This window comes from Mustelus asterias, unplaced genomic scaffold (assembly GCF_964213995.1).
Source record: "Mustelus asterias unplaced genomic scaffold, sMusAst1.hap1.1 HAP1_SCAFFOLD_725, whole genome shotgun sequence".
Classification (NCBI taxonomy): domain Eukaryota; kingdom Metazoa; phylum Chordata; class Chondrichthyes; order Carcharhiniformes; family Triakidae; genus Mustelus; species Mustelus asterias.
In genome coordinates, this window is record NW_027590674.1 from 2,624 (window position 1) to 74,712 (window position 72,089).

Consider the following 72,089-nt stretch of genomic DNA (forward strand, 5'->3'; position numbering starts at 1 on the left):
TCCACCTCCCCCCCCCCCCCGCGCATTAAAACAACAAATCACGTTGGGATTTTCCTCGACTTTATTCCAAGATGCAACACAGAAGCAAATAGGCGGAGCAACGGGGAAGGATTGCAGGAAAGTGAGTGAAAAAACGCCCTCGCCCTCTCTCTCCCCCTCCCTCCTCCTCCACCTCATTCTCTCCCCCTACTCTTGCCCTCTCTCTGTCGCTCCCCACATTCTAGAACCTTTGATCTCTCCCCCTTGCACACTCTGCCTCCCTCACATTTTCCCCTCTTTTCCACTCCCTCTCCCACTGATTCTCTTCCCCTCCCCCTCAGTCTTCCCCCTCACTCCCTCCCTCAATTCCTTCCCTTTCACTCTCTTCCCCCTCCGTCTCTGCCTTCACACTCTCCCCTTTACTTTCCACCCCTTAGTTTCTCTCCCTTCACACTTCCCCACTCGCCCTCCCCTCTCTCTCTTCCTCACTCTCTTCGTCATCACTCTCTCCCTTCCCCTTCAGTGTCTTCCCCCTCAGTTTTTTCCATTACACTATTCCGCCTCAGACCTTCCACTCTCTTCCCCCGCCACTCTCTTCCCCCTCAGTCTTTTCCATCACACTATCCCGCCTCAGACACTCGACTTCACTATCCGTCCCATCAGCCTCTCTCCCGCTTATGCTCTCTCCCCTCAGTTGCTCTTCACTTACTCTCCCCCTTACACTCTCCCCATCAGTTCCTCTCCCCGTTCTCTCCCTCCTCTGACTCTCTCCCTCATTCTTCACCTTTCTCCTCCTCACTCCATCTCTGCTCACTTTCTCCCCTTCACTCTACCTCTCATTCTCTTCTCTCTCCCCCTCACTCCCTCCCCTCTATCTCTCCGCTTCACCCTTCCCCTCCCCCTGCGTCCCTCGCACTCCCCTCTCATTCTCTTACCCCTCATGCACTATCTTCCCGTCAGTCTCCCTCCCCTCCTCACAATCTCCCTCCCCCTCACTCTCCCTCCCCCATTCTCTCCCTCACTTTTCACCTATTCTCTCCCTCATTCTATCTCCCATGGCGCTCTCCCCTCACACCATCTCCCCTCAACCTCACTCCCTCTCACTCGCTCTTCACCTACTCCCCCCCTCACTCTTTCTGCTCACTCTCTCTCCCATTGAGTGTATTTAAGACAGAGATAGTCACGTTCTTGATTGGTAAGGGGTTCAAATGTTATGGGGGAAAGGTGGGAGAATGGGGTTGGAAACTTATCAGCCGTGATTAAATGGTGGAGGAGACTCGATGATCAGAATAGCTGAATTCTGCTCCTGTATTTTATGGTCTTTTCAGTTTCACGCTCACTGTTAGCTACAGTATTTACACTCGTCCCCCGCTCTTTATTAGCTTGTTTACGTATTAGTTTCAGCATTCCAATGATTCACAATTAGCATTTAACGAATTAACCATCCAGCATTTAATTGCAAATAACTACAGTTATAAAGATGATAAAATTAGGAATATCCATTACAATTACAGAGCAGCAACATTAACCCTTTCTCTTCCAAGACTCGATAACACAGATCATGTCACATACTGAGCAGTATGCAGTTAAAACTAGCACAGACCAGACAACACAATAAAGTTAGTTTAAATTGCAATAATAGATGATATGAATAGTTTGTTCTGACGAAATGATACTAATTTGAAAGTGATTAATTCATAGTCTTTGAAGAATTTCCCCGATTCAATGTGATGCTTTTAATAGTGTAGAATATCTACCCACTTTTCAGCGCCGGCATCTGCAACTGTAGATGGATGAAAAGCAACAATCTGACAAACACCAGGTAATATCTGTCATGGTAAAATAAACAGTTTTATAAATAATGGTAATATCTGACATCATGCATCTGTCCTGAGATCTCTGGGATAATCCAAAATAAATCATACATTCAGAAATTAAATTATGCTGAGGTGAGTGTGCAGGAACAGAGTGAAATTGTGAATTCTACCTTTCTATGCTATAGCTCTGCATCTGCTCAGTGAGATATAAGGAACAAGGAAAGAGGGAATCGCATTTCCGAGGCTCCGATCCTGTGCAATGCTGCGCCAGTGTTCCTGTGTTGCTTTCGTTCGAGGGATGTCTGTTTCAGAAGAAATGTTATCACTTGTTGTCCAAATTAAATGTTATTTGGTTACAGGGCGCTGCGATTTCATTAACCGCTGCAATGCATGGGTTTGTTGCTTGATAGTGGTTTGTGATGTGCGTTTCTGTGGGTTTATGGCTGCGTGTTGAGAGTATTTAAGAGAGATTCTGTGTTTCTCTCTGTGTCAATACGTGGATAAGAGTGTACAATTGTCTGTGTTTGTGAGTGTGTGGGTGTCAGTTTGGGCCGGTGTGTCTGGAAATAGGTGCAGGTGTGTTATCTTGGAAACAGGAATTACAGAGTGCAGCAGAGTTTACCCACTCCCATTCTGAATGGGATTAGTGTCTGATAACTGCACCAAATGTACACATTACAGTCTGAGATCATCCCCAACTACAATCTCCAGACAATATCTCCCTTGGGGAATGAGGGAACAGAGTTTATGTACAGTATCTGGTGATAAAAGGGTTAATTCACCAGCCGGGGTTTCTGCTGCAAACTCCAACCCCTGTCAATATTGTTCAATATTCACGCTGCAGGACCCGGTTCCCAGATGCAGACATGGGACTTACTAAACTTGTCTGAGACTCACAGAGAGCAGCGCCTGCAGTAGCTGGGAGCCACCAGCAGATGGTGGCATTGTGTCACTTTAATCACCAGAGAGTGAAAGAGGTTTTGAGGAGAGGCTGGTGGAGCCTTTAATTCATTCACAGAGACAGAGAGCAAACTCTGACAAGATTGACCAATCTGCCCCCTGCTGGGTACTGTCAGAATCACACACACACTGTTCTCTCTCTGGAGAATGATCTCTGCTGCTCCATTTTGAAAGGAGGTTGAAGACTCTGTTGCTGAGAACACTGACAACACATTGCTGCTTAAACAATGGTTTGCAGCAATCTTTCCTTCAATGTGGAGACTAAAACTACAACAGTTTTCCAGCTGGGAAACCAGGTAAGCAGGGAAATCAGTTCCAGGCTGGAGGGGCTGATGGAATAGGGAGGGAGCGGGGCAGGAATGAAGGGTTTGGAAGGAGCTGTCGAAGATCTTCACAATTCAGGATTTCACTGTAACCGGTGGAGCAGCAATGTTTATAGATTGAAATGTTCACATGAACACACTCAGTCCCCGTCTGGATCCCCGCAGCGGCTCCAGCTGTCTCTTTCCATTTGGACTGAACTGATTTTGCCGCAGCCTGAAACAGAGTAAAGATGAAACAGGAAATAAACAGATTGAACAACAGATTAAATAACAGGAGACTGGAGTTAATGGGACAAATCGTCTGGATCGCCAGAGACCAGACACACATCCGAAGATGAGCATCGGGACCCTGTGGATGTCCTGACGCACTGATCTACCTGGGAATTGTCCCAGAGGTATTAACTACTATTGGGGAACTCCCCTGCTGCAGTTAGAGTCAGATACTTGGGACAGAGCCACAAAGTTTACCTGGATAGTTACTCAGGTAATGTTAGACAGCTCACCACCTGGGCTAATACCTGAATAGCACAACCGAGGCCCCCAATCACTTCCCACTGATCCCCAAACAACACCTCCCACAATCTGACTAGACCCACTCAGAGTCACAGAGGTTTACAGCATGGAAACAGGCCCAGCTTGTCCATGCCACCCGTTTTTTAAAAAACCCTGAAACTAATCCCAATTACCCGCATTTGGCCCATATCCCTCTATACCCATCGTACCCATGTAACTAGCTAAATGCTTTTTGAAAGATAAAATTGTACCCGCCTCTACTACTGCCTCTGTCAGCTTGTTCCAGACACTCACCACCCTGTGTGTGAAAGAATTGTCCCTCTGGACACTTTTGTATCTCTCCCCTCTCACCTTAAACCTATGCCCTCTAGTTTTAGACTCCCCTACCTTTGCGAAAAAATATCAACCAACTAGCTGATCTAAGCCCCTCATGATTTTATAGACCTCAAAAAGTCACCCCTCAGCCTCCTACGCTCCAAGGAAAAAAGTCCCAATCTATTAGCCTCTCCTTATAACTCAACCCATCAAGTCCCAATAGCATCCTAGTAAATCTTTTCTGCACTCTTTCTAGTTTAATAATATCCTTTCCATAATATGGTGACCAGAATTGCACACACAGTATTCCAAGTGCACCATTTTGTATCTCTCCCCTCTCATTTCATACATTAACAATCACAGTCAGAGCATCTAATCAGTGTCCATGGACACATCAACTGCACTGCCCTCATCTACCTTCTTGGTTACCCCTTCAAAAAACTCAATCAAATTTGTGAACATGATTTTCCACTCACAAAGCCATGCTGACCTTCCCGAATCCGTTCTTGCATCTCTAAACGCCTGGAGATTCTGTCTCTCAAAATACCTTCCAACAATTTACCCACCACAGATGTGAGGCTCACTGGCCTGTAGTTCCCAGGCTTTTCCCTGCAGCCCTTTTTAAACAAAGGCACAACATTTGCCACTCTCCAATCTTCAGGCAGCTCACCCGTGACTATCGATGATTTAAATGTCTCGGCTAGGGGACCCGCAATTTCCCCCCTAGCCTCCCACAACGTCCTGGGATATATCTCATCAGGTCCCACAGATTTATCTACCTTGATGCGCTTTGAAACTTCCAGCACCTCCTTCTCTGTAATATGTACACTCCTCAAGACATCAATATTTATTTCCCCAAGTTCCCTAACATCCATGTTTTTCTCAAAAGTAAATACTGATGAGAAATATTCATTTAGGACCTCACCCATCTCTTGTGGATCCACACATAGATGACCTTGTTGATCCTAAAGAGGCCCTACCCTCTCCCTTGTTACTCTTTTGCCCTTTATGTATTTGTAGAAGCTCTTTGGATTCTCCTTTGCCTTATCTGCCAAAACAATCTTGTGTCCCCTTTTTGCCCTCCTGATTTCTCTCTGAACTCTACTCCTACACTCCCTATACTCTTCAAGAGATTCACTTGATCCCAGCTGCCTATGCACGTCATGTGCCTCTTTCGTCTTCTTGACCAGGGCCTCAATATCCCGAGTCATCCAGGGTTCCCGACTTCTGCCAGTCTTGCCCTTCACTATAAGAGGAATGTGTTTACCCTGAACCCTGGTTAACACACTTTTGAAAGCGTGCCACTTACCAAACGTCCCTCTTCCTTCCCACAGACTCCCCCAATTAACTTTTGAAAGTTCCTGCCTGATACCAGCAAAATTGGCCTTGCCTCAATTTAGAATATTAACTTTTGGGACAGACCTATCATTCTCCATAGCTATCTTAAAACTAATAGAATTATGGTCACTGGTCAGAAAGTGACCCCTCACTAACACTTCTATCACCTGCCCTTCCTTATTTCCCAAGAGGAGGTCAAGTTTTGCCCCCTCTCTAGTCGGGCCATCCACATACTGAATGAGAAATTCCTCCTGAAGACACTCAACAGATTTCTCTCCATCCAACCCTCTAATACTATGGCTGTCCCAGTCAATGTTGGGAAAATTAAAATCTCCGACTATTACCACCCTATCTTTCTTGGAGCTATCTGTCATCTCCTTACATATTTGCTCCTCAATTTCCCGCTGACTATTTGGCGGCCTATAGTACAACCCTATCAAAGTGATTTCCCCCTTCTTATTTCTCAGTTCCACCCATATAGACTCAGTGGCCGAACCATCGGATATATCCCCTCTCAGTACAGCTGTGATGCTTTCCCTAATCAAAAGTGCAACTCTTACCTCCTGTTCTATCTTTCCTATAGCATCTGTACCCTGGAACATTGAGCTGCCAGTCCTGTCCCTCCCTTAGCCATGTTTCAGTAATTGCTATAATATCCCAGTCCCACGTACCCATCAATGCCCTGAGTTCATCTGCCTTGCCCGTCAGGCCTCTTGCATTGAAATAAATGCAATTTAATCTGGACTTCCCTTGCTCTGTCTTGCTTCTGTCTGATGTGTCTGGTACGAGGATTACTGACACTGCCTTTACTAATTAATGTGCTCTCTTTAACTTCCGTGCTGTCTTCAAACTTCTCTTCTGTCTCCCTACTGCTTTGGATCCCACCCCCCTGCCAAACTAGTTTAAACGCTCCCGAGCTGCTCGAGCAAATCTCCCCACCAGGATGTTAGTCCCCCTCCAGTTCAAATGTAATCCATCCCTCTTGAACAGATCAGCCCTTCCCCAGAAAAGATCCCAATGAGCCAAAAATCTAAATCCCTGCCCCCTGCACCAGCTCTCAAGCCAGTCATTCATCTGCCTAATCCTCCTATTCCTACTCTCACTAGCACGTGGTACCGATAGTAGTCCTGAAATTACTACATTAGCCTTCTGCCTAAATCTCTGTATTCACATTTCAGGACCTCATCCCTTTTCCTCCCTATGTCGTTGGTACCAATATGTACAACGACCTCTGGCTGCTCACCCTCCCTCTTAAGAATGTCCTGCAATCGCTCAGAGACGTCCTTGACCCTGGCACCAGGGAGGCAACACACCATCCTGGAGTCTCGATTGCGGCCACAGAAACGCCTACCTGTGCCTCTAACTAGCGAGTCCCCTATTACTACTGCTCGCTTGCTCTTTGCCCGACCCTGTCCCACATCAGAACCAGCTGTGGTGTCACAGGCCTGGCTACTGCTGGTATCTCCCCCTGACAGGCTATCACTCCCGTAAATCATCTCTCCCTCCCCTCCAGCCCGACTACCTCCCACTAGCCCTTGAACAAATCTGACTAAACCTCCCAACTTGGCCTCATCCGTCCCAACCTCTCCTGACCTGACATAGAAACATGGAAGATAGGAGCAGGAGGCGGCCTTTTGGCCCTTTAAGCCTACTCCACCATCCATCACAATCATGGCTGATCGTCCAACTCAATAGCCTAATCCTGCTTTCTCCCCATAACCTTTGATCCTGTTCGCCCCAAGTGCTATATGCAGCCGCCTCTTGAATACATTCTTGACTATATCTCTGACTTAAACTGATTACTCAAGAACCAACCCCAACCCACTACTCTCCAAAGCTATTAACCAATCCCAACCTCCGACCACGCAACCAAATCTAACTAGACACCCAACAACATTACCAACTCCCAGCCACCATCCAAACTGCTGATTAACCCTCCAACCCAACACAATACAACTCGACCACCCTCCCGACACCCAGAACTAATCCTTGAACCTCTCCCCAGCTCCCTGACTAACGATTCATCCAGCGACACACCAACCCATTCACTCCCACAATCAACTAACACTTATGGAGCTCCCCGGGGTCACTGTGCTGTAAATAGGGTGTGCTCGCTCTACTGCGGCTCCACTCTGCTCTGATGGAGTCCCCCGGAGTCACTGTGCTGTAAATAGGGTGCGTGCTCTCTCTTCCCCAACTCTGCTCTGGTGGAGCTCCCTGGGGACACTGTGCTGTAAACAGGGTGTGCACTCCCTCTTCCTCGACTCTAGTCTGCTGTGATGGAGATCCCCGGGGTCACTGTGCTGTAAATAGGGTGTGTGCTGTCTCTTCCCCGACTCTTGTCTGCTCTGATGGAGCTCCCAGGGTCGCAGTGCCGAAGATCCTGGGAGAAATATGCAGCAGTTTCAGGTTGGGAGAATTTTTAAACATACCGGCAATCTGCTTACCATTGCTGCTGCTTGTAAGGTTCAGGCCCATTTATATTTTAAATCCATTTATATTTTAATTGTTACACTAAAAATTAACACAAACACTCACGAGATCCGTTCCAGACTCCTGCAGGTCAGTATGAGGCGGCGGAGAGCAGGGACAGATTGATATGTGAAGGAGTTTAATCCCAGGTACAGAATCCTCAGTGACTGTTTTGTACTGAGAGCGGAGGCGAGATCCTCAGCACAAGAATCCGTGAGAGCGTTATCACTGAGACTGGAGACCAGAGAGAGGAATATCAGGAATCAGGCTCAATCCCCAGTGTTTTAAATAATACTGTTAATAACAATAATAATGTACTGTATGAGACATTCCAAAAACACAACCTGCATTTCTGTAGAATGAGGAAATACTCAATGCTGAAAATGAAATATAAATAAACTGGAAATGCTCAGCAGGTTAGCTAAATACATGTGAAGAGAGAAACAGGGGTAAAGTTTGAGTTTCCATTGGAACTGGGAACGGGCAGTGAATTGACAGGTTTGAAGTGACAGCGGTGGGTGGCTGGGGAAGAAACAAAGAAAGGACAAACTGGAATTACAGGAGTGATTAAATGATAAAAGTGATGATGGGACAGGACCATAATCACAGGATCCCCGTGTCCTTCCTCGGAGTGGCTCGGGAGGGACATGGGATGGTCAGTGGTTTGGGAATGCAGTTTGTGGTGAGGTTGAAGATAATGGCTGTGATTTTACCAGAAGCTCTGAAGTCCCAACATGGGGATTGGAAATGGGTGGTGTGTCCGTGTGGGCAGGATAGGCAGAGTTATGAAGGTGATATTGGCAGAGGCGGACAATTAACGGCTGGCAGGCAGGGGGAGCTGCCCACTGAGGCAGCCTTGGCAGGGGGCAGTCCCAGTTCAGGCAATGCTGGCAGCATCTCCAAAGGCAGCCAGCAGGACTTTCAAAGAGCAGCTCTGGAGGGAGCAGCGAGGGAGCTCTGCTTATTGAATGAAGGACTGAAATGTCAGAAACCAGAGCAAGCCCCTGGAGGGGCTCCTCCCGGCTGCTCAGGCTCAGAGGGAGTTCCTGTTCCCTCAGGATGGGAGGAGATTATCCCATCGGTACAAGCCAGTCTGGATGGAGATTGCTGGGAGGTGAGCAGGTTTCAGACACGTGGTTACAAAGTGGAAAAGGATCAATGTCCTGATGTGTTCTGCCACGGTGAGTGCAGCACAGCCTGATATGTGAATAAGGATGAGAGGGAAATTGTAGAAAGAACATCTCCACCCAGACACTGGCAATGCAAAGGACTTGCAGAATGCCATTGGCTGTCCTGTCTGGAGACAATACACATCTCTGTAACCTGTGCTTAATGCTCCCTTCTCTCACATTATCTGTCTCTTTAAGACCTGGTTGGCTGTCGGGATTCGCATTCTAATCAGTATTCTGGAACTTGATTTTGTGTCTCTGGGTCCTGTTTGAGAGCAGATTTCCACTCCATCTGACGAAGGAGCAGCGCTCTGAAAGCTAATGGTATTTGCTACCAAATAAACCTGTTGGACTTTAACCTGGTGTTGTTAAAACTCTTACAATGCAAAGGCAGCAGCATTGACTGTCAGAGACATGTCCATTAGGCTGGCACCAGCATAGGCTAGAGCAGGGTTGACCAACATATTCACTGGGCAAACAAACGTCAATGTTTTTCTCACTCAAGCGGCCGATGAGTAAATTTCAGAATGATAAAGTTTGGCACAGCAGAAATTTCAATTAAAAACTAAACTGAGATATGAAAAGAAACAACTTGCTGAGCACAATAATGAGTAATAAATAAAGATGATTATTAGAGTTTAATCCTCATCAATCACAAATTGTTTCTCTCCCACATTTGCTGCAGATTGGCTCAAAAACCCAGCAGCAGCAAACATGGGAAAGAAACGGGATGTGATTGGAGGAGCAGCTCCATGCTGAGTCTTCCATTCAAACTGAACTGTGTGACTGAGATTCTGGAAACTCGCTCCGGGGGCCGCATTGAGGGGCTTCGAGGGTCACATTCGCCCCTTGGTCCACACGTTGGACAACCCTGGGCTAGTGCATGTGTTTGATGAGTGAGTAACAATTTATGTGTTTGGAAAGAGAGCAAACATCATCAGGGAATGAGTGAAGAGTGGAGAAATCCAGGTCTTGCCATCCTTACGCCAATGGAAGATGAAGTGCTGGATCAGGAAGGCCTGGGGGCAGAGTGGGTAATTACTGCTGGTGAGATGGGTTGAGTGGGAGGCCTAATGAATGGGCACAGGAGAGCGCCTGGTGAGGACAAAACATAGAGCTTGTTTATCCATCACTGGTCACAGAGAGCAGTCTGAAGGACGTATTGGGATAGGAACAAAATAACTAGGAGCTGCAGAAGGCCATTCAGACCCTCGAGCATACTCCATCACGGCTGATCTAATTGTAGTCTCAACTCTTTTCCCTGTCGCTCCCCCGTAACCCTTGATTCGCTTCTCAATCCAAAATCATTCTTAACTCAGCCTTGAATATATTCAATGATTCTGCCACCACTAGTCTCCAGGGAAGAGAATTCCACTGACCAGCCACCATCTAAAAAATAAATTTCTCCTCATCTCAGTCTTAACGGACTGACAATTACATTTTAAAATCTGTCCCCTTGTTCTGGTTTCTCTTACAAGAAGAAACAGCCTCTCAGCAATGACCCTGTCTCATCCCCTCAATGCGATCACCTTTTAATCTTCTGAACTTTCCGAGATATTGCTCCAATTTGCTCAAATTTTCCTCGTAAAATAAACCTCTCCATCCCAGGAATCAGCCGAGTGAACTTTCTCTGAGCTGGTTCTAATACAGTTCTATCATTTTTAAAATAAAGAGCTCAACATTATACACATTACTCCAGTTGTGATCTCATGAAGGTCGTGTAAAGCTGCAGCAAAACCTTCTTACTCTTACCTTCCATTCCTATTGCAATAAGAACGTTAAGAAACAGGAGCAGGAGTCATCCATTCTGTCCTTCAAATCCACTCCATCATTCAATGTGACCATGGCTGATCCTCTGCTTCAACACCATTTCCAGCATTATCCCTGCATTCCTTGATTCACCAGCATTCTAATGGAAAACAAATACCCCTCATCTCAGCCTAAATAACTGCCCTTTATTCTCAGACTGTGTCCCAGGTTTCAGACCCTCCAGCAAGGGGAAACATCCTTTCTGCATCTGGCCAATTGAACCCCATAAATTAGTGGAGGTTTGAATAAGTTCAGCGATCATTCTTCTAAAGGCCTGAGAATAAAGTGTTTTTGTTCCTCATAGGACAACCCATCTGTCCCTGGACCTATTTTAGTGAACCTTCTTTACATGCCAAGTACATCTTTGCTTCGGGCAGGAGACCAAAACTGTTCACAATACTCCAGGTTGGTCTCATCAAGGCTGCATATAATTGCAGGAAGACATCTTTTCCCTCAACTCAAATCCTCTTAGAATAATAGCTAATATACCATTTGTTATCTTAATTGCTCTCATCTTAGCTTTCAGTGCCTCATGAACAAGGTATCAAATTGCCTTAATTGGAGTTGCCTTAATTTCTGTTTTTTCTACAAAATTAGATAACCTCACATTTTCCCGCCTTGTCATCCAGCTGGCAATCCTTTGGCCGCTCCCTGAGCCTCTCCACATCCCCTTGAAACATCTTTGCATCCTCCTCACAATTCAGATTTTCACCTAGTTTTCCATTATTCGCAAATTTGGAAATATTATATTTGATCCCCACATCCATATCATTGATGGAGATTCTGAATAGCTGAGACCCAAACACTGATCCCTGCCGTACTCCACTAGTTAGAGGCTGTCAACCCAAAAGTAACCCACTTATTCCAACTCCTTGTTTCTGTCCATTAATCAGTTCTCAATCCATGCTGGTATATTCCTCCCAATCCCACGTGCTCCAATTTTATTTAATAACCTCTTGTGTGTGAATCATGCAACTATAGAATCCCTAGTGTAGGAATCGTCATTCGGCCCATCGAGACACACTGACAGAGTAATTTACCAAGGTCCGCTCCCCATAAACTCACAAATTTACTCGGGCTAATCCACCTAACCTACATACCTTGGGACACTAAGGGCAATTTTACCATGACCAATCCATCTACCATGCATATCTTTGGAGTGTGGGAGGAAACCGGAGCACCCAAAGGAAACACACGCAGACACGGGGAGAATGTGGAAACTCCACACAGTCACCCAAGGCTGGAATTGAACCCGGGCCCCTGGCTGTGATGCAACAATATTAACCACTGTGTCACCGTGCCAGCCTTTCATAAATCCATGTTGGCCCTGTCTAATCCTGCCATTAATTTCGAAGTGTTCTGTTATCACTTCCTTTATTATAGATTATTATAGGATTTCCATACCATCAATGTCAGACTAATAGATCTGCAGTTGCCCGGTTTCCCGTAACCCCACATATTCACGCTGCTAATCCACCTAACCTACACATCTTGGACACTAACGGGCAATTTAGCATGGCCAATCCACCTAACCTGCACAGTTTTTTTGGACTATGGGAGGAAACAGGCGCAGCCGAAGGAAACCCACACAGACACGGGGAGAACGTGAGAACTCCACAAACAGTCGTCCAAAGCTGGAATGAATCCGGGAATCTGACGCTGTGAGGCAGCAGTGCCAACCCCGGTGCCACATCTTCACTTAATCTAATACAGTCCTTGAATTAGCAACGGCTGGAACACTTCTGCTGCTGTTTTTCAACTGAAAGGAATCTATTTTTGTTGGAAACGCCACACATTTGCACATCACCATGTCTAAAACAGCTTGTTGTGTGATTGGCACTGGAACGTGCTTCTCCAAGAAATTGCTTGAATAGATTCTGTGAACCAATCTCTTATTCAACTTTTGACAATCTGAGCTATTTATACAGTAAATAGAAGAAGCCACAGGAGCATTGACCTACAGAGGGATCTGTGTGTACAAGTCTACAGATCCCTGAAAGTAGCAACACAGGTGGATGAGGTGGTCAAGAAGGCACATAGCATGCTTGTCTTCATCGACCGGGGCAGAGTATAAAAGTTAGCAAGTTATGTTAGAGCTGTATGAAACTTTATTTGGCCACATTTGAATAATTCTTGCAGTTCTGTTCTCCACACTACCAGAATGATGTGGATGCTTTGGAAAGGGTGTAAAGAAGGTTTACCAGAATGTTGCCTGGTCAAGGAGGGTTACGTTATGAAGAGAGGTTGTATAAACACGGATTGTTTTCACTACAAAAAGGGAGGCTGAGGGGTGACCTGATGGAGGTATCCACAATTATGAGAGGCATCAATATGGTGGATAGTCAGAGACTTTTCTCCAGGGTGGAATGATCAACTACAAGAGGGCACAGGATAAAGGTGGGAGGGGCAAAGTTTATGGGAGACGTGTGGGGAAGATTTTCACACAGAGGGTGGTGGGTGCCTTGAGTGCCCTGCCAATGGAGGTGGTGGAAGCAGGCACGTTACCAATGTCCAACATGAATCTTTATAGACACATGAACAGGAGACGAACTGAGGAATAGAAACTGCGAATGGGCAGTAAGTACTGGGTCTGAATATGGATTAGGAGTCAGGCTTGGTGTGCCGAAGGGCCTGTTACAGTGTTGTATGCTTCTTTGTTCTTCTTTGCATATGGAGATTAAAACCACCCGTGATTATTGCAGTATGCTTTTACAAGACCCCATTATTATGACTATTGTCAGGGGCCTATGAATGATTCCACAAGTGACCTTTTAAACTTTGTTAATTCTTATCTCTAACCAAGCTGATTCTGCATCTTGATCATTGGAACTAAGTTCACCTCTCGCTGCTGTAGTGTCACCTGTGACTAACAGAGAAACTCCACCACCATGTCCTGTCCTCCATTTACTGTCATCCACTCAAATCTCCCCCTTTTCACAAATCAATTGATGCGGTGCCCGGGGAGAGCTGTGCACATCTGAGGAGGAGGAGAGGACCTCAGAGGGTGAACCATAACATTATTCCCCCACTCCCTGGACATAAAGATTTGTGGGACTGACATCCCATTGCTCAGGGATCAGAGAGAGAAGCAACAGGAGTCAGAGGAAAAGCAGTTTTCCTTATTCATAACTGACGCCAATAGTAATGGGCAGTGTTTTTTTATACAAATACCAGTGGTGAAATTATATTGTTGAATATGCAGTTATTATAAACACAATCTCACACAGTCTGCTACTTACTGCAGTTTCTGTATTTTACAGTCCGGATTCCTCAGAGCCACAGACAGCAGTTTCACTCCTGAATCTCCCAGTTTATTGTAACCCAGATTCAGATCTGTCAGTGAGCGATTTGTACTGAGAGCAGAGGCCAGGTCCTCGGCACAAGAATCTGAGAGATCGTTACGAAAAAGACTGGAGATCAGAGAGAGGAAAATAACAGAAATCAGGGTAAATCAACAGTGTTTTTAAGAATAAGATCATTAACAATAATAATGTACAGCGCGGGACATTCAGGAAACACAACTTCAGTTCACAACGAAGGCAAAATAGCATTGATGCTGTAAATCTGAAATATGAATAAAATATGTTAGGAATTCTCAGCAGGACAGGCAATATCTGTGAAAACAGAAACAGATTTAGTTTCAGTTCAATTAGCTAAAATTAGAACTTGGAAGTAGCGGTGAATTAAATTGTTTTAAGTGACAGGGAGCTGGGGATGGGCGGGTGACAAGGAAAGAACAAAATGGAAGTGCCGGAGTGATTAAATGACAAAAAGGATGATGGTGAAAGGGAAGAGCACAGGATTCCCATGTCCTTACCCTGAGTCACAGGGAGGGACATGGGATGGTCAGTGGCTCAGGAATGGAGTGTGTGGTGGGGTTGAAGATGATGAGAGAGAAACCTTTTTCACGATACCAGTGGTACGGGTCTGGAATGTACAGTCTGGAAGTGTGGTGGAGGCAGGCTGATTCGAGGCATCACAGAGGACAGTTGATGAACATGCGAATGAAACAATGTGCAAAGATACGAGGAGAATGCAGTAGAATGAGACAAATTCCTAATCCTAGTTTGGTGAGCCAGTGCAGACACATTTCGCCTCGTGGTGCTCCGCAATAATTCTGTGAAGATAATGGTTGGAAATGTATCGAGATTTTAACTGGAAGCTGGTGATGTTGCAGTGTAAACAGGGTGAGGTAATTTAGCCAGTGTCCACAAAGGGCCATTGGTATCTCTCTCAGGTAGAATCAGAGAATTGTTACAGAGCAGAAGGAGACCATTCGGACCATGCTCTCTGCACTGACTCTCTAAATGAGCAATTTACTAAGTGTCATTCCCCCAAATTCTCCCCGTAACCCTGCACAATCTTCCTTTTCAGATCATAATCCAATTCCCTTTGGAAATTTTCAACTGAACGTGTCTCCACCACACTCTCAGACAGTGAACTCCAGCCCTTAACCACTCGCTGCAGGAGAAGTCCCGGTTCAGGCAATGCTGGCACGGGCAGCACTTTGATAGGCAGCAGCTCTGGAGAGACCAGTGAGGAAGACCTGGTTAAGAACACAGGGCTGGAATGGGAGGAGAAAGGTTAAACTCAATTCAATGATGCACTTGGCAACACTTGGTACTCTTCCCCAAGGCTACGTGAGTTTGGAGCAAATTGCTGTTCTCTCAGGACTGGACAGTATCTGCCACATCAATCCAAGTATATCGGGATGGAGATTACTGGAGACCTGAGTAGGCGTGGGTAATATGGTTGCATGAGGCAAAAGGATGAATAACTTGCCAAGTTCTGACAAGGTGGTGAAGCATTTTATAGCATATAATCTGAGGCATATGGGGTCGAATGAGAATGAAAGTGAAATGGTAGAAAGGCCATCCCCACACAGACACAGGCAATGCTCAGACAGCAGCATCGACTGTCAGAGACATGTCAGCCTCTCTCTGCAGAGTTCTAGTTAGTCAGCTAACTCTAGCACTGTGAGAATGGGATGGTCAGAGGCAAGAGGCTTTCCCTGCGTAGACATGGCGGTCAGTCAGGTTCTCACCAGCATAGGCTTGTGTCTTTGATGGGAGAGTAACAATGGAACTTTATGTGCCTGTAGAAGAGAGCACGAAACGTCAGGGAATGAAGTAAAAATGCTGACAGCGTCCAGATCTTGTAATCCTTACACGTAGAATTAGCAGCGCTGGAGCTGGGAGAACAGCAGATAGTGTGGGAAATCGCTGATTGCGATATTGGTTGTGGAGCTGAGAGTGTGCGGTCAAATGGATGGACACAGGAGACTCTCTGGCACCTGTAACATACAGGGCTCGTGTGCCCATCACCGGTCACATGGACCCGGCTGAAGGACGTGTTGGAATGTACATTTTGTTACAAACTATGTCTTGAAGAAATATACTGAACATTGAAGGATATTGAATTCGATGATCACCCATGAACAAAATGAATGGTGGAGCAGGCTCGAAGGGCCGAATGGCCGACTCCTGCTTCTAGTTTCTATTTTAATCATGTTTCTCTGCAGGTTATGTTGTCGGCACCGTGCTATCTGTAGCCGGTTTCCTTTATTGTTACTGGAGCAGTATAATTGACATCATGTTGATTTTAATCTGAACTAATGCAGTGTTCTGTTGTTTCAGTGTTTCCCCTGGGATGGCAGAGTAGAGCTTGATTGCGGGTGATTGACAGGTTATGTCATGTGACTGAGGGACAGCTATTTTTCACAGAGCATTCTAGTTTTTATTCTGCTTTCAGAAGCTGCTTGAAGTTAAGACAAACAGCAGTGCTGTTTCCCTCTCTGAAGTTGGAGTTTTTTCTGTTTAAGTGTTGCTGTGTTGGAGGCTGTCAGAGACTGGGGTTACCTCTCTGCGGTTGGGCTGTTCGGAGGCGACATCCGTCTCTGAAAACAATTGTCTGTTGGCTCTCCAGAAGTGGTAAAAAGCTGGAAATCGACATCACGTGAGCTTACTTGTTTTTGTGCTAACAAATGTTGGAGAAGGCTGTATGTCTGTGGGTATTGCTTTATATTGGAACAACAGAGATAGCGAGCTGTTAAGAGTTATACTGTGTCATGTTTAAGTCTTGCAATTGGTAAAGGTTATGCTAATTCTTGTTGTTATATTCTAACTGCATTCTTAAATAAACTGTGTTTGAAAAAAGCATCCTAGTGGGTCACTTGATTCATACCTGGAGTGAAACACCTCATGCTCATCAATGCCAAAATCAAATGTAAAACCAAGGGTCCAGTCTAACTTCACAAAACACCTTGGAGTTTCTGGTCTGCATCTTAACAATTGCCTCCATTCACTCTTTACTCTTCCTCACAAATCAAGGGCTGTGTGACTGGGTGACGTGTGCCCCCTTTAAGCATGTGAATGGGTCCTCAGAGTCACCGTCACATTATTCCCCTACACCCAGGGCACAAAAATCAATGTGATTACATTCCACTGCATTGGGATCAGAGAGAGATAAATCACAGGAATCAGTGAAAATTCAGGTTCTGGTTCGTAACTTCCAACCCCTGGGCCTTTATAGAGTTTTTCAGCACAGAAAGAGGCCCTTCGGCCCATCGTGTCTGTGTCAGCCATCAAGACCAATCTATTCTAATCCATTTCCAGCACTTGCTCCATGGCCTTGTCTGCTGTGGCATTTCAAGTGCTTGTCTGAATGCTTCTTAAATGTTGCGAGTGTTCCTGACTCCACCACCCTTTCAGACAGTGAGATCCAGATTCCCACCACCCTCTGGGTGAAAAAACTTTTCCACAGAACCATAGAATCCCCACTGTGCAGAAGGTGCCCAATCGCCTCATCGACTCTGCACTGATTGTCCGAAAATGCCAGGCCCACACAACTGCTTATCACTGGACATTTATCATGGCAAATCCACTGAAACTACATATCTTTGAACATGAAATGATAATTTAGCATGGTCGATCCACCTAATCTACACATCTTTGGACTGTGGGAGGAAACCAGAGTACCTGACAGAAACACGCACACATGGGGGGAACATGCAAACCCCACACAGGCAGTCACCCGAGGCCAGAATTAAACCAAGGTCCCTGACGTTGTGAGGCAGCAATGCTAAACACTGTGTCATCTTCAATTCTCCTCTGAAACCCCTCCCCAAAGCCTTAAATCTATGCCCCTGGTTATTGTCTCCTAAAACGAAGGGGTAAGGTTTATTTCTATAATTTGATACAACTCCACATGGTCGTCCCCCAGCCTTCCCTGTCTGAAAAAAACAACAGGAGCATTGACATACAGATGGATCTGTGCGTACTTGTCCACTGATCCCTGAAAGTGGTAACACAGGTGGATAACTTGGTCAACAAGGCATGCAGCATGCTTGCTTCATTGGCCAGGGCATCAAGTATCAAAGTTGGCAAGTTATGTTACAGCTGTATTAAACTTTAGTTCGGCCCAACATGGAATATTGCGTGCAGTGCTGATCGCCAGACAACCAGAAGGATGTGGCTGCTTTGGAGAAGGTGCAAGGAAGGTTTACAAGGATGTCGTCTGGTCTGGTTGAGGTATGAAGAGAAGTTGAATAAACTCGGATTGTTTTCACTGGAAAGACGGAGGCTGAGGGGCGACCTGATAGAGGCAGATATATGGTTGATAGTTGGAGTCTTTTCCCCAGGGTGGAAATGTCAACTCCAAGACGGGACAGTTTGAAGGCAAGAGGGGGAAAGTTTAGAGGAGACGTGCGGGGAAAGTTTTCACATAGAGGGTGGTGGGTGCCTCGAATGCACAGCCAGTGAAGTTGACGGAAGCAGGAACGTTCCCAATGTTCGAGGTTTATCTTGATAGAAACATGAACGGGAGATGAACAGAGGAATAGAAACTGCGTATGAGCAATAAGTACTGGGTCTGAATAAGAATGAGTCGTTGCCGCAGGCTTGGTGGGTCGAAGGGCCTGTTACTGTGCTGCATGACTCTTTGTTCTTCTTTGTACATGAATGTTAAAATCACCCGTGATTATTGCAGTTTGTTTTTACAAGACCCCATTAATATTCCTGTGTACTGTGTCGGAGATTCTGAATATTGTTAGGAGCCTATAAATGATTCCCACAAGTGATCATTTAACTTTGTTAATTCTTATCTCTACCCAAACTGATTCTGCATCTTGATCATTGGAACTAAGTTCACCTCTCGCTACTGTACTGACATCTGTTACTAACAGCGAGACTCCACCACCATGTCCTGTCCTCCATTTACTGTCATCCACTCACTCTCCCCCCTTTTCACAAATCAATGGATGTTGTGCCCGGGGAGAACTGTGCACATCTGAGGAGGAGGAGAGAATCTCACAGGGTGCACCATAATGTTATTCCCCCACACCCTCAACATAAGGATTTGTGGGACTGACATCCCATTGCTCAGGGATCAGAGAGAGAAGCAACAGGAGTCAGAGGAAAAGCAGTTTTCCTTATTCATAACTGATGCCAATAGTAATGGGCAGTGTTTTTTATACAAATACCAGTGGTCAAATTATATTGTTGAATATTCAGTTATTATAAACACAATCTCACACAGTCTGCTACTTACTGCAGTTGCTGTATTTTACAGTCCGGATTCCTCAGAGCCACAGACAGCAGTTTCACTCCTGAATCTCCCAGTTTATTGACACCCAGATCCAGATCTATCAGTGAGCGGTTTGTACTGAGAGCAGAGGCCAGGTCCTTGGCACCAGAATCGGTGAGTTCGTTACCAGACAGACTGGAGATCAGAGAGAAAAATAACAGGAATCAGGGTAAATCCACAGTGTTTTTAAGAATAAGATCATTAACAATAATAATGTACAGCGCGGGACATTCAAGAAACACAACTTCAGTTGATATAGAAGGCAAAATTCTATTGATGCTGTAAATCTGAAATATGAAAAAAATATGTGGAAAATCTCAGCAGGACAGGCAGCATCTGTGAAGAGAGAAACAGATTTAGTTTCAGTTCAATTAGCTAAAATTAAAACTTGGGAGTAGCAGTGAATTAAATGGTTTTAAGTGACAGGGAGCTGGGGATGGGCGGGTGACAAGGAAAGAACAAAATGGAAGTGCCGGACTGATTAAATGACAAAAAGGATGATGGTGAAAGGGAAGAGCACAGGATTCCCATGTCCTTTCCCTGAGTCACAGGGAGGGCCATGGGATGGTCAGTGGCAGGAATGGAGTGTGTGGTGGGGTTGAAGATGATGAGAGAGAAACCTTTTTCACACTGGCAGTGGTTCGGGTCTGGAACTCACAGCCGGGAAGTGTGGTGGAGGTCGGCTGCATCGAAGCAGTCAAAAAGGAATGAGATGATTATTTGAATATAAAGAATGAGCTAGGATACGAGAAAAAGGCTGGAGAATGACACAAATGCCGAATGCTAATTTGGCGAGCTGGTTCAGACACGATGGTCCAAATGGCGTCATTGTGCTCCGTAAGAATTCTGTGATGATAATGGTTGGAAATGTTATCGATATTTCAACTGGAAGTTGGTGATGTTGCAGTGTGGACAGTGTTAGTAGCCATAGTCCTCAATAAAATGTTAATACTGATAGGCAAAGGGATCTCGGTGTACAGGTACACAGGTCACTGAAAGTGGCAATGCAGGTGGAGAAGGTAGTCAAGAAGGCATACGGCATGCTTGCCTTCATCGGCCAGGGTATTGAGTTTAAAAATTGGCAAGTCATGTTGCAGCTTTATAGAACCTTCGTTAGGCCGCACTTAGAATATAGTGTTCAATTCTGGTCGCCACTCCACCAGAAGGATGTGGAGGCTTTGGAGAGGGTACAAAAAAGATTACGAGGATGTTGCCTGGTATGGAGGGCAGTAGCTATGAGGAGAGGTTGGAGAAACTTGGTTTGTTCTCACTGGGGCGACGCAGGTTGAGGGGAGACCTGATAGAAGTCTACAAGATTATGAGAGGCATGGACAGAGTGGATAGTCGGAAGCTTTTTCGCATGGAGGAAGAGTCAATTACGAGGGGGCATAGTTTTAAAGGAGATGTACAAGGCAGATTCTTTACACAGACTAGTGGGCGCCTGGAACTCGTTGCCGGGGGAGGTAGTGGAAGCGGATATGGTGGCGACGTTTCAGGGGCGTCTTGACAAGTACATGCATAGGATGGGAATAGAGGGATATGGTCCCCGGAAGGGTAGGGGGTATTAGTTAAGTCGGGCAGCATGGTCGGTGCGATCTTGGAGGGCCGAAGGGCCTGTTCCTGTGTTGTAATTTTCTTTGTTCTTTGTATTTCTCTCCAATAGAGAGAGACAATTTGTTACATGTAGCTTCAGGGATACAACTTAATAAACGTGCGGCAATGGGAGGAGGTGGGATTCCATGAACCCCGCAGCCGGTAAGAGGACCAACCCTCAAACTTAGCATCATTCTACATCACACTCGAAACACCAAACCAAATGAACTAACCAACTCCACATGTAACCAAACAGGCACATAAATATCTGACAGGTTCGGGAAATCCGTGCACTCAGGCAGCACAGGCAGAATCACAGAATTGTTACAGAGCAGGAGGAGGCCATTCGGCCCATTGTGTCTGCACTGACTCTCCAAATGATCAACTCACGAAGAGTCATCCCCCTACCTTCCCCCAAAATCCTGTGCATTCCACAGCTTAACCACTGGCTGCAGGGAAGACCCCATTCAGGCAAAGCTGGCACCAGATTTAAAGGCAGCCAGCAGCACTTTTAAAGGCTTGAAGGGAGCAGTGAGGGAGCCCTGGTTAATGAACAAAGGGCTGAAATGGCAGAAGGCAGATTAAACCCAATTCGCTGACACTACCCTGGAAATTCTCAAGGCTATTTCCATTTGGAGGGAGGTTCTGTTCCCTCAGGAGTGAAGGAGGAGTCCTGTCACATCAACCCAAGCAAGTCTGGATGGTGAGATGGGATGTGGATCCAGAGAGAGTGAGTGAGTGAATGGATGCGCACCGGAGAGACTCTGCTGCTGAGTCCAAAACCTGGTGCTTGTGTGTCTTCCATTGGTCACATGGAGCTCTGGATTGGGAACAGTCTCCAGGACATGTTGCAATGTGCATTACCCTCTAACATTCTTCACTCTCTCACACATCAACAGCTGCTGCGAGAGGGAGACAAGTGTCTACCTCAGAAGAGGAGGAGGGGTTCACAGAGGGTGCTCTGTCACATTATTCCCCATAACCTCCACCAGAGCAGATACTGTCTCACACGATTAGCAAAGGGGTTACAAACAGGCAGCACAGAGCAGCACAGACATACTCGAGCAGCTGATGGAGGCAGGAATAGCTGAGTTCACTCACGCTCGAGGGGACAGGTCATTGTCAGCTTCAGGAAGATGAAATGTGACTGGAGTCTTTAACAATGCAGCAGATACTGGAGCTGCAGTGTAAGGTATTTTAACATTCGGTGGAGTTTCCAAAGGCTCTGTGTATCCATACACAAAGGATGGAGGAGTCAATCCAGGTCAGCAGTGTTACCATGTCTCAGGTATGAGCACAAATAGCATCCTCCACAGAGAGATTGGTGACCTTCATGGAGAGTCACATCCAGCCTCTCACTCACAGGAAATACACATGAGCCTGCATGTTCTCACCACCTCCATGAGCTCTGTGGAACACGGGCTGCAGGAGGGGTGGGAAAATGTGCCTGGAGTAACTGTCAGGAGCTCCCCAGCTGAGCAGGGAGGGTCCAGTTTGCCCTGAATGGATAGAGGAGCGGCTGCCTGCAGTATTTGGGAGCTCCTCTCAGGATGCCCCTGGTGTGGGCAGTGGATCCCCTTCTGCTCCGACTGTGACACCAGCACCTCACGAAACTATGATGATGGAGACAACTCCAGCGTCTGTGCAGAGGACCTACAGTTGGCCGGATCCTTCCAGGACCCAGGAAATCCGAGGACAAAGGCCACGGCATCGAAATTCTCAGAGGAGAGAGGTAAGATGCTGCAAGCAGCTCAGCGGATAGTGCGGGGATGGGGGTGGTTGTCATGGTGGGGTTGATCCTTGGGTTTCACAGGGTTAACACAGTAAGAAGTTTAACACCACCAGGTTAATACACACAGGATTGTACTTTGTTATTACTGGTCCCTTTGTTCTGTATGTATTTTCAATAAATTCAGAGATGGAGCACCACTAAAAAAATCCCTCACCATATTCCTGGGTGTTTAACAGTTCACTGGGAATGTGAGATGGGAAATACAGCACTGAATGAGGTCAATACAATTTCAATACCTTTGTTTCATGTAGTGACGGCTCCAGGGAAATTATAAAACATTCACAGAAACAGCAACAGTGCTGGAGATGGTGAAGATTTATTACACTGAATGGCTGTGTGAGTTCAGGTTCTTGGAAAACATGTCTGCATTACTAAATCTCTATCCTCCCTGACACATATCCCATGTCCCTGGCCTGTGGTCCATGGGGTTCCTCATCATGAAGCATCTGGTCAACATTGTGTTGCATCACACTTTGTTCAAAGCTTCTCCACTCTAGATCCAGGTTGTATGGAACACAGCACAACACCAGGACATTTGAGACCCTCGCTGAGTATATTGAGTAGTTCCACCAGATCTATCTTTAGAATTCCTCTGGCCTGTGCAATGGCCACACTATTTGTCCTGTCGCAGCTGTTTTTTCTCTCTTCTGCGACTGAGTTTGGGTTACACACAGGCACAATTACCCATCCCTACAGTGGGCAGCTGTGTCTTTATTAATTCTTTCAAGGGATGATGGTTTCACTGGCAATGCAAACACTTGCAGCCCATCCCCAATTGCCCTTGAGAAGGAGGTGGTGAGCCATCTTCTTAAATTCTGCAGAGCATCTGGTACAAAACCGCTAGGAAGGGACATCCGGGATTATGATCCCGCATCAGTGATGGAAAAGCAATATATTCCAAGGCAGAATGGTGTGTGGTTTGGAAAGAAATCTGAAGCTGGTTGGTGTCCCATCCTTCTGATATCCTTGGCCATCTCGGCGATGCATAGTGCCTGTTTGGATGATGCTGGCTCAGGAACCTTGGTGAGCTGCTACATTCCACCTTGTATGTGGTAAAATACTGCCACTGTGCGTCAGTGGTAGAGACAGTCAATGTTTTGTTTGGTGAATGGCCAGCTGATCCAGTAGGCTCCTTTTCCATGGATGAGCTTCTTCAGTGTTTTTGAAGCTGCAGTCAATCCAGCAAGATGAGCGGATTCCATCACACTGCTGACTTTTGCCTTGGAGATGGTGGGCAAAATTTTGGGAGACAGGAGGCGGGTTCCTCATCTCCGAATTCCCAGACTGTGATCTACCCTTGGAGCCATAGTGTTTACAGTTCAGTGTCTGTTCAATGGTCCCAGTGCACTCCCACCACTCAGGATGTTGATGGTCGAGGATTCAGCGATGGTGCTGCCATTCAATGTAAAGGGAATATGGTTATATTCCCGTCTGTTGGAGATGGTCCTTGCCTGGTATTTGTGTCGTGAAACATTACTTGCCATTTATCAGGTTAAGCCTGAACGTTCTTCAGACCTTAAGACGCTAGCTCTGTCGAAGAGTCACCCAGATTCGAAGGGTTAGCTGTTCTCTCTCCACAGAAGCTGTCAGACATGCTGGGCCTTTCCAGCATTTTCGGTTTTGTTCAGGTCTTGCTGTTTATGGACATGGACTGCTTCAGTCTCTGAGGAATTGTGAACAGTACTGAGCATTGTGCAATCATTAGTGAGCATCCTCACTACTGATATTATAATGGAAGGCAGGACATTGATAAAGCAATTGAAGGTGGTTGGGATTTGGACATCACCCTCAGAAACTCCTGCAGTGATGTTCATGAGGCACTGGAAGGATGACACTTTTCTGACGTTCAAGAGCAGACTGATGGAGCAGCAATTCATCAGATTAGATTTGCCCTGTTTTTTTCCACATTTTCCGGTAGATCCAGTGTTGTAGCTGTACTGGAACAGCTTGGCTAGGGGAATGGCTGGTTATGGAGCACAGTTCTTCAGTACCATTGCTGGGGTACTGCCAGGCTGACAGAGTTTGCAGTACGCAGTGCCTTCGGTCATTTCTTTACCTCACACGCAGTGAATCAAATTGTCATCTGTAATGTTGGGGACCTCAGGAGGAGGCCGAGATTAATCATTCTGCTCAGCACTTCTGGCTGAGGATGGCACTGATGCTCTGGCCTCCCTCATCAGTAATGATGGAATACTTGTGGCATGTTTATAGAATCATAAAATTCCCACAGTGTAGAAGGAGGCCCTTTGGCCCATCGAGTCTTCACCAATTCTTTGAAAAAGTATCATATCCAGGCCTATCTCTGTAACTCCACATATATGGCCCACTAATCCCCGTAACCTACACACCCTGAGACACTAAGGGACAACTTAGTATAGCCAATCATCTGAACCTGCACATCTTTGGAGTGTGGGAGAAAATTGGAGCACCCAGAGGAAACCCACACAGACACTGGGAGAACGTGCAAACTTTACACATAAAGTAACCCAAGGCCGGAATTGATCCCTGGTCCCTGGCGCTGTGAGGCAGCAGTGCTAACCACTGAGCCACCGTGTCGCCTAATGTAACCGGCATGTCTAACATTTTGTGACATGTCTAACACTATTTATGACTAGATATGGCAAGACAGCAGATCTCTGATCTGATCCATTGGTTTTGGTGTGATTGAGCTCGGTCTATCATATGCTGCATCCGCTCTGTGGTCTGGTGGCCGTGTGCTGGAGCTTCACATCTCATCTTAAGATAAACCCAAGTCGCATTTGGTAGTACATGTAAAGAAAATTAGTCGTAGTAACACAGTACTGGTTGCTGGGGAAAGCCACTGTCAGCTTCCTATAAATGAAAAGGTACAGTTCACCTCTCCTGTCTGTTTCCTGTCACTCAGATAACTTCATATCCAGGCTGCCTTTGCCTCTTTTATTTCATGGTCTCCAACTTTGCTCCCAAGCTTATTTTGTGTCTACTAATAGCGGGCAGTGTTTTTAACAACACGAATACTGACAGCAATGGTATATTTAGTATCATTATTTGTGTTCATAAAAAGAATGTCCATTATTAATAGGGACATCATTCAGACTATTCTGCACTGTGATTATTGCCATTGCCAGCTGAGCTGTGCCTTGAACTGCTGGGCTGGAAGCTCTGGAATTCTCTTCATGACCCTCCCCATCTCCATCTCTGCATTCTCTTTTCAGGTGCTCCTTAAGCTCCGTTTAACACAAATTTGAGAGTGGATCCCTCGGCATAAAACTCATCAGAATTCAATGTAGTTTGTAATCTGCCTTACCAATATACAGCAGTTTTCTATGTTTAATCAAACTGAGAAGCCGACAGACATAAACATCTATAATCTGAATGACAAATTAAACTAAATTCAACATGTGACCAGCCATATCTGGGAATTCTATAAACATTTAATTGTTTTGTCCATCTTTTTTATTCTCATGAATGGTTTTGAAAATAAATATAAATGATTAGATAAATCTTTCACTCCTGAACCTCGCAGTTTATTGTAACTCAGGTTCAGACACATCACTGACGGGTTTGTACTGAGAGCAGAGGTGAGAATATCTGAGGCTGTTACTCTCCAAACTGGAGATCAGAGAGAGAAAGATTTCAGGAGTTAGAGTAAATCCATAGTGTTTAACATAAATAGTGACAGGAATGATGTGGAATGGTTATTAATGACACTATTACTGACACTGATAATAATTTACAGTGTCAGACATCCACTGATTATTAACACAATCTCACACACTCTGATACTTACTGCAGTTTCTGTATTTTACATTCTGGATTCCTCAGAGCCGCAGACAATAGTTTCGCTCCTGAATCTCCCACTTTATTGCGACCCAGACTAAATGGAGAAAGTGAGAAACACATTAAATTCAGATTAATGTTCAGCAGGAAAAATAGCCGGATCTATGTTTGTGTCAGAAACTTAGCACCAGTGGTGAACTGATTCAAGTTACGATACGATACCTCACCCAAGTTGATCTTTCTCTACACCCGAGCTATGACTGTAACACTGCATTAGAACATAGAAGAACATAGAAAAGCGACAGCACAAACAGGCCCTTCGGCCCGCAAGTTGCGCCGAACAATTTCCTTACATTCTAGGCTCATCGATAACCCTCTATCTTACTAACCTCCATGAACCTATCCAAAAGTCTCTTAAAAGACTCAATTGAATCCACTTCCACCACCACTACCGGCAGCCGATTCCACGCACGCAACATCCTGTGAGTGAAAAACGTACCCCTGTGATGTAATGATGACAATGATATAATGGTCAGCATAGTTGCTTTCTAAGCAGTTGATACGGGTTTAATTCCCAGCTATCTCAGTTTGTTGGAGTGGATGAAGAGAGGGCCAGGAGCCTGTAACCACAACCTTAAATAGTGAGTCAATCCAATTGAGTCAAGTCTGTGGCTCCAGACGGGAGCACTGGTGTTAAGCTCAGCTGAGGGTTGGAGGGTCAGTTGATCATTTAACTACGCTGGGTCGTCCCACACTGAGTTCAAAAGGGAAATGGTCAGTCTAATAATGACACACAGGAAACTAAATTCTTTGGTTGGTTAACTAAAATGCCGTTTGCGACTGGCTTTATATTGCTGTGAATTGAAGGAAGCAACAGAAAGGGTCAATGGAGGTTCTGCTGTTGATGTGGTGTACATGGATATTCAAAAATCATCTGATGCAGTAACACAACAGACTTGTGGCATAAGCTCATAAAATAAATGAGAAAGTCGCAATGTGGATACAAAATTGGATGAACAATGAATAATGGATATTTTTCAGGCTGGAGGATGTCAGTAGTGGAGAACCCGAGAGGTCAGTATTGGGATCCTTGCTTTTCCCTGATATATATGAATGATCAAGGTAAATGCAGTATAGAGGAAAATTTCAAAGTTTGTTGTTCACAGAAACCTTTGAGGCGTCGGATACTGTGAGGAGGAGAGCTTGGGACTGAAAAACAGACAATAGTGGAGTGTACAGATAGGTGGCAGATTAAGTTCAATGCAGAGACGGGTGACGTGATACTTTGTGGTAACATGCAGATGAGGAAGGAATATAAAATAATCGGTAGAATTGTTAACAGAGTGCAGGAGCAGAGGGACTGGACGTGTATGCACATTGATCATTGCCTTTAGCAGGGCAAGTGCAGGGAGCAGTTAATAAAGAATACAGCATCTTGGGCTTTACTGCTGTGAAATAGTTTATGTTTGCAGGCATCAGATAATAATTCATGAGTTTAAGTTGAATTTGTGTTTCTGTGCTTGTGTGTTAAGAAAGAGCCAAAACTTTAATTTCACTTCGTGTTAAACAAAGCTGCTTGCCTGCGGGTTTTTTCTGTCCCTGCATTTTAATTTAAGGTTTACGACATTGTCAGAGTTATAGAGGTTAAAAAAATGGTTGCTTATATTCAGAAGTCCACAATGAATGATAGAAACACTGAGTTTCAGTTGCAACCAGTTAACCCAAGAAGCGAGATGGAGTTCACAGAGGCTGCCAGTAGAGGCAGGGCAATGCAGGGACTCAGAAAGCAGGACCCACAAGATAAATCACCGTCAGAAACCAAGGAGGAAAAGAGGAGTTCCAGGAAGACAGAAGTCAAAGAGACAAAAAAACCTGAATCTGAACAAGCTACTGCTCCCGAAGTTAAAGAGAGGAGCAGAGAGAGGCTCCCAGTTAAAGACAGAGCTGCGAGATGCAGACATTGTAAAGTTTGCTCACGAGAATCCAGATATCTGATATAATTCTAAAGTTGGTGACACCTTCATACAGACTATGAGGCGCTGGTGTCTGTTGGCACGGCTGAGTATGGAGGAATAATGAAAGGACACATTGAAATATTGGACAGGGATCCTTGGTGAAGGCATCTGAGAGAAAGCATTGAAAATATTCCAAAAGCTGCTTTTGTTTCTGGAGTGGAGCTTCTGGAACGGAAGCATCAGTCCCAGTGAGACGGGTTTTCTCACATTGTTACAAACATTTGGGGGAATTTGAAGAAGAATCCACTAAAGTTACTTTGGGTGGCATCTGTCAATGAGTTTCAGAGAGTGGTATATCTGAACCACAGGTGGCTTGTTGGTTTACCTTAACTGTGTACTTACTGAGAACATTAAAGCATAAGATCTATTTTGTAATTCGTGTCATCCTTACAGATCTGCAGACATCTGTGAAGTTAGATGGGGTGGTGCATGGAAGTTATTTTTTTAACAAAGGTTTTATTCTTTTGTTAAAAGTTAATCGACTACCTTGTTATTCTGTTCATCTACATTTCTAAATAATAAAACAATAAATAAAAGTTATGATTTACTGAGCCGGGTTTCTGCTCTTCGACCTGACTGTCCAGAAATCAGCTGGGATCATAACATTGTCAATAGGGGCATAGAGTACAAGAGCAAGGAGGCTGTGCTGAACCTGCAAAAGACATTAGTTAGATCTCAGTTCAGCGTGTCATACATTAGGAAGGCTTAGAACACAGTGGAGAGAGCGCTGAACATGTTTAAAAGATTGGCTACAGGGATGTGAAACTTCAGACACGAGGATCGATAGGAGAGGTCGTTCACCTTGGAAGGAAGAATGCTGAGAGGACATTTGAGAGAAATGTTCAAAATAGTGATGGTGCTGGAGAGAACAGGTAGCAAATCAAAATGTTGCTGCTCGGACAAGGATCAACAAGATTTAAAGTGATTTGCAAAAGATGCAAATACAGTGTGAATAAAGCTATTTTTTTAAAACACAGCGAGTGATTCAGGTTTTATGAGGCTGCAGTCAGAACCATGGAACAGAAACGTCGTGGGCTGCTGTAACCTAAGGGAGGTTTCTTTTCATAACTGCACACTGTGAGGTTTAATACAAGACTGAACCTCCACTGCGACCCTGACTGATGTCACCAGTTATCACATGACTTATAAAAGGACACTGTCCCGATAAGACACACACCAACTATAATACATAACAGAGGCAGCGTGCAGGAAAATAATCCTGACAATAATTAACCACAAACTGTAAGCTGTACCGAACACAAGAGAAACAAATTTCTTTCCAGCATCATACATAATCAGACGGTTTCTGTTGGGAGAGTGAAATATCCTTTTTTTAAATTTAGTAACGAGGCCTTTCCACCTCAAATTATTTAAAATGTATCGCGATAATGCTTTCATTCACTCACGGAACGTGATCATCGCTGGTTATGCCAACATTTATTGCCGATGCCTATTTGCCCACGAGAATCTGCCTTCTTGAACCGCTGTAGTTTTATCAGAGAATCATAGATTTACTACAGGTTCAGAAAGAGGCCAATCGGCCCATCATGTCTGCATTTGCTCTCAAATGAGCATTATTACTTTGTGCCATTCTCCCGCGCTTTCTCTGTGACCATTGGACATTGTTTCCCTCTTGACTTCCTCAACTGAACATGCCTCTGTTTTATTTGGAACAAAGGAAATGGCGTCTCAATGAAAATACCAGGGACGAGACCAAACAAACAGTTACCTCAATTCCTGACACTTGTGCAGAACGGGTCCCAGCCGCTGGAACCCTTCACGCTGAATGTAGCATAGCTGTAGATCGAGGTGTTTTATTGTATCACAGAGTCCAATGACATGAGACAGGACCGCACAGTCAATCGGGGTCAGTCGCAGTTCACTAAATGAAAGTATTTTCACAGATCCCACTGTGTTCCGAGCCAGTGCTTTATTCTGAGACTCAAACAGGTAGTGGAATGTGTTCAGGAGCTTCCTCTTCCCAGTTTCAGTCTCTGTGTCTCCAATCTGCCCTTCAACCTTCTCCTTCACCCAGTCAATCGCTCGGCAGGTTGTTTGATGAAGAAATGGACCCAGAAACTTCACCAGGGGTCGAGCTGACTGTGGGGAGGAGAGACCAGCAACAAAACGGAGAAATATCTCAAATCGCCCATCTTCCTTGCTGTGGGCTTCACTGAGGAGTTTCCCGATCTCCCCGGGATCTGGAGTCAGGAATTGTGTGAGTGCACCTACAAACTCTTGGATGGTGAGGTGTGGGAATGTGTAAACCACACTCTGGGCAGAATCATCTCTCTCCAAAAGTTCCACCAGGAATCCAGAGAGGAACTGGGAAGGTTCCAGCTTGTACTTGATCAAATCTCCATTTCTAAACACAATCTTCTTCTCAGAGACTCCTGTGTGGGCCATCTCACCAAGCTTCAGTAACACATCACGGGGGTTTTCAATCTCTCGGCCATGGTTTTTCAGAGTGTAGTAAATATAGTAGGAATATAGTTGGGTGATGGTCTTGGGAACTTGCTGCTGTGTCCTGTCTCTTTGTGTAAAGAAGGGACCCAGTGACAGACCGAGGATCCAGCAGTAGGAAGGGTTGTAACACATGGTGTACAGGATCTCGTTCTCCTCCACGTGTTTGAAAACAGCTGCTGCCACCGTCTGATCTTCAAAAAACTTGCTGAAATATTCCTTCCATTCATCACCAACAAATCCCAGGATTTCAGCCCAGACACTGACGTCAGCCTTTTCCAATAAATGTAATGCAGTGGGGCGGCTGGTCACTAACACTGAACATCCTGGGAGCAGTTTGTGCTGTATTAAACTGTACACAATGTCAGACATTTCACACCAGCATTCGGGATCTGTGCACATGGACTGAGGTTCTGTATTTCTCCGATTGTCAGCAAAATCAATCCTGTCCTTGAATTCATCCAAACCATCGAATATAAACAGCAATCCCTCTGGGTTCTTCCAGAGCTCTCCCAGAATATTCCCAAAGTAAGGATACTGATCCAATATCAGATTCCTCAGGTTTATTCTACTGTTAATAGTGTTCAAACCCCGGAATTTAAAACTGAAAACAAATTGAAAGTGTGGGTATATTTTCCCAGTGGCCCAATCATGAACAATTTTTTGTATCATTGTTGTTTTTCCAATTCCCGGCACTCCGCTCACTGCTGCTGAATTCCCAGATTTGAATTTTCTCTGGGAAAAGCTCCTCTGAAACAATTGATCAGTTCGGATTTTTTCCAGTTCATTCCGGAGATGTTTCTCTCTCCATTCTTCATGGTCTCGGCCTCTTGCCAGCAGTTCATGTTCGACAAGTGTCCGATCTCGAACAGTAGAAATAACCGTTAGCTCAGCGTATCGATCAACCAGCTGGAAAATCTTAACCTTCTCCTTTATGAGGATAGTGTTCACTCTCAGTGTTTCAGTTTGTACCCGAAGTGTCTCCTTGTGTTTCCGTTGGAGATCTTCAATAAGAACGGAGAGAAAGTTAGTTCTATTGGCATTTTACAAACATCCCGGTAAAATTGACCAATCCATTAAATATTGCAGGCATTAGTTCAGTTCCAACATAGATTTTTGTACAACTGCCTTTTACAACTAATGGCCCATGGGCCAAATTCAGCCACTGAATTGTTTGTATTCAGCCTAATAAATATGGCTGGACAGCTCAGCTCTGCAGAAGTCAAATCTGATCCAAACACCGGTCTCCCTTTCTGCCTCTGCAGATCTGCAGAGTTTTTCCGCAATTTTCTCCTTTCATGTCATTTGTCATGCAAAATAATTAGCCCACAAATAAAGAAAATATGGGGAGAAAGGAGGCTGTGATTGGACAAGCAGCAAAGTGTTGAAAACTCCACTTTTCTATTTCAATTTGAATCTTACAGAGCTCGTATCACGACAGCAAATAGCAGGATTCAGGTCAGGGCAGAGAAAGGGCGAGAATCCTGAGGAACAATTACTGCACGTGAGTGGGGTGTTTGCGTGTGCATAGATATGTGTGAGTGAGTGCACAGAGAAAGAGAGAGAGAGATGGAGAAAGACAGAACAGAGTGTGTGCGAGAGAGTGTGTGTGAGATTATGTGAGAGTAACAGAGAAGGAGAACAACTGACAGAGAGTGTGTGGGAGGGAACATGAGAGTGAAAAATTCCCTGAGACTGCGGGTGTTAAACAGAATGCGATAATAACAGAGGAGAGGTTGAGGGATAAAGGGTTTGAGACTATGTTAGGGAGAATGACAGAGGAAGCGATGAAGAGGGAGATAGTGTGCGTGAGAAAAGGCGAGAGGATAATATTGTGAGACTGACTAGGTGAGAGTGAGAATGTCGATGTATGTAAGATAAAGAGAGAAAATGTGAGAGCAAAACAGAGTTATCGATGTGTGTTTGAGAAACACGGGTCACGGGCCTTCGGCCTCTGATATTCGGGTAAGCGTTCTCCAAGGCGGCCTTCGCGACACACGACAGCGCAGAGCCGCTGAGCAGAAACTGATAGCCAAGTTCCGCACACACGAGGACGGCCTCAACCGGGATATTGGGTTCATGTCACACTATTTGTAACTCCCACAGTTGCGTGGACCTGCAGAGTTTCACTGGCTGTCTTGTCTGGAGACAATACACATCTTTTTAGCCTGTCTTGATGCTCTCTCCATTCACATTGTTTTGTTTCTTAAAGACTTGATTAGTTGTAAGTATTCGCATTCCAACCATTATTCATTTAAATTGAGTCTGTGTCTTTATAAGCTCTGTTTGTGAACAGAATTCCCACTCACCTGAAGAAGGGACTCAGAGCTCCGAAAGCTTGTGTGGCTTTTGCTACCAAATAAACCTGTTGGACTTTAACCTGGTTCTTAATGTGTTTACCCCAGTCCAACGCCGGCATCTCCACGTCATGTTTGAGAAACACACAGCGTGTATGGAAGAGAGTGCGTGTGAGAGGAAGAATGAGGGTGTTGTGGGTGTCCATAAGAAAGAGATTGTGAGAGTATGTGAGAAATATGTGAGATGAAGACCATGCGAGAGATTATGTGACAGAGAATCTGTGTGTGACTGAGTGACGATGAGTCTGAGAATGTGTGTATGAGTGCATGTGTGTGAGTCTCTGTGAGGGATAGAGTGTGAGAGTGTGTGCGCAAGTGAGTGACAGTGAGAATGAAAATGTGTATGTGAGAACATGTGTATAACTGTGTATGTGGGACAGCGTGTGTGTGTGAGAGAGAGAGAAAGAGAGTGCACTGTGACAGAAATTGTGCAAGAGAGTTTGTGTGAGAGGTTTTTGAGGTTTTTTGCAGAGGTTTTTTTAAATCATTTACTGGATCCAGATGTCACTGGCTAGGGTAGCATATATTGTCCGTCGCCGATTGCCTTTGCGATTGTGGCGATGAGCTGCCTTCTTGAAGTCAAGGAACCGAACAGCACGTCTTTCGGGCTATCGGATAAAAACGGAGCACCCGCAGGAAAACCATGCAGGCGCAGGGAGAACGTGCAAACTCCACATAGACAGTAACCCAAACCAGGAAACGAACCCGTGTCCCTCGCCTGTGAGGCAGCATAGAGGGAGCAGCTGGAAAATGCAAGGTTAAAACAGAAGTTTAGTGAAGCAAAACTTGAAACTGACATGTGGCCTTAGAAGTTGAACAATATAATGATATGCAATTGTCACGGGTGAGTCATTTTCTTACACACTGTGAGAAGGACGATAATGAGAAAGAGCTGTGATAGAGGGATGCAGCTAACAATAATTTGGGGAGATAGTGCAGAAATATAGTAAAATCGAGGCAACTGTGAAGTGAAACACAGAACACAATCAAAAACTGTCTAACGACACAACGTGTCAGAAGGAGAGAGAGGCTGACGTAGAGAGTGATAAATTGGCGTCTCTATTATCAGCTCAAATGTATGATGTGCAGTTTTGAGAACCACGGGGAAGACGGAATCAGTGATAAATTGAATTATTGAATTTGCTACTGTCGCCTATGATGGGTTGTTTTGCACATTTGGGAACATAGAGCTGGATGAAGACAGCGACAGGGGCGGAGATATGGTGTGCATTTGGTGAAACCATCAGGTCCACTTGCACCCATGATCACGACCCTCACATCGACCGCAAAGAAACCCACGGGACCATTTGTACCAAAACAAATAAGTGTGCAAGTGATTGCGCGATGTTACAGAACTGGGAGGGGAAGGAACTATGTCCCCACACATCACCTGGAAATGTTGTAAACAAATTGGCAAGAGGCAAATGCAAGGGTCGGTTCACACCGATCCACTGCTGTGCTGTAAATTGGTGGGAGGCTCAGGTTATAGATAAAACAAATCACGCCTGTATGGATAAGCTAACTAACAATCTGGAAAAAGGCTTTGAATCACAGCATTCTGAATGCACATTTAAAACACAATATGCTTTGATAAGGAAACTTGTGTTTGAGTAAGTTTCTGTGTTGTGTGACAGGTCCGTGTGATTTTTCTTGCCAGCGAATCTGTGCCTCCTGTCTGTGGCATTGAATTGTGCTGGTTAACCCTCTGTGATTTGGTTCCATTAGCTGGTTTCAAGTTTCTTGTTAAATGCATGCAGTTGTATGTTTAAATAGGTTGAGTCAGGAGAGGATAATTGTGATAAAATGATACAGGTGTTTTTAAAGCACCTGCTTTGTTTTGGCGGGAGAGTGGTGATGATGGGACAATAAATATAATTATTTACACTTTGGTTTAACTTCAAAGACTATCTATGGCTTAGAGAGATTGACTATTAAACCAGAAAGGCATTGCTTATAATTTCTTCAGAATTTACCTTTAGCTTTGAGGATAATTGCAGTTTTTGTATAAAGAAGAATGATGACTCCTGTCTGAACCTATTCCCTTATTTTATTTTAATACTCTACTTTCAGTTATAAATCGTTAACAATGAATGAAAGCAAAGTTTAATGCTGTGCGGAGGATATGTGAATGCGAGGCATCCATGCTCGATGATATGTATGTCCAATAAAACACTTGTATGGATTTTTCTTTGCTGTCTTGGTAGCTTTAATGTTTTGTTTCCCGTAATTACGATTCTGTAATAAAAGTTTCAATAAACAGTTTATAATCAAATGTGGGTCATGAGCAGAATGAAAAATGAAATTTATAACCAGGCAAAACTTTGAAATTCCTTAATCCTGGGCACGGTTGCTGATAACTTATTTGTATTTTTCTTAACGGGCAGTGATGGTGTAACTACTTTTGAAAACTTTTGTTCTGTTTTAATTTCCAACGAGCAAAAACTTAACAATTCTCTGTTTAAATTTATTGCACATCTCATATACGGATTGCGATTTTTTATTTAGAGCAGATTTAATCTTTCAGTTTTTCTCAAATGGACAGATGTATCTGGACGGAATTAACTAACTTGGCTCCAAGCCAAATGTATATTTTGTGTTTTCTTCAAATATATAACTCATGAAGCACAAGACAATAAGGAAGTCGACCATCTTCAAGACTTCAAGATTGTTTAACACAACATGATGATAATTGGGGATGTAAAGGCTTTGTCTTTTTGTAGAAAAGGTGAACACATTTAAACTAATTTGTTACCCTTTGAATTAAAGTATTTGTGATTAAATTCACTTATCTTCCATTTCAACTCAGGCACTGCTGTATCTGATAATTTAACTCTTCTCTTAAAACTGCCATCCCTGGATATTTAACTGTTTAAATAAATTGATTGTATGAATATTAGCAACTCGTATTTAAGAAGTTACATACTGTTTAAGAGGCTAATAAGCATTTTTTAAAATTGTTATTAAGAAACAAGGAGTAATATGATTTAGTCTATATGTTTTTTTTGAGTTTCAAGACATTTTTGTTTTTCGAAAAGTGATGAGTTAAACATATTCTCAGCTTCTGCTCAATTTGAATCTTGGCCTCAATTTCTAAAGGTAATATGAAGTTTTTTGTGTGTTATGCATGCGGAGTAATGTTAATGTATACTCAGCTAACGTATACAGAGGCATGAAAAATATGTTGCTGAATTTATACTTAATTAAATGCTAATATATTAGAAATTAATGACTGTAAAGTCATTTTACAATAACACTTTAGGGCTGTTATGTGTTCAGGAACGAGGTGATCTGCAGATAGGAAGATAAAGTTAAATATTGGGAATGACAATGAAGTTGCAACAGATGATAAGATTTTTCCATCATTTAATTGTCTGCAGTTATGGAATGGAATTCAAAACCTTAAAAGAATAAAATACAGAGTTTGTGCCAATCACGCTATTCACGAACTAAAGGAAAAATAGTTAATGAAGGGGAAGCTGGTGGGTACCACATTAGCTGAATTCTATCAAAGAGACAAGATAATTGCTTGCTCCTTCCCCACATGCCAATGTGCCACCCCTATTCAAAAAGGAATGGAGGCAAAAAGCAGGTAGCTATCGGCCGAATAGCCTAACATCTATTGTGGAAAAAGATTGAAATCAATTATGAAGGAAGCAATAGCAGCAGATTTGTAAAATTATAATCTAATTAAACAGCGTCACCATGGCTTCCTGAAAGGGAAATATGTCTGACTAATTGATTACACTTTTTCGAGGACCTCTCAACCAGAGTGGAGAGAGGGGAAGCAGTAGGTGTGTTGTATTAGGACTTCCAGAAGGCGTTTTACAAGGTACGTCAAAAATGTTCAAGATATTAGATATGAGCCCATGATGTTTGAGGCAGTGTATTGGCATGGATCGAGGACTGGCTAATGGGCAGGAAACCGCGAGTGAGGGTTCCTTTTCAGGTTGGTGACCTATAAACAGTGGGTTTACACAGGGATTGCGGGACTGCAAATCTTTACAATATATAACAATGACTTGGATGAAGGAAATTAATGTTTTGTAGCCAAATTTACAGACAATACAAAAATAGGTGGAAAGGCAAGTTGCAAGATGGATACGAATAGCTTACAAATAAATATTTCTAGGAGAAGCAAGTGGGCAAAACGTTGGCAAATGGAGCATAATTTGAGAAAATGTGAAGTTGTTCATTTTGGAAGGGAGAACAAAAGAAAAGTGTATTATTTAAATGCAGAAAAACTGCAGAAAGTCACAAGACAAAGTATCTTGGTGGTACGTGAGCACGAAACACAGACATCTCGCACATAGGTGCAGCAGGTAACCAGGAAATCTACTGGAATGTTGGCCCTTATTTCAAGGGTGTTGGAGTACGAGTAGGGAAGTCGTGTTGCAAGTGTTGGTGAGACCACATCTGGAGTACTGTGAGCATTTTTGATCCCTTTATTTAAGGAATATATTATTTCATTCACGGCATTTCACAGAACTTATGGAGGAATTGTCTTATGAAGAAACGTTAAGCAGGTTTGGACTCTACTCATTGGAATTTAAAAGAATGAGAACTCATTTTATTGAGACAGATAGGATTCTTAAGGAGGTTGTCAGGATAAATGCTGAGGGGATGTTTCCAGTCATGGGAGACTCTAGGACAAGAATGCATAGTCTTCGAATAAAGGGGCGCCAATTAAAGACTCTGCTCCCACAGGGCTGTGAGACTTTGGAACTCTTTTCCACAGAGAGCTGTGGCAGGAGGATTATTGCGTAGTTTTGAGGCTGAGAAACATATATTTTTGATCAGCAAGGGAATCAAGGGTTATGGCAAATGGCGGGGAAGTAGACATGAGGAATGTCATATCAGCGATGATCCAATTGAATGGCTGAGCAGGCCCAAGGAGCTGAACAACCTACGTCTGTATGTTTTTCTTATGGTCTTATGATCTTATGAGGGGCGGCAGGGTGGCACAATATTTAGCACTGCTGCCTCAAAGCACCAGGGATCCGGGTTCGATTCCTGGCTTGGGTCACTGTGTGTGTGGAGTTTTCACATTATCCCTGTGTCTGCGTGAGTTTCCTCTGGGTGCTCCAGTTTCCTCCACGGTCCAGATGTGCGGGTGAAGTGGATTGGCCTTGCTAAATTGCCAATTAGTGTCAGGGTGCATAACTAGTGTAAGTGCATGGGGTTATGGGGATAGGACCTGGGTGGGATTGAGGTCGGTGCAGACTCGATGGGCCGAATGCCCTCCTTCTTCACTGTAGGATTCTATGATCTATGATGTATGATCTTGTATATCCCAGCGTAAAAGCGTTGTGTGGATTTAAAACAGACAAACATCTGAATTGTACAATGGAAATCCGAACCCTCGATATTGACAGTGTCCAAGTTCCTTATAAGGGAAACGGGGAATATTGTATTACCACCTAATTGAAAGAGTAGGAATATGGCTGTGAGATTTTTTCCCATTGCTAACACCATCCTTTGCTTTGAAGCCCAGATCCCATCAAGGATAGGCCACCTCAAGCTGGTCGACAGAGATAAACTGGAATAAAACATCAATAATGTCAGTGAAGAATCAAACAGTACTTTGGGCAAGTACGTTGATAAATGTGGAACTAACATTATAATTTTACATAAAGTCTTGCAATGGATCAAGAAACAGATACAACTCACCAAACTATTGCCCAAGTCATTCAACAAAGAGGAAAAACCAGGCAACTGATTGCAGCAAAAAACGGAACCAACTGGTGAGATTAATTTTGGAATTGGGGTGCGAAAGTACAAATACAACTATGGATAATAATTACTTTGCATGTTGCAATTATTGTTGTATTTTCGACTCTGAAGTAACAAATGCATACTTTGATCATTTGAATTCCGGAGAGATGAAATGGAAAAAAAGTTAGAAACGTAATTGTACATAAGAAAGCCCGAACTACTGATCGATATACTTCGAATGTAACATGACATGGATTTGAATATCTGCTTAAACAGGATGCGGGCGGAGGAAGAAAGGCTGCAACAATGACTTAACAAGAATAATGGCAACAGTGACTGTTAAAAGGATATTCTCGCTGGGAGAGAAGCATGCTGGGATTTTTCTTCAACATGTCGATTAAAACCAGGTGCCTGTCGTGAAGAGACTGTGGTCTGGGAGCTGTGTTCTGAAATTCCTGTATTGGCCCAGACAAGGGAAGTTGTTTACATTAACAGAAACACTGCGTCTCTGATTTATATAGCTGCTATGCATGGGATATGTAAAATGAACTCAGTGTGAAGGCGTCTTTCAAAAGTAATTTCAGTGGTAGTTCGAGCCATGTGATCGGTTTCTGGTTACACAATTGGCTGGATGACAGATAATCTTCCGGAGGCGAATGGAGAATTGTGGATAAAAAGCCATGTGAGTCCTTTGTTTGGCAGCGATAACTGAAAGAGACCGACCATCGCAAGTAGACTTGTACCCTGAAGGATGCTTCCGAGAAGGGGAAAATAGATTCTACATCGAGGATATTTAATGGCCAATGTTTTCCTCAACTGGGTAGTATCTATTTTCAGTTAAATAGTTAAAGTTGACGTTTACTTAAAGTTGATGTTCAGTTAAATTTAAAGTGCAGTTTAAGTGTTAAAGTTCAGTTGAAAGTTGATGTTCAGTTAGTAAAAGTAGAGTGATGATTTAATGAGTTGTAACTGTTCATGTTTGAGTTGGTACGAGAAGTGTAAAATAAAGCAATAATTGAATTGCTGTCCTTGTTTGCCTCATTAAATGAAATGCTTGGAATGTGTTTATATGAAAGCTGCATAACAAGAGTGAGGTTTGATGAGGCTCAATTGTGCTCCAATTCGCTAATTCTCAATTGATCAAAGGGGGACTAACAGCGAAATGTCTGAAGAGCATGATGAGAATAAGGTCAACTTTGCGCAAACAGGAGAACTGCTGCAGTTAAGGAACAGGAGCAATAAACAGAGGCCGTCAGAAACTATAATTGGGTAATAGCGGTAAGACAAGAGCATTTTACGGGACAAGTGGATCTTTAATACCTTAATGAGAGAGAGACTGTGCGAGCTCGAGTGAGTGAGCAGAATGTGTGGGTGTGAATTAGAAGTGGTGAGAAACATAGTATGAAAAACGATGTGAGAGAATGAACATGAGAAAGTTTGAGAGAGAAAGATAATCTGTGAGAGAGGTTATGCAGGTGTGTGGGAAAGTGTGAAAGAGTGAGTGAGAGAGTTTGCAAGTGTGTGAATGGGTGTGAGATTGAGGATGTGACAGAGAGAGTGATTGAATGAGTTATGGAGTGAAAGAGTGTGACAGAAAGTGATGGAGATTGTGAAGGAATCAACAGAAGAATGTATGTGCGCAAGAGGCGATGTGTGTGCCAGAACGGACGTGAGTGCCAGAGTGGAAGTATGTACCATCGAAGATGTGTGTGCAGACAGGGTTTGTGCCAGAGGGATGTGTGTGCCAGAAGAGGTTGTGTGCGCCAGAGAGGATGCGTTTTCCAGAGAGGATGTGTGTGCCAGAGAGGATGTGTGTTCCAGAAAGGATGTGTGCGCCAGGGATGCCTTTGTGCCAGAGAGGATGCGTATGCAAGAGGAGATGTGTATGCTAGAAGAGGATGTGTGTGCCAGAGAGAATATGTGTGCCAGACGGGATGTGTGCCGGAGAGGATGTGTTTGCCAGAAGAGGATGTGTGCGCTAGAGAGGATGTGTGTGCCAGAAAAGGATGTGTGCCCCAGACAGAATGTCTGTGGCAAAGAGGATGTGTGTGCCAGAGAGAATGTCTGTGCCAGAAGTGAGTGTGTGTGCCAGAGAGGATGTGTGTGCAGAGGGAAGGTGTGTGCCAGAGGGAAGGTGTGTGCCAGAGGGAAGGTGTGTGCCAGAGAGAAGGTGTGTGCCAGAAGAGGCTTCATGTAATAGAGACGATGTGTGTGCCAGAAGATCAGTGAGGGAGGATGTGTGTGGAACAGTATGTGATAGAGAGGATGCGTGTGCCAGAGAGGATGTGTGTGCCGGAGAGGATGTGTGTGCCAGAGAGTATTTGTGTGCCAGAGAGGATATGTGTGACACGGAGGTTGTGTGTTCCAGAGAGGATGCATGTTCCAGAGAGGATTCGTGTTCCAGAGAGGATGCGTGTGCCAGAGAGAATGTGTGCGCCAGAGAGGATGTGTGTTCCAGAGAGAATGTGTGCGCCAGAGAGGATGTGTGTTCCAGAGAGAATGTGTGCGCCAGAGAGGATGTGTGTTCCAGTGAGAATGTGTGTGCCATAGACGATGTGTGTGCCAGAGAGGATATGCGTGCCAGAAGAAAATGTGTGTGCCAGGAAAGTTGTGAGTGCCAGAAGAGGATGTGTGCGGCCGAGGGAGGTGTGTGTCAGAGGATATGTGTGTGCCAGAGAGGATGTGTGCCGCAGAGAATATGTGTGCCAAAGGGGATGTGAGCCGGAGAGGATGTCTGTGCCAGAGAGAATGTCTGTGCCAGAGGGGATGTTTGTGCCAGAGAGGATGTGAGTTGCAGAGAAGATGTATGTGCCAGAGGGAAGGTGTGTGCCAGAGTGAAGGTGTGTGCCAGAAGAGGATTCATGTGACAGAGAAGATGTGTGTGCCAGGAGATGTGTGAGAGATGATGTGTGTGGAACAGAGGATGTGTGCGATAGAGAGGATGGGTGTGCCACAGAGGATGTGTGCGATAGAGAGGATGTGTGTGGAACAGAGGATGTGTGCGATAGAGAAGATGTGTGTGGAACAGAGGATGTGTGCGATAGAGAAGATGTGTGTGGAACAGAGGATGTGTGCGATAGAGAGGATGTGTGTGCCGGAGTGAATGTGTGTGCCGGAGAGGATGTGTGTGCCGGAGAGGATGTGTGTGCCGGAGTGGATGTGTGTGCCAGAGTGGATGTGTGTGCCAGAGTGGATGTGCGTGCCAGAGTGGATGTGTGTGCCAGAAGAGGATGTGTGTGCCAGAAGAGGATGTGTGTGCTGGAGAGGATGTGTATGCAGAGAGGATATGTGTGCCAGAAGAGGATGTGTATGCAGAGAGGATATGTGTGCCAGAAGAGGATGTGTGTGCCAGAGGGGATGTGTTTGCCAGAGAGAATGTATGTGCCAGACATGATGTGTGTGCCAGAAGGGCATGTGTGCGCCAGGAAGAATGTGTGTGCCAGAAATGATGTGTGTACCAGGGAGGGTGTGTGTGCCAGAGAGAATGTGTGTTTGCCAGAGACAATGTGTGTGCAGAGAGGATGTGCATACCGGAGAGGATGTATATGGCATAGAGGATGTGCGTACCGGAGAGGATGTGTGTGCCGAGAGGGTGTGTGTACCGGAGAGGATGTATATGGCATAGAGGATGTGCACATCGGAGAGGATGTGTGTGCCAAGAGGATGAGTGTGATAGAGAGGATGTGCGTGCCCGAGAGGATGTGTGTGCCGAGAGGATGTGTGTGATAGAGAGGACGTGTGTGCCAGTGGGGATCTGTGTGCCAGGAGAGGATGTTTGGGCCAGGAGAGGATGTGTGCGGGAGACGATTTGTGCGAGAAAGTCGATGTGAGATACAATGCAAGACATGAAGCATTTTGTTTGGGAGTGGAGTTTGGAAACTCGTAAGAGACAAGCATCTGAGCGGATTCTGAGGAGAAATAGCAAACTATCTTGTGTGTTGATGAGACCGTCATAGTTTCCTGCAATTGTACATTGTCATTCGTGTTCTTCTTCAAACGTGTGTATATTGGGAAACCTAAGGAGGAGTACAGGTGTATTTTATCGTAATCCATTTTTCATTGTTTAATAATGTTCCTTTCTTGTTGCCAAAACAAAGTAGTGGTTCTGTGACTCTGTTAGTCCACGTTTATTTTTTTTTCTTTTTAAAAGTTGCAATCCTTTGAGCCAGAGTTTCATTCTGGGATCATCCCATCCCGTTGTAACATCGACTGGAATTGTTACAGAGCGGGGACCTGCCTGGAATTTCAAAACGTTGAGAAAGGGTAATTGGATTCTTAGTAAAAATTCAATGGAAATTTTCACACGTGGAAGGCCAGTTACTGGATGCTGAACGGTAAAATTATTTTGTTGTTTATTGTGCCACAGTTAGAATGCAAAATGCCGTTTATAAATTGCTAAGACGTTCCTGAAAATGGAAGGTGTAACACTGATGGGTTTACAGAAAGTAACTAAGACTTAGTTAACTGAATTGGCAGATAATTTGGAATGAGAGTGACTTGTCGGGGAAAGGAAAGGTGGAATTATTGAAAGTCTCGCGAAACATTTAAAATTGCAAGGGTTGTCTGACAGACCAAGTTCTTCGAAAAGTGGGGAAATTGGACACAAGAGGGAGCTGGAGAAATTAATCGCTGCCGACTGCGTATTTCTCTGTTCAAGCCGAACAAAGATCCACCACCATCCAGTTATTACATAACCTCCAAACAATTACCACTTATAGATTGAGACACAAGAGCCAAACTATGAGACAGAAGAGAGAAGAATGCAAAGTGTTTAAGGAAGATTGAAACAAAGAAGTGAGAATTCGGCACCCCTCTCCGCATGGCAGCATCAGGGCTGCCTGAGCACCACATGCGGTATTGAGAAGTCTGAGCTGAACCCCATGCTGATTGATCTGAGAAAAGTCAGGTATGGAAAGGTCTGGTCTGAGCACTTTCCTGAACTGAAAACATTCAGAAATTCCGTAAATGAGGTCCTTGAGAAAAGCATTAACTCAATCTCAGAACTGGAACAAACAGTCAGCGGGTTTTCAAAGCAGTTACTGGAGTCTGAGAACAGAATGAGAAAGTTTGAGGATAACAACATAAGCAACGACAAACTCCTCTTTCATTTACTCTATCGAAATAGGCAGTTAGAGGACAGATATGAGTACCTCGAAAAATTCAGGAGACTAAATCCCCTGTGAATTTATGGGGTGCCAGAAAACTCCGAAGGCGGGGACATTATCCATTTGGTCAAAAGCTCTTTCAATGACCTGGAGAAACTGCCAGTCGATGTTCTACTACAACTCGAGCGGGTTCATAAATCGTTGCAGCAAAAGCCGTTGAATACTAATACACCCCTGAGATAACCGGTGGTAAAATCGCTCAGATTCCGGACACAAGAATATATTCTCACGAAGGCTTGAGGTGAGAAAAATCTCCAATTGAACGGAAGGCGATTCATGCTACATAACGATGACTCGCCACATCTGGAGTGGTAAACATGTGATTATACAGCTATTAAAAAGCAGCTTAGGGAGAAAAGCATAAGGTTTCAAAACATTGCCCGGTGAGGCGGAGAGTCCACCTCAAGGATGCAAGCAAAACCTTTTCATCTGCATTGGAGGCTGCAGAGGGTTTGCAACATCTGGGCATCAGTGCGAGCCGATTGGAGGGTAAGCAGCTGGAGCGAACTTTGCACCACATCGCATGTTACTTGCTGATATTATTTTCCAAGTGGCAGAGATTTACTTTTTATCTGCACTTTGCTTTATTCAGTAATGTTCAGAAAGTTTTAGCCAGTTCACATAACGGGTGGGGATATGAACACTTTGATGGGCAGGGTGGAGCAGTCTCAGCTGACCGTATCCATGGACACGGCTGTGCTTATTTAGACGGGAGCGTTAACTCATGTGGCTTATCACCAATGGAGCTGTCGGCTTCAGAGTCGGAACATCTGCTCTGGAGAATTATAGTTATGAGACTCAAGTAGACATTTGATGGGTTGAATAGCGAGCCACTTTTGTTGGTTTAAGCACATTTGGTTTTCAGCACTTGGAAATGGATCAAATTTGCAGTTAAACGTTTTATGTATACAGTTTTTATCTCACAGTGATCCCAAGTAAACCATGTAAAAGCCATTGTATTGGCAGTACATTTTTCTTTATTTTTCTCCTTCCCCCCTCTCTCAAAGCTTTCTTCTCTGATGTCAGGCTACTTGCCCAGCTGATACTCCGGTCAGATCAATTAAATGCAGATTATTATGGATGTGTTCAAGGTAATTCGCGAGAATGTAAAAGGGTAATATAAACCTCTTCAGGGAAAAATGCTCTCCGAGCTGAAACATCAAAGCTGCAAAATTGTATTTTTAAAGGAAACACATTTGTCAGATAAAGAACATAGTAGCTGGGCAGATGTTGGACAAACCAGGTCTTCTTTTCCTCTCACCCATCAGGGGGAATAAGGGGTTTAACAATCTTATTTCACAGACTGGTGAAGTTTTGTGTCCACTCACAACATACGGACAATGAAGGCAAATTCGTATTGCATAACGGAACAGTAGAAGGCACGGAACTGTCATTCATGTGCCCCAAATGAGAATGACCCACAATTCATGAAAACAATCTTCAAACTTATCTCAGCTAAAAGTACAGGATTGTTCTTATTGGGTGAGATTCGAATTGTGTTCTGTCCCAAATGGGAGACTGGCTCTCAGCATCATCAAACCCCTGCTCCAATATAAGCAAATCACTGAGCAATCATGTTCCTGAATCTGGGCTGCTGGACATATGGAAGCTTGTTTAGACAAGAGAGTTAACAGAGACTTTATATTTTACTCCAAAACTCACTGCTTTCACTCTCGCATTGACTATTTATTTACAATTGAGTCAGAGTCTCATAGAATCATTGACAGTGACATTCTCGCTATAACTCTCTCAGATCATAAATCCATAGACTTGTGACCTGGGTCAAAAATCTACTCCAAAGAGATGGCGTTTGAATGCATCTTCCTTAAATGATGATGGGAAAATAATTACAACGTTGTCTATAACTTAATACTGTCCCTGACTCTATGAAACAGCGTGAAGGAACATTTAAGGGACCGCATCATATCATTTACTTGTTCCAAAAGGAAGAAGAATAAATTAAACTGATCAAATGCAAAAAGGTAATTCACGATTTAGAACAGCAACACAATAAGCAGCACTCATTAGCTTTGATGGTCACCCTCACAAAGGCTCGCCGAGCTCTCCATACTTGACATTCAGAACAAGTTGAAGGGTGTTTATGAGTTGCAAAACAGAGACATTACGAGCATGCTAACAATGAGAGCCTTGATAGTGGGGAAGGAAGCCACCTGGTCCATCGAGTCTGTAACGATTCTCCAACAGGACATCCCACCCAAGCACTTTCCCGTAACTCCACATATTTACTCCCGCTAATCCCCCGAAATGGATGAGTTAACTGAGGATTTGAACTATTTAAAGAATAAACTTGAAAAAGCAAACTTGGGGACGGTTCAGTGAAGTTCAGGCATTCGAAGTAGTTATGGACGATGGTGGAAAATACACAGAACAAGAAAATGAGGTTCTGGTAATTCAGAGTTGGTTAAGTGAAAAAATATAAAGCACAACAGACGAAAGATGATTGGGAAAAACAGGAATGCAGTGTGAAGGTTGTGATGCGATCAGCCATGGACTTGTTCAATGGTGGAGCAGTTTAGAGGGACCGGGGGGTCAACATTTGCTCCTAATGTGTATGGTCGTATGAATTGCAAACTTGAACCTATGCAGAACAGATGAGGATGGACGACAAATTCAAACAATATTTAACCCTGATTCCGAGACTTCGATTTTCTGATTCCCAAATTCTGACAACTAATTATTCAGACTCTGAGAAGTGAAATAATTAGTTTGCAATCTTCACTGTCATCACTTACCTTTTAGGTTACTGGGTACTTCCGATAAACCTTGTGGGATGTTCATGTAAACAAATGCATCAGGACCTGATTAAAGGAATTACAATCATGAAATCAGCTATGTGCAATATCAGAAAAATCTGCAATGTTTAATTCACTGCGCAATTTTACTGTACCAAGTGTCGGTAATTCTCTCAGTATTTTCTCCAACTTGGGTAACCCACGGTGCATTTCCACAAAGGATTTCCACATCACCCTGAGAGCCCGAGAGCCTTTCTGTATCACCAGATTTAGGAGAAGTTTGGAACAGTCCGAGAGGTTCCCACTGTCTGCGATTTCATTTACTTTCTGTAAAGAAAAATAAGGAGCGTATTGGAAAACAGAGTGAAAGGTAAGCACTGGGAATGAGAAGGAAAGGATCTGTTCAGGGATTTCCCAGGTGTTTTGAGGACAGGAGGCAGTCCCTGGACTGGGTCCTGATCCGTTCTGAACACTGAATAAAGATCACATTTTGATTCCGTCCTTAATTTAAACGACATATAAATAAACCAAATTTTTAATTTAAAATAATTTTCAAAGAGAGTGAGAAATCCCAGAGAACCAGCAATAATTTCAATGGGATTAATTTCATCTGAACTTCCGTGCCCAACATGACGTCAGATTACTGTTAGACTATATGATCCACTTTTTTATTATGTTGTGGCAGTGTATCATGTAAATGGCAAACACCGCTGCCATGTGTGTCGATAGTGGAGGGTGTGAATGCTGATGTTGGTGAGATGGGGTGTCAATCAGGTGGCTGTTTTGTCCGGGATGCTGTCGAGCGTCTTGAAAGTTGTTGGAACTGCGCACATCCAGGCAACTGGAGACGATTCCATCACACTCTGACTGTGCCTTTTAGACGATGAATAGGCCTTGGGGAGTGAGGAAGTGAGTCACTCTCCACAGAATCTCTAGAATCTGACCTGCTCTCGTCACCAGTATTTTGTGCCTGGTACAGTTCAGTTTCAGGTCAGCTCCGATCACTTTGGCCATGTGCATCTGGAACAGACAGCCTGATAAGCAGGAGGTCAAATAAGTTAAACTTTTGTTGATTCACTCACCGCCTGCCGCAGACCCAGTGCAACCCTTTAGAACGTTGCTAGCTCATTCAATGGTGGCGCTACTGAGCATGACTTGTTGATGGATATTTCAGTCGCCACCCAGAGTAGATTTCCTGCCCTTGCCATCCTCAGTGCTTCCTCCAAACACTGTGTCACATGTAGGGGGACTTGTTCATCAGATAGTGGGCATTGTAGGCTGAAACCAGCAGGCAATTTCATTGCCACGCTTCCAACCGGCTTAATGAGACTTCAGGGAGTTCAGACTCAATGTTGAGAATATCCAGGGCAATCCGCTCCCCACTGAATGTCAAGGTGCTATCACCTCTTGTGGGTCTTTCCTGTCAGTGGGACAGGTCATAGCCAACAATGATGAAGCTGGTATTTGGGACATTGTCTGCAAGTATGATGTTAAGAGTTTCATTGTTTCAGGGTACTGGTTGACTCGTCAATGGGATAGCTTTCGGAGCCTTAGCACTGGCCCCACATGATGAAATTCATAGGGTCGACAGGGTTGGAAATGTAATTGTAATTTCCGGATTAACCTTTCAGTTTCAATACTTTTAGAGTTTGCAGCCTTTTAATAAAACTGAGTTGCCTGTTAGACTCTTCAATAGATAATCACACTGTTTTAGAGCTGGGGGTCACACGTAGTCCAGGCAAGGACAGCAGATCTCAGTCTACAAACGACATTATTGATTGGTATGGGTTTTTACATCAATGGATAATTTTTTCCTGGTCAGCATTACCGAAACTAGATTTCAATTCAAGATGTATTAGTTGATTATCATTTCCAAAATATTCCATACTGGGATTTTGAAAGCATGTGTCCAGAGTATTCGCCCGCATTATTAGTCAACAACGTTGTCTACATTGGGGCAGGGGTGTGCTGGTAATTTGGCAACAAGTGCAGGTTAGAGACTGCGAATTCTGCAAGCGTTACCTGTGCATATGTAGAAACATGGAAACCAGGAGCAGAAGTAGAACATTTATCCTCCGATCATGCTCCGTCATTTATTGAGATCATAGCTGACCATCTATCTCAATGCCATATTCTCGCTTTCTTTCCGTATCTTTTAAAAATGCATTTCTTTCTTGAACATATTCAGTGACTTGGCTTCCAGAACCATCAATGGCAGATAATTCCACAGATCCACTACCCTTTAAGTGAAAAAAATTCTCCTCCTCTCCTAAAACGTCTCCCATATTCTGAGACTGTGCCCCCTTGTTCTCGATTCCCCAATCATGGAAACGTACCCCGTGTAGGTCGTCTGTCCAGTGCTGTTAGAATTTTATACATTTCAGTCAGATCTCAAAGAACAAAGAACAGTATAGCACAGGAAACTTCATAATGCTAAAGTGCAAAGGGACTTGGGAGTCCGAGTCCAGGATTCTCGAAAGGTAAACTTGCAGGTTGAGTCCGTAATTAAGAAAGCAAATGTAATGTTGTCATTTATCTCAAGAGGCTTGGAATACAAAAGCAGGGATGTACTTCTGAGGCTTTATAAAGCACTGGTTAGGCCCCATTTGGAGTACTGTGAGCAATTTTGGGCCCCACACCTCAGGAAGGACATACTGGCACTGGAGCGGGTCCAGCGGAGATTCACACGAATGATCCCAGGAATGGTAGGCCTGACATACGATGAACGTCTGAGGATCGTGGGATTATATTCATTGGAGTTTAGGAGGTTGAGGGGAGATCTGATAGAAACTTACAAGATAATGAACGGCTGAGATAGGATGGACGTAGGGAAGTTGTTTCTATTAGCAGGGGAGACTAGGACGCGGGGGCACAGCCTTAGAATAAAAGGGAGTCACTTTAGAACAGAGATGAGGAGAAATTTCTTCAGCCAGAGAGTGGTAGGTCTGTGGAATTCATTGCCACAGAAGGCTGTGGAGGCCGAGACGTTGAGCGTCTTCAAGACAGAAATTGATAAATTCTTGATTTCTCGAGGAATTAAGGGCTATGGGGAGAGAGCGGGTAAATGGAGTTGAAATCAAAAATGATTGAATGGTGGAGTGGACTCGATGGGCCGAATGGCCTTACTTCCGCTCCTATGTCTTATGGTCTTATGGTCTTATGGAAACAGGCCCTTCGGCCCTCCAAGCCTGTGCCGCTCCTCGGTCCAACTAGACCAATCGTTTGTATCCCTCCATTCCCAGGCTGCTCATGTAACTATCCAGGTAAGTCTTAAACGATGTCAGCGTGCCTGCCTCCACCACCCTACTTGGCAGCGCATTCCAGGCCCCCACCACCCTCTGTGTAAAAAACATCCCTCTAATATCTGAGTTATACTTCGCCCTTCTCACCTTGAGCCCGTGACCCCTCGTGAACGTCACTACTGATCTGGGAAATAGCTTCCCACCGTTCACCCTATCTATCCCCTTCATAATCTTGTACACCTCTGTTAGATCTCCCCTCATTCTCCGTCTTTCCAGGGAGAACAACCCCAGTTTACCCAATCTCCCCTCATAGCTAAGACACTCCATACCAGGCAACATCCTGGTAAACCTTCTCTGCACTCTCTCTAACGCCTCCACGTCCTTCTGGTAGTGCGGCGACCAGAACTGGACGCAGTACTCCAAATGTGGCCTAACCAGCGTTCTGTACAGCTGCATCATCAGATTCCAGCTTTTATACTCTATACCCCGTCCTATAAAGGCAAGCATACCATATGCCTTCTTCACCACCTTCTCCACCTGTGTTGCCACCTTCAAGGATTTGTGGACTTGCACACCTAGGTCCCTCTGTGTTTCTATACTCCTGATGACTCTGCCATTTATTGCATAACTCCTCCCTACATTATTTCTTCCAAAATGCATCACTTCGCATTTATCCGGATTAAACTCCATCTGCCACCTCCATCTACCATCTGCCCAATTTTCCAGCCTATCTATATCCTGCTGTATTGCCCGACAATGCTCTTCGCTATCCGCAAGTCCAGCCATCTTCGTGTCATCCGCAAACTTGCTGATTACACCAGTTACACCTTCTTCCAAATCATTTATATATATCACAAACAGCAGAGGTCCCAGTACAGAGCCCTGCGGAACACCACTGGTCACAGACCTCCAGCCAGAAAAAGACCCTTCGAACACTACCCTCTGTCTCCTATGGCCAAGCCAGTTCTCCACCGATCTAGCCACTTCCCCTTGTATCCCATGAGACTTAACCTTCTTAACCAACCTGCCATGTGGGACTTTGTCAAATGCCCTACTGAAATCCATATAGATGACATCCACGGCCCTTCCTTCATCAACCGTTTTTGTCACTTCCTCAAAAGACTCCACCAAATTTGTAAGGCACGACCTCCCTCTTACAAAACCATGCTGTCTGTCACTAATGAGATTGTTCCGTTCTAAATGCACATACATCCTGTCTCTAAGAATCCTCTCCAACAACTTCCCTACCACGGACGTCAAGTTCACCGGCCTATAATTTCCTGGGTTATCCCTGCTAGCCTTCTTAAACAACGGGACCACATTCGCTATCCTCCAATCCACAGGGACCTCACCCGTGTCCAAAGAAGCGACAAAGATTTCCGTCAGAGGCCCAGCAATTTCATCTCTCGTCTCCCTGAGCAGTCGACGATAGATGCCATCAGGCCCTGGGGCTTTGTCAGTTTTAATGTTCCCTCTCATCCTTCTGAACTGTAGTGAAACTGACAAACTTGAACAAATCCCTCCTCTTCGGACAGTGCGGCCAACTCTTGTGTCAGCCTCCGCTATATTTTCTCTATGGCAAATATATCCTTTCAAACCTGCACGCAATACGACAGCTGTGGTCTTGCCAAGGCGCTGTACAGCTGCAGGTGGACATGCCTAATTATGATCAGAAGTCCTTTTGCAATGAAGGCAACATTCCATTTGCCTTCCCAGTTGCTTTAGGCATCTGCCTGTGCACTTTCACTGATTGGTGTACAAGGACACCCAGATCCCTCCGGCTGTTTATGCCCCAGATTATTTCAGCATTTGAATAATACTCTGTTTTTCCACACCGGAGTGTATAATCTTACATTTAGTGGCATTCTCCTGCATCTGCCACTCAAATATCTGCTCACCCACTCACCTTGTCCAAATCACTTTGACAACTCCTTGTATCCCCCATTCCCTTAATCCCACCCAGTATTGTTGCATCAGTAAATTTGAAACTGTTACATTTGGTTCCCTCATCCTGATCATTTATATGTTATGAGAAAAGCTGGGTGTGAAGCCCTGATACCGGTGGTACCGAACAAGTCACTGCCTGTAATTTATTCTCACTCTCTTTTTCTTGTGTATAAATCAATTTGGATCCACGCTAACAAATTATCCCCTAACCCAGCTGCTTTAATTTGGCCAATGATTTGTTATGAGGAATCATATCAAAAGCCTTCTGAAAGCACAAATGTAAGTCTTCTACTGGTTCCTCATTAACTATTCTACTAATTACATCCTCAGAAAACTCCTGTCGATTTTTAAAGCATTATTTGCCTTTTATAAACCCATGCTGGCTTTTTTCGATCCCGTTAATGTTTTCGAACAAGTTGTAAAAAAATTTCTGGGAACTTCCCCACTACTGATGTCCGGCTAATTGGTGTGTAATGCTCTTTTTTTTTCTCTTCCGACCTTGTTAAATAGTGGGATTACATTTACAACCCTCAATTCCGTAGGAACTGCTTCGGGGGCTCATATCATTTTGGACAATGACCACCAGTGCATCCAATATTTTCAGAGCCACTTCCTTTAATACTCAGATGTCGAGTATCAGGTGCTGGTGATTTGCCACTCTTGAAACCCATTAATATCCCCATCACATTTTTCTCACGAATATAGATTTAGTTCAATTCCGCCTATTCATGTGGTTCCCGAACATATTTGGAAGTTGCTTTTTTCTTTTCTGTGCCCTCTTTTGTGATGACAGAATGAAAGTTTATGTGCAATTCAACTGTCATTTCTTTATTTTCCATTACAAATTTCTTTGCTTTTGATAATAAGGTAATAAGGTTTGATAATAATTGTCTTTAGTTTTCTTTTTTCTTCGCATGTTTACAGAGGCTTTTACTGTTAGTTTCTACTTGTCTGCAATTTTAATCTCAATCTAATTCCTGCGCTGGATCATTTTTTAATCTTCTTTTGCTGAATTCAAAACATTTCCCATCATCAATCTTGCTGCCTTTCTATGCAAATTTTATATGGCTCTACGTTAGTTTTAATATTATCCCTAATTTATTGAATAAGCCAAGTTTGAGCCACATTTCATCAGTTTTTTGTGCCAGACAGGAAGTAAGCATTATTGTAATTCATGAAAACGTTGTTTAAATATAAACCATTTCCTATCCATCATCAACCACATAAGTCAGGTTCCGCCATCTATCCTTGATAATTCGCATCACAGACACTCTTAATTTCATTTGCTTAGATTTAGAGCTCTTGTTTCAGATTCAAATCTTTAACTTTCGAACTTAATGAAACGTTCTGTCATTTAATAGGTGCTCTTCTCCAAGGGAACTGCACAGGATTGTGAATTAATCCTTCATTACTCATTGCACAGTATCTGATTGAGAATAGGCTGTTCGCTGGTTGGCTCTTCAATGGATTTGTCTAAAAAGAACACTACAGGAATGCCTTCTCTTCTATACCATTGCTACTTTGGTTTGTCCAATCTCTGTGTAAATTTAAATCATCCATGATTTCAGTTGGACCCTTATTGCATGAATTCTGGATTTCGTGTTTAACACCTTAACTTCTATACCCCACATAGGCTGCAGCATTGCATGATATCAGATCATCAACACCGTCAATTGGGAATAAATAAATAAATAAATAAATTCTGGCCTTGATGGTGAGACGCACATCCAGGGAAGAATAAATCAAAAAAAGAGAAGCTCAACTTGTTGATGTTGGGGATTGAGGAGAAAGGGATAAGGAACTTTACCTGGTCGCATACAGTTTTAACATTTCAATATTAAGTTGTCATGCAGTCAAAACAAGGATGTTACGAGAGTTGAGCAATTATTGTTCATGTGAGAATCTGTGAATGTTGGAATAATTCCACTCGGGCGGAGCAGAATATGGGATGTGTTGGTGTACGTTTTCAAGATGCTGAAAGCAAGTAATGAAATCAATGCACAGCAACAATGGGGAGCAGTTGGGTATTTCGTTCCCAAAGTTTTCATTTGTGTCCCTTTCCCAGTTTTTGTTTGACACATTTCCATCATTCCAACTTTTTTGTGTTTTAAGCTGCTTTTCTCCCATCTGCCTTTGTTGCCTCTCACTCTACTTTTATCACTGCCACTAAAACAATTTTTTTTCCCAGAATTATACCCAAACCGTTTCCTTTTCACAGATGCTGACAGATCCTTTGGCTATTTTCAACTCTGCAGATCGTTTTGAGATCACACTATTTACTATGTGTCTCCTTTTCTTTCCTATTTTCCAGTTTCCTTCCTGTCAACTTCTAGGTTATGACGGGCTGGCCTCCATCTCCGCTCCCCCCTTTGATTAGTGCAGGTATTTCCTCTGGCTTTTGCTCCACCATCATTGGTGCTATTTTTCTGGGTGCGAGATCCTCTTTTGCCTTCAGTTTATCCTTGCTTTTGATCTCCTCCAACTGTGCCTGAAGGAGTTTACGTTGTACCTCCTTCAGCTGTTTGTCTGCATTCTTTTCATCTTTGCGATGTCTCTCTACTGCATGGGCAACATAATCCACAAACTCTCGGTAATTTTTTGAGTCCAAGCCCACCACTTCCTCCAGCCTTGTCTTAGCTGGGGCTGGCAAGCCCTCTAGGATTGCAGCCCGGAACATGGAGTTGGTCAGTGGGTCTATTAGAATGTCCCTCTCCGTGTCCCTTCTCCACCTTTTTAATTGATTCTCCACATACACAGCTGCATTCTCCTCCTCACCCAGTGGCTCTCCCTTTAGGGTTTTTACATCCATTCGATTGGGGTACATGTCCCGCAGTGCCTGCCAGATGTCTTGGCGGTACTGGTCCATTAGTATCCCATCCACCGCTGGGTCATAAGTTGCGGTCAGGATGCCAGCACGTCTCATTACTTCCGCCATTTGGTCCATTCCTAGCACCTTTGTCAGGAGAGCTTTGATGTCGCCCAGTGCCATCCTTTTTCCCACCATCCCTGCCTCCAACTGTCCAATCCACCTTCCAGCCCCATCCAAAATATTGGGTAATTCATTAATTAAATTAGGCAAATCCTGACCTGACCAAGGGATATACTGCGGTCTGCCACCCTTCAGAATCACCGGGAATACCCTTTTCCCTCTCCTATCCACATCTGGAAACTTTACAGGTGGGTGCCTTTCCCGCCTTGATTTTCTTTGCACCCCTAACATTGATTGCCTCCCTTCGTCTTCACTACTCTCTTCTGTTTCTCCTTCCGTCTCTCTCGCCATTCTACCTTCCTCTGGGTGCTTCCACCTCCATCCTTGTGATGTCTCACTTGCATACTCGCAGAAATCAGTTCCTGTTTTCCCCTCATATTTATTTCTAACATTTTCTCCTCCCTCTTCTCGTTCTTTTTCCTTTTTCATTACCTTCTTTACCCATTCCAAAAGTTCTACCACCTTTACTTCGTCCTCCAACTCCTTTCTCCTTTGGTTCAGCCCATCCAAATCCTCTTCTGTTTTCCTAGCTGCTTCCTCTATACCTTGTTTCTTTTCTCCCTCCTTTCGTGCCCATTCCTCCTTCGTCATCTGTTCTATGTCATATTCTCCCTCAAAATTCATTGTGCCTGATATAACTGGGTACAGTCCCGTGAAGCTCTGTTTCTCTAAGTATGGGGGTGGGGCTACGTTTGGATCTTCCAATTTTGCTTTTTCCTCAAGTTGTACTGGCATCTGCATCCTACCTCCCCTCCATACCCCTCTTCTCTCTTTCCCTTCTTGTTGGAATAGGGCTAATATCTCTAACTCCTTTTCTCGCTTTTCCCTTCTTTTGCTCGATTTATCCTTAATCTTATAGTTCTTTATCATTCCCTTCTGGTCCTCACACCTCTCTATGGACCATGTGCCTTCCTCCGGCCACTGTGTATTGGTCTTATTTGTTCTTTTGGCCCATTTTTTAGAGACGTGTTCTATATCTCCCCTAAGGGCTGGGAACTTATCCCCTAATATCTCCACTGGTGTCTTAACTTGGTGCGCCATTACTCGTCTTTTTGGATCACTGTCACAATTTTTGTCACTTAGTCTGTCAGAGTTAGGTATTACAGTGATTATTACTTGCTGTATTGTTTTTCCGTGCTCAGTCCCCTGTTTACCTTTCCTTTGGATTTCTTTTGCCACTATTTGTAATTCTAACCGGGGTCCTGATATCCACTTCCCCGTAGTCCCCTGTCCCGGCACTATCTTCCTCTCCCGGGCCAGAGGGTAGTAGGTTTTCACTTGCTCGTCTATGTGTATAAGAATCCTGTATTGGTCAGATCCCTTTATTAATTTCTCTAGGGTTTCCAATTTTATTTCGTCTATCCAATTCCTATCGACTACTCTTTCCCATTTTACATACGGCCACTCATTCTTTATCTCCTCTAAGTTAATTATGTGTGTAATCTTTTTCCAATCCAGTGTTGCTTCCGTTTTTTTTATTATTTAAAGATTAGTTATTTTCAATCTTGTCACCAGGCAGTTTTGTCAGGGTAATTTTTCAAGTTGTTAGTTATTACCCTACCTATATTCCGACTCTCTCTCTTATTTCTGTCCTTCACGCTGTTTTCTCAGACCAGTTTGTTCAAATTGGTCTTTTACTTCCTCTATTCTAGCTGCTACTCCCCTTTCCTGTGGTTAAAATCCACTCCTGTGCTTTTGGCTACTGTATTAGGTCAGAGAGTGATCTCTCACTGATCTCTCTCCCTCTCGGTTGACGTCCCTTACCCGAGGTCCTGGGTAGGTTTGGACTGGCAGATTTTCCCACACTTACTCTCTTCTGGGCAAGTCGTGACCTGAAAAACCCGCTCCAAACCGCTTGACTTAACCTAATTGCATTACTTTAGCTTTCGGCCTTTTTCCCGTCTCACTTTTTACCCATTCACAGACAATACAGTATTCGCAGCGCGCTTTTGCATGCAAAAATTCTGCTCTTCGGATCAGACTCAGTCTCTCAAAATTTTTACACAATTTGGTTTTACCTGTGCAGGATATCTTTTTGGGTTGGGGAGATCCAGGACCAGCAGAGAGCCGGGCGCACCGGGCCTCGAGAAAACCCCTTTCTGACAACAAGGATTTACATGCATGCAAGTCTGCTTACCTTGTTGACAGAAGGCCGGCTGGGGACTTCTCGGTTCCGGTTGGACCACCGTCTCCGCCACTCCTTCCAGATGCTTTTCTGGGCGATCTCTCACCAACCCTGCTAAGCAGCGCCAATTTTGTCGTGGTTCCCCAGGACGACAATTTATTCACATTAATTAAAACAGAGAGTCTGAGCAGCGATCTTCCAAGCCATAGACTTTATTTCTCATCACAAGAGACAAAGCCGGGAGCGTCCGGAACACTCCAAAGAGCCCTTGGGCTTACAGTCTTTTATGTACATTTCAGCCTCATATTTCAAGATCCTCCTCTCCCTTTTACAGCCTGTCCTTGGTTGTTATCTTACCCTACAGCCCTATCTTTCTTTGGCCACCATTATTTTTAGTTGACCCTTTATCTGTTTTCTTTGCAATCGGTCGCTCCCTGTTATATCTCGTTGTCTCTTAAACCATGGTGGTTATAACTCTTGCTCTTATCTGAACTTTTCTGTTTGTACAATAATCGTGGTTTTGTAAGCTAAGGCCGAATGTGTTTAGAAGAAAAGACATTCTCTCTGCTGATTTATGGTCCACTATTAAGTTGAACCACCGAGCAGTCTTCCTTGTTTTCTTAAGTGACTATTGTCTGCTTTCCTTAATTAGTGATTGCTATATTACTTCTCTAGTTTCTCCACTTTGATCATATCGACTACACTTGATTATATTAGGTCACACGAAGTTATTTTAGGTTATATACCCATCTCACTACTCACCTAAATCTGCTATATCATTTTACTAAAACCTGTGAATCTGAATTTCATACCTAGCTCATACAATATCTAATACAATTTCCCTTACACTATCTCAATGGAAACAAATTAAAACATGCTACCGTGCAAAGGGACCTGGGGGTCCTTGTGCATGAGACGCAAAAGCCCAGTCTGCAGGTACAACAGGTGATCAAGAAGGCAAATGGGATGTTGGCCTATATTGCGAGGGGGATAGAATATAAAAGCAGGGATGTCTTGATGCACCTGTACAGGGCATTGGTGAGGCCGCAGCTGGAATACTGTGTGCAGTATTGGTCCCCTTATATGAGGAAGGATATATTGGCATTGGAGGGAGTGCAGAGAAGGTTCACCAGGTTGATACCGGAGATGAGGGGTTTGGATTATGAGGAGAGGCTGAGGAGATTGGGTTTGTACTCGTTGGAGTTTAGAAGGATGAGGGGGGATCTTATGGAGACTTATAAGATAATGCGGGGGCTGGATAGGGTGGAGGCGGAGAGATTCTTTCCACTTAGTAAGGAAGTTAAAACTAGAGGACACAGCCTCAAAATAAAGGGGGGTCGGTTTAAGACAGAGTTGAGGAGGAACTTCTTCTCCCAGAGGGTGGTGAATCTCTGGAATTCTCTGCCCACTGAGGTGGTGGAGGCTACCTCGCTGAATATGTTTAAAGCGCGGATGGATGGATTCCTGATCGGTAAGGGAATTAAGGGTTATGGGGATCAGGCGGGTAATTGGTACTGATCCACGTCAGATCAGCCATGATCTTATTGAATGGCGGGGCAGGTTCGAGGGGCTAGATGGCCTACTCCTGCTCCTATTTCTTATGTTCTTATGTCAGGCAGCAAATTAGAGGAGTAAATTGGAAGGAGGTATTCTCGGGGAAATCTACTGAAGAGAGGTGGCAGTTTTTCAAGGAATGTCTGTCTAGGGTTCTACAGGACAATGTTCCGAGCAGACAGGGAGGAGTTGGTAGGTTAAAGGAACCGTGGTGCACGAAAGCTGTGCGGGACCTAGTCGAGAAGAAAAGGAAAGCTTACAAAAGGTTCAGAGAACTTGGCGAAGATAGGGATCTAGATGAGTATACGGCTTGTAGGAAGGGACTAAAGAAGGAAATTAGGAGAGCCAGAAGTGGTCACGAGAAGGCCTTGGCGAGTAGAATTGGGGAAAACCCGAAGGCGTTCTATAAATATGTGAAGAGTAAAAGGATGAGACGTGAAGGCGGGAAAATCTGTACGGAACCAGGAGAAATGGCAGAGGTGCTTAATGAGTATTTTGCCTCGGTTTTCACAGAGGAAAAGGACATGGGTGGATGTACTGTGGGCTTCCGGTGGACTGAAAAGATTGAGTATGTGGACTTTAACAAAGAGGTTGTGCTGGAATCTTTGAATGGCATCAAGATAGATAAGTCGCCGGGTCCGGATGGGATGTACCCCAGGTTACTGTGGGAGGCGAGGGAAGAGATTGCAGAGCCTCTGGCGATGATCTGTGCATCATCGATGGAGACGGGAGAGGTGCCGGAGGATTGTGGATGTGATTCCTATTTTCAAGAAGGGGAATAGGGATAGCCCAGGAAATTACCGATCGGTGAGTCTAACCTCAGTGGTTGGTAAGCTGATGGAGAAGATCCTGAGGGACAAGATTTATGAGCATTTAGAGAGGTTTAGTATGCTCAAGAATACTCAGCTTTGTCAAATGTACATGGTGCCTTACGAGCCTGTTGGAGTTCTTCGAAAATGTGACTAAACACATTGACGAAGTGAAAGCGGTAGATGTGGTTTATATGGATTTTAGCAAGGCGTTCGATAAGGTCCCCCATGCAAGGCTTCTCGAAAAAGTGAGAGGGCATGGGATCCAAGGGGCTGCTGCCCTGTGGATCCAGAACTGGCTTGCCCAAAGGAGGCAGGGAGTGTGTATACATGGGTCATTTTCTAATTGGAGGTCAGTCACCAGTGGTGTGCCCCAGGGATCTGTTCTGGGACCCTTGCTGTTTGTCATTTTCATAAATAACCTGGATGAGGAAGTGGAGGGATGGGTTGGTAAGTTTGCCGACGACACAAAGGCTGGTGGGGTTGTGGATAGTCTGGAGGGATGTCAGAAGTTACAGAGGGACATAGATAGGATGCAAGACTGGGCGGAGAAGTGGCAGATGGACTTCAACCCAGATAAATGCCTCGTGGCCCATTTTGGCAGGTCGAATGGGATGAAGGAGTACAATATAAAGGGAAAGACTCTCAGTACTGAGGAGGGTCAGAAGGACCTTGGGATCCGGGTCCATAGGACTCTGAAATCGGCCCCGCAGGTGGGGGAGGTGGTTAAGAAGGTGTATGGTGTGCTGGCCTTTATCAATCGAGGGATTGAGTTTAGGAGTCCGGGGATAATGATGCAGCTATATAAGACCCTCGTCAGACCCCACTTGGAGTACTGTGCTCAGTTCTGGTCGCCTCATTACAGGAAGGATGTGGAAAAGATTGAAAGGGTGCAGAGGCGATTTACAAGGATGTTGCCTGGATTGAGTGGCATGCCTTATGAGGATAGGCTGAGGGAGCTCGGTCCTTTCTCCTTGGAGAGACGTAGGATGAGAGGAGACCGAATAGAGGTATACAAAATGTTGAGAGGCATAGATCGGGTGGACTCTCAGAGGCTTTTTCCCAAGGGTGGAAATGGCTGCTATGAGAGGACGCAGGTTTAAGGTGCTGGGGGGTAGGTACAGAGGAAATGTTCGGGGGAAGTTTTTCACACAGAGGGTGGTGGGTGAGTGGAATCGGCTGCCGTCAGTGGTGGTGGAGGCAAACTCAATAGGGTCTTTGAAGAGACTCCTGGATGAGTACATGGGACTTAATAGGATGGAGGGTTATCGGTAGGCCTAAAAGGTAGGGATATGTTCGGCACAACTTGTGGGGCCGAAGGGCCTGTTTTGTGCTGGAGTTTTCTATGTTTCTATGTTTCTAATTAAGTTTCAATTGTTACCGTGTCTCTCTGTGTGATCTTTAACTGTGGACATTCTGTGATGTGATTTAACTGGGTTAGAGTTTAGCATCAATTGCAAAATTCTGTTGATCAATAATTTGCAACTATTTAGTCCGCAAATAAATGTGTTTTTATCCCGAAATCTACTGCAGCTTCTCAAACTGAGAAAATATTCAGAAACAATGGGACATCTCAGAAAATTCAGTCCCTGCAGCAGATACAATCACATCACCTCTTTGAGCAGTAAAATAACAGACTTAACTGTGACCAGCAATGCACAGGCTCCAAATGACACTGGACCCACATCTGATACAGTGTTCAGAAACGTGCCCAGATGTGGAAGGAGAGAGATGATCACGAGAGAGAGGGTCGGCTTGTGGGATGGGCTGAATCTAGAAAGGGTGCGAGGCTGGGAAAATGAATGGATAAGAGTGAGAGAGGAAGATTCTGAGCGAGTGAAAGTGAAAAAGAGGAAGACAGAAGGATAGATGGGGCGGGAGTGAGGGCGTGATGATGGGGCAAGCAGTTATTGTGAGAGGAATGGTGTTTATAACAGTAACTTAACTGAGCGAGAAGTCAGCTCCGCTGGCTATGAGGAGAGGTTGAATAAATCAGGATTGTTTTCACTGGAAAGACTAAGGCTGAGGGGAGACCTGATAGAGGTCCACAAAATTGTCGGAAGCACAGACAGGGTGGATAGTCAGAGGGTTTTCTCCGAGGGTGGAAGGTTCAGTTACAAGGAGGCACAGGTTCAAGATGGCAGGATGAAATATTAAGGGAGATGTGCGGGGGATGTTTTCCACACAGAGAGTGTCGGTGCCTGGAATGCGCTGCCAGGGGAGGTGGTGGAATCAGGCACATTAGCAACTTTTAAGAGGCATCTGGATTGATGCATTAATAGGAGGTAAGAGGGATACTGACCGAGTAAGCGCAGCAGGTTTTATTTTAAAATAGGGCATCATGATCGGCACAGGTTTGGAGAGGGTCGAAGGGCCTATTCCTGTGCTGTCCATTTCTTTGCCTTTGTTCCTTGAGCGTCTGCATCAGGAAAGACACAACTGGGGTAAGAGAGCGTGAGACAAATCAGACCACAAGACTGTGCTCCTGCGACAGGCTGACACACAAAGGCTAAAGCGGGATGATCCATTCAATAATGTCATGCAATGTTGGTCTGAGGAATCGAAAGATCTCCTACGTGACTGCTTAGAGTCAGTGGACTGGTCAGTATTTAAAAACTCCACGAACAACCTGAGCGAGTACGCCACTACAGTAACTGACATCATTAGGAAGTGTGTAGGAGACTCTGTGCCCAAGAAGATATTGCGTGTGTTTCCCAACCGGAAACCATGGATGATCAGGGATATCCACTGCTTTCTGAAGTCCAGGTCTGAGGCATTCAAGTTGGACGACCCTGACCTCGACAAGACAGCCAGATATGATCTGCACAGATCCATCAAAGATGCAGAAAAACAGTTTCAGACCAACCTAGTGCCCCATGATAGCCAGGCGGACCCCCACCGACTGTGCCAAGGTCTGCAAGACATAGCAGGCTACAAGATGAAGGTGTGTAAAATCGCTGGCTTCACCAAACCCATTTCTAATCAGTTCAATGCACACTATGTCCGTGTTGAGCATGAGGTCAGCATGAGCATGCCCTCCACCCCAGAAGCCTCGGATGCAGCTGTATCTGAGCTCACAATTGCAGATGTCAGAACAGCCGACTCGAAAGTCAACCCATGGACAGTGACTGTCCCGGATGAGGTACACGGACGAACACTCACACACTGCGCGGATCAGCTGGTGGGGTATTTACAATCATCTTCAGCTTTCTTTACAACAATCTGAGTTCCCTATCTGCTTCAAGAAGACGACCATCATCCCAGTACCAAAGAAAAACCAAGCAGCGTGCCTTAATGGTGACGTTCTGCTGGCTGTGACATCCATCCATCGAAGGGGAAAGGGTCGAGAGCTTCATGTTTTTAGGTGTCCAGATCACTATCAGACATATCCTGGTCCCCCCGTGCCAACAATATAGTTAGGAAAGCCCACCAACGCCTCTACATTCTCAGAAGACTAATAACATTTGGAATGTCAGCTATGATTCTCACCAACGTTTACAGATGAATCATAGAAAGCATTCTTTCAGGCTGTATCACAGCTTGGTATGACTCCTGCTCTGCCCAAGACTGCAAGAAACTACAAAAGGTCATGAATGTAGCACAATCCATCACTCAAACCAGCCACCCATCCATTGACTCTGTCTACACTTCCCGCTGCCTCGTCAAAGCAGCCACCATAATTCAGGACCCCACGCACCCCGGACATTCTCTCTTCCACCTTCTTCATCAGGAAAAATATACAAAAGTCTGATCTCACGTACCAACCGACACAAGAACAGCTTCTTCCCTGCTGCCATCAGACTTTTGAATGGACTTAACTTGCATCAAGTTGATCTTTCTAGTCACCCTAGCTATGACTGTAACAGTACATTCTGCACTCTTACGTTTCCTTAGAACATAGAACATAGAAAAGCTGCAGCACAAACAGGCCCTTCGGCCCACAAGTTGCGCCGAACAATTTCCTTACCTTCTAGGCTCATCTATAACCCCCTATCTTACTAACCTCCATGAACCTATTCAAAAGTATCTTCAAAGACTCAATCGATTCCGCTTCCACCACCACTACCAGCAGCCGATTCCACGCACCCACCACCCTCTGAGTGAAAAACTTACCCCTAACATCTCTGACGCAAATCTTTGTCTCGTCACTGGACGCAGGTGAGGTCCCAGAGGATTGGAGGACAGCCAATGTGGTCCCGTTATTTAAGAAGGGTAGGAAGGATAACCCGGGTAATTATAGGCCGGTGAGCTTGACGTCCATGGTGGGGAAGTTGTTGGAGAAGATTCTTAGAGATAGGATGTATGCGCATTTAGAAATGAATAAACGCATTCACGATAGTCAGCATGGTTTTGTGAGAGGGAGGTCATGCCTCACGAACCTGGTGGTGTTTTTTGAAGAAGTGACCAAAATGGTTGACGAAGGAAGGGCCGTGGATGTTGTCTGTATGGACTTCAGTAAAGCGTTTGACAAAGTCCCTCATGGTAGACGAGTGAAAAACGTTGGATCTCATGGGATAAAGGGGGAGGTGGCTAGATGGGTGGAGAACTGGCTTGTTCACAGAAGACAGAGGGTGGTCGTGGAAGGGTCTTTTTCCGGCTGGAGGCCTGTGACTAGTGGTGTACCGCAGGGCTCTGTATTGGGACCTCTGCTGTTTGTGATTTATATAAATGATCTGGAAGAAGGAGTAACTGGGGTGATCAGTAAGTTTGCGGACGACACAAAACTGGCAGGACTCGCAGATAGTGAGGAACATTGTCAGAGGCTACAGAAGGATATAGATAGGCTGGAAATTTGGGCAAGGAAATGGCAGATGGAGTTCAATCCTGATAAATGCGAAGTGATGCATTTTGGTGGGAATAATGTAGGGAGGAGCTACACGATAAATGGAAGAACCATAAAGGGTGTAGAGACGCAGAGGGACCTGGGTGTGCAAGTCCACAGATCTTTGAAGGTGACGTCACAGGTGGAGAAGGTGGTGAAGAAGGCATATGGCATGCTTGCCTTCATAGGACGGGGCATAGAGTGTAAAAGTTGGGGTCTGATGTTGCAGATGTATAGAACGCTGGTTCGGCCGCATTTGGAATACTGCGTCCAGTTCTGGTCGCCACATTACCAGAAGGACGTGGAGGCTTTGGAGAAAGTACAGAGGAGGTTTACCAGGATGTTGCCTGGTATGGAGGGGCTTGGTTATGAGGAGAGATTGGGGAAACTGGGGTTGTTCTCCTTGGAAAGACGGAGGATGAGGGGAGACTTAATAGAGGTGTATAAAATTATGAAAGGCATAGATAGGGTGAACGGTGGGAAGTTTTTCCCCGGGTCGGTGGTGACGTTCACGAGGGGTCATAGGTTCAAGGTGAAGGGGGGGAGTTTGAACACAGATATCAGAAGGACATATTTTACACAGAGGGTCGTGGGGGCCTGAAATGTGTTGCCGGGCAAGGTGGTGGAGGCGGACACACTGGGAACGTTTAAGACTTATCTGGACAGCTGTATGAACGGAGTGGGAATGGAGGGATACAAAAGAGTGGTTTAGTTTGGACCAGGGAGCGGCACGGGCTAATTGTTCTTTGTTTCTCGTTTCAAGGCTTCATTCTATGATCAACTTGCTGGTGCCAGTACAGAGCGAGACTGCGGATAGTTGGGAACCTGTCTCGGGGGCATGGAATTCATATGGTGTTCGTGGAAGTGGAAATGAATAGGGTTGGGAAGCATTTTCCGATCAGGGCCAGTGTGATCTCCTGGACTCGTTTCGATCGCCTCATGGGGTCGGAGAGGAATTTCCCAGATTTGTTTTCCCCATATTGGCCCTGGGGTTTTCACCCTGGGTTTTCACCTCTCCCAGGAGATCACATGGTCTGGAATGGGGGGTTGGGGGTGAGCTAATAGGTTGTGATGAACAAAGCATCGTAGCTGTGAGGGACAGCTCGGTGGATAGGATATTGGTATGTAGATAGGCTGGAAAATTGGGCGGGGTTCCTGGATTCAGGATTCAATCCTGGACCGGGGAGCGGCGTGGGCTTGGAGGGCCGAAGGGCCTGTTCCTGTGCTGTATTGTTCTTTGTTCTTTGTTCTTTGTTATCTCCTCTGTACCGACTCCCAAGCACCCTCAGCCTGTGGCCTCTCGTGACAACCATTTCAGCCTGGGTAAAAGCCTCTGAGAATCCACTCTATCAATACCTCTCAACATCTTAGACACCTCTAAGTGGTCACCTCTCATCCTTCGCCTCTCCAAGGAGAATAGACCGAGCTCTCTCAACCAATCCTCATAAGGCATACCACTTAATCCCAGCAACATCCTCGTAAATCTCCTCTGCACCCGTTCTCTGGCTTCCACATCCTTTCTGTAATGAGGCGACCAGAACTGGGCACAGTACTCCAGGTGGGGTCTGACCAGGATCCTATACAGCTGCGGCATTATCTCCCGATTTCTGAACTCAAAGAACAAAGAACAGTACAGCACAGGAAACAGGCCCTTCGGCCCTCCAAGCCTGTGCCGCTCCTTGGTCCAACTCGAACAATCGTTTGTATCCTTCCATTCCCAGGCTGCTCATGTGACTATCCAGATAAGTCTTAAACGATGTCAGCGTGCCTGCCTCCACCACCCTACTTGGCAGCGCATTCCAGGCCCCCACCACCCTCTGTGTAAAAAACATCCATCTAATATCTGAGTTATACTTCGCCCCTCTCACCTTGAGCCCGTGACCCCTCGTGATCGTCACCTCCGACCTGGGAAAAAACTTCCCACCGTTCACCCTATCTATCCCCTTCATAATCTTGGACACCTCTATTAGATCTCCCCTCATTCTCCGTCTATCCAGGGAGATCAACCCCAGTTTACCCAATCTCCCCTCATAGCTAAGACCCTCCATACCAGGCAACATCCTGGTAAACCTTCTCTGCACTCTCTCTAACGCCTCCATGTCCTTCTGGTAGTGCGGCGACCAGACTGGACGCAGTACTCCAAATGTGGCCTAACTAGCGTTCTATACAGCTGCATCATCAGACTCCAGCTTTTATATTTTATACCCCGTCCTATAAAGGCAAGCATACCATATGCCTTCTTCACCACCTTCTCCACCTGTGTTGCCACCTTCAAGGATTTGTGGACTTGCACACCTAGGTCCCTCTGTGTTTCTATACTCCTGATGACTCTGCCATTTATTGTATAACTCCTCCCTACATTATTTCTTCCAAAATGCATCACTTCGCATTTATCCAGATTAAACTCCATCTGCCACTTCTCCGCCCAATTTTCCAGCCTATCGATATCCTGCTGTATTGCCCGACAATGCTCTTCGCTGTCCGCAAGTCCAGCCATCTTCGTGTCATCTGCAAACTTGCTGATTACACCAATTACACTTTCATCCAAATCATTTATATTTATCACAAATAGCAGAGGCCCCAGTACAGAGCCCTGCGGAACACCACTGGTCACAGACCTCCAGCCAGAAAAAGACCCTTCGACCACTACCCTCTGTCTCCTATGGCCAAGCCAGTTCTCCACCCATCTAGCCACTTCTCCTTGTATCCCATGAGCCTTAACCTTCTTAACCAACCTGCCATGTGGGACTTTGTCAAATGCCTTACTGAAATCCATATAGACAACATCCACGGCCCTTCCTTCATCAACCGTTTTTGTCACTTCCTCAAAAAACTCCACCAAATTTGTAAGGCACGACCTCCCTCTTACAAAACCATGCTGTCTGTCACTAATGAGATTGTTCCGTTCTAAATGCACATACATCCTGTCTCGAAGAATCCTCTCCAAAAACTTCCCTACCACGGACGTCAAGCTCACCGGCCTATAATTTCCTGGGTTATCCCTGCTACCCTTCTTAAACAACGGGACCACATTCGCTATCCTCTAATCCTCAGGGACCTCACCCGTGTCCAAAGAAGCGACAAAGATTTCCGTCAGAGGCCCAGCAATTTCATCTCTCGTCTCCCTGAGCAGTCGATTGATGAAGGCCAGTATTCCATACGCCTTCTTCACCACTGCCTCGACCTGCGAAGCCGCTTTGAGCGTCCTATGACCCCGGACCCCAAGATCCCTCTGTTCTTCCACACTGCCAAGCGTCTTACCCTCAATATTATATTCTTCCATCCTATTCGACCTGCCAAAATGAACTATCACACACTTATCTGGGTTGAAGTCCATCTGCCACTTCTCCACCCACTCTTGCATCTTATCTATGTCTCGTTCCAACTGCTGACATCCCTCTGCACTATCCACAACACCTCCAAATTTTGTGTCATCAGCAAACTTGCCAACCCATCCTTCCACTTCCTCATCCAGGCCATTTATAAAAATCACAAAGAGTAAAGGTCCCAGAACAGATCCCTGGGGCACCCCACTGATGAGCGACCTCCACTCTGAAAAATACCCAACTACAATCACTCTTTGCCTTCTGTGGGCAAGCCAGTTCTGAATCCACAAAGCAACGTCCCCTTCTATCCCATGCCCCTTCACTTTCTCCATCACTCTTGCATGGGGCACCTTATCAAACGCCTTACTGAAATCCACATAAACCACATCTACCGCTCTTCACCGTCTAAGAGTCTAGTCACATCTTCAAAAAACTCAATCAGACTCGTAAGGCATGATCTGCCTCGGACAAAGCCGTGCTGGCTACTTCTGATCATACTATTCCTTTCCAAATGTTCATAAATCCTGCCTCTCAGGATCTTCTCCATCAACTTACCTACTACTGAGGTTAGACTCACCGGTCTATAATTTCCTAGGCTATCTGTTTTCCCTTTCTTGAATAACGGAACCACATCCGCCATCCTCCAATCCTCTGGAACCTCTCCTGTCTCCATTGACGACGCAAAGAGAATTGCCAGAGGATCAGCAATCTCTTCCCTCGCCTCCCAGAGTAACCTGGGGTACCTCCCATCCGGTCCCGGCGATTTATCTATCTTGGTGCTTTTCAACAGCTCCAACACATCCTCTTTCCTAATGCTCACATGGTCAATCTTCTCAGTCCACTGCAAGTCTGCACTGCAACGACCAAGATCCTTTTCCACTGTGAATACTGAAGCAAAGTATTGATTGAGTACCTCTGATATTTCAACCGTTTCAATACAGAGTCCGTATCCTTCCATTCCCATCCTATCCATGTACTTGTCTAGTTGCTCCTTAAATGCCGCTATTGTACCTGCTCCCACCCCCTCCCCGGGCAGCGCGTTCCAAACATTCACCACCCTCTGTGTAAAAAACCTGCATCGCACATCTCCTCTAAACTTTCCCCCACACACCTTAAACCTGTGTCATATGATGACAAGTACCCGACGGGATTTAAAATAAAGATATTAGATCTGTGTCAGTCAGTGTTTGAGACAGTTTGTGTAACACTTTTGCTGTGTTGTCCTTAATCGATGTTGTAATGTGGAGGTTACAAGGACTAAGCAGCGAGAGTGAGGTGAGTGGTGCATTGGTTTGTCTGTGGATATTAAGAATGAAGTCGGTGATGCACCTGGTGGGTAATGACAGTGGGACTGAGGTCAGGCATCTACCTGGGTATATATTGATAATAAAATGAATTTAGTGATGTAATTGTGTAGGTAGTGATAAGAAGATTGGTGTTGAGGTTTGGGGGCTGGGAGTGAGGGGTTGTGTGGAATGAGCGATTGCATACAGAATGCACCTCACTCGACACTGTGTTTATACATCTCTCTCAGGTCAGATACAGCACCAATTAGACACAGGATTCTACCCCTGCACTCATCCATCAAACATTCACTTGGAAGGACAGTCGTGGGGGTGGGCGAAGGGGGGGAGGGGGCGGACAAGCGTACGTCCCTGCAGGAGATCATTCAGCCCCTCGAGACTGGTCATCCAGACAATAAGATCATGGCTCATTTGATCTGTCTCTCATCTCGTAACCCTGAACATATTTACCCTTCAGCTTCCCATTTCCTCTTGAAATTCTGGATTGAATCTGCTTCCGGCTGATGATCAGACTCTACATTTCAGATACTAGCGATCCACTCCTTTACAAATGTGTCCATTGTCCCCATGTCCCTTCACACTGCATCATTTCCTCGAGCGGGAGGTGTGTAGGGGTTGGAGTGTGACAGGGGTGAGTCAAGGTGGAGTCGTTATGTGAAGGGAAAGAAGGATGTTGACATGAGAGGGAAAGGAGGGTGTGGGGGTGAGAGGGAAAGGGGGGTGTGGGGGTGAGAGGGAAAGGGGGGGTGTGGGGGTGAGAGCGAAAGGGGGTGGGGGGGAGAAGGAGAGGGGGGTGTGGGGGAGAGGGAAAGGGAGGTGTTGGGGGAGAGGGAAAGGGGGTTGTGGGGGTGATTGGGAAAGGGGGTGTCGGAGGGAGAGAGAAAGAAGGTGTGGGGGAGAGGGAAAGGAGGGTGTGGGGGTGAGAGGGAAAGAGGGGTGTGGGGGGGAGAGGCAAAGGGGGGTATCGGGGGGAGAGAGAAAGAGGGTGTGGGGGAGAGGGAAAGAGGGAAAGGGAGGTGTTGGGGGGAGAGGGAAAGGGGGGTGTGGGGGAGAGGGAAAGCGGGGTGTGGGGGGGAGAGGGAAAGGGGGGTGTGGGTGAGAGGGAAAGGGAGGTGTGGGGGGGAGAGGGAAAGGGGCATGTTGAGGTGCGAGAACATGGAACAGAGAACATTGAACATTACAGCGCAGTACAGGCCCTTCGGCCCTCGATGTTGTGCCGACCAGTGAAACCAATCTAAAGCCCCTCTAATCAACACTATTCCAATATAATCCAGATGTTTATCCAATAACCATTTGAATGCTCTTAATGTTGACGAGTCCACGACTGCTGCAGGCAGGGCATTCCACGTTCTTCCTACTCTCTGAGTGAAGAACCTATCTCTAACATCTGTCCTATATCTCTCACCCCTCAATTTAAAGCGATGTCGCCTCGTGTTCGCCATCACCATCCGAGGAAAAAGGCTCTCACTGTCCACCCTATCTAATCCTCTGATCATCATGTGTGCCTCTATTAAGTCACCTCTTAACCTTCTTCTCTCGAATGAAAACAACCTCAAGTCCCTCAGCCTTTCCTCATACGATTTTCCCACCATACCAGGCAACATCCTGGTAAATCTCCTCTGCACCCGTTCCAACACTTCCACATCTTTCCTATAATGCGGCAACCAGAACTGTACGCAATACTCCAAATGCGGCCGCACCAGAGTTTTGTGCAGCTGCAACGTGACCTCATGGCTCCGAAACTCAATCCCTCTTCCAATAAAAGCGAACACACCGTACGCCTTCTTAACAACCCTATCAACCTGGGTGCCAACTTTCAGGGATCTATGCCCATGGACACCGAGATCCCTCTGTTCATCCACACGACCAAGTATCTTACCATTAGCCCAGTACTCTGTATTCCTGTTACTCCTTCCAAAGTGAATCACCTCACAATTTTCCGCATTAAACTCCATTTGCCACCTCTCAGCCCAGCTCTGCAGCTTATCCATGTCCCTCTGTAACCTGCCACTTCCCTCCACACTGCCTTCAACTCCACCGAATTTAGTGTCATCTGCAAATTTACTGAAGCATCCTTCTACGCCCTCATCCAGGTCATTTGTAAAAATGACAAACAGCAGTGGCCCCAAAACAGATCCCTGCGGTACACCACCAGTAACTGAACTCCAGAATGAACATTTCCCATCAATCACCACCCTCCTTTTTCTGACAGCGAGCCAATTCCTGATCCAAACCACTAATCACCCTCAGTCCCATGTGTCCGTATTTTCTGCAAAAGCTTACCATGGGGAAACTTATCAAACGCTTTGCTGAAATCCATATACGCCACATCAACCGCTTTACCCTCATCCACCTCTTTGGTCACCTTCTGAAAGAACTCAATAAGGTTTGTGAGGCACGACCTACCCTTCACAAAACCTAATCAAATTATTCCTTTCTCGATGACTATAAATCCTATCTCTGATCAACCTTTCCAAAACTTTGCCAACAACAGAAGTAAGGCTCACCGGTCTATAATTACCAGGGTTGTCCCTACTCCCCATCTTGAACAAGGGGACAACATTTGCTATCCTCCAGTCTTCTGGCACTGTTCCTGGAGACAATGACGACCCAAAGATCAAAGCCAAAGGCTCTGCAATCTCCTCTCTAGCCTCCCAGAGAATCCTAGGATAAATCCCATCCGGCCCAGGGGACTTATCAATTTTTACCCTTTCCAGATTTGCTAACACCTCCTCCTTATGAACCTTAATCCTATCCAGTCCAACAGCCTGCATCTCAGTACTCCCCTCGACAACACTGTCCCTCTCCTGTGTGAATACCGACGAAAAATATTCATTTAGTGCCTCTCCTATCTCTTCAGACTCCACGCACAACTTCCCACTCCTGTCCTTGACTGGCCCTCACCTTACCCTAGTCATTCTTTTACTCCTGATGTACCTATCGACAGCTTGAGGGTTTTCCTTGAATCGACCTGCCAAAGACTTCTCATGTCCCCTCCTGGCTCTTCTTAATTATTTCTTTAGGTCCTTCCTCGTTAACCTGTAACTCTCAAGCGCCCGAACTGAGCCTTCATGTCTCAACTTC

General features: G+C 45.0%; 1 protein-coding gene across 1 annotated transcript; it reads right to left on the bottom strand.

Annotated features, from left to right (window-relative positions):
- Nucleotides 1–7,863: 7,863 nt before the first annotated feature.
- Nucleotides 7,864–35,906, bottom strand: LOC144487306 (NACHT, LRR and PYD domains-containing protein 3-like; the record flags this gene model as incomplete). Its single annotated transcript, XM_078205386.1, has 5 exons — nucleotides 35,825–35,906; nucleotides 30,167–31,904; nucleotides 26,433–26,519; nucleotides 13,935–14,105; nucleotides 7,864–7,951 (listed from the first exon to the last, which is right to left on the bottom strand). Coding segments are annotated over exons 1-5 (2,166 nt in total), but the record flags the coding sequence as incomplete, so codon positions are not given.
- Nucleotides 35,907–72,089: the final 36,183 nt, after the last annotated feature.